This window comes from Lampris incognitus, chromosome 9, assembly GCF_029633865.1.
Source record: "Lampris incognitus isolate fLamInc1 chromosome 9, fLamInc1.hap2, whole genome shotgun sequence".
Classification (NCBI taxonomy): domain Eukaryota; kingdom Metazoa; phylum Chordata; class Actinopteri; order Lampriformes; family Lampridae; genus Lampris; species Lampris incognitus.
Window position 1 is genome coordinate 33,249,553 of NC_079219.1, and position 72,089 is coordinate 33,321,641.

At 44.5% G+C, this 72,089-nt stretch overlaps 1 protein-coding gene across 1 annotated transcript; it reads right to left on the reverse strand.

Moving 5' to 3' along the window:
• Positions 1 to 270: 270 nt before the first annotated feature.
• Positions 271 to 35,177, reverse strand: c4b (complement 4B (Chido blood group)). Its single transcript, XM_056285679.1, has 41 exons — positions 35,078 to 35,177; positions 19,609 to 19,801; positions 19,335 to 19,512; positions 19,163 to 19,233; positions 18,933 to 19,021; positions 18,700 to 18,779; positions 18,542 to 18,629; positions 18,224 to 18,347; positions 17,943 to 18,084; positions 17,696 to 17,808; positions 17,439 to 17,600; positions 17,130 to 17,303; positions 16,843 to 17,034; positions 16,466 to 16,612; positions 15,028 to 15,160; positions 12,074 to 12,145; positions 11,777 to 11,989; positions 11,531 to 11,645; positions 11,110 to 11,180; positions 10,866 to 11,008; positions 10,527 to 10,742; positions 8,546 to 8,597; positions 8,367 to 8,456; positions 8,076 to 8,282; positions 6,048 to 6,129; positions 5,739 to 5,931; positions 5,507 to 5,611; positions 4,754 to 4,916; positions 4,430 to 4,629; positions 4,128 to 4,286; positions 3,977 to 4,036; positions 3,802 to 3,892; positions 3,058 to 3,232; positions 2,823 to 2,913; positions 2,579 to 2,653; positions 2,396 to 2,498; positions 2,208 to 2,297; positions 2,000 to 2,104; positions 1,052 to 1,135; positions 797 to 929; positions 271 to 686 (listed from the first exon to the last, which is right to left on the reverse strand). Exons 1-41 carry the CDS (start codon positions 35,143 to 35,145, stop codon positions 551 to 553), a joined length of 5,178 nt encoding a protein of 1,725 aa, XP_056141654.1. The 5' UTR covers positions 35,146 to 35,177; the 3' UTR covers positions 271 to 550.
• Positions 35,178 to 72,089: the final 36,912 nt, after the last annotated feature.

Genomic DNA, 72,089 nt, shown 5'->3' on the forward strand with positions numbered 1-72,089 from the left:
ACATTTGGGAGGGAAGCTAAATCACACCAGCAAACCCAACTGAATCTTGCTCTTTGGCTGGACATGAAAGGTATTTTGGAGTGGATTTGTGGTTTGTGGATGTACTTTTTCTCCCCTCCGTTGTGTATGTTAACTGGTCTGTTCTGGTACTGTACAGCCAGAAAGGAGAAATTTGTACATAAAAAGCTACAGTGTTCCATTTCAAATATTATCTAACCATACCTAACTCCCCTGTCAAAGCAAGAAGCAATCATACAAAGAGGTATTTGAAAGAGAAAAATAAAACTGTTTTTATTGAACAAAAAGTTGCTGATTAAAATTGGCCTCACATTTTGAACAGTCAGCCATTGCCTGCCTAATCTATACAGTTGTTACTTGGTATGGATTTTCTCCACTTTCATCTCACAATGATAACATTTAAGGCTGCATTGAAGCAGGATTAAACAACGTCTGATCTTTTGGCAACAGCTGTCAAAGGTCATGACGGCGGCATTATATTGAACTAAGTGCGCTGAGAAATTAAAACGATACCAAAGATAATTGCGAGTGTTCACTGAGTACAGCCTTGTGTCTGAAAGGTAGATACAAAGGCATGAAACATTTTGCAGGCCATTCTGTAGGCAGTCCCACATTTTACCCCAGGATTTTGTTCAACCCATGTGTTTGATTCCAGGAGATACTGCATCCTACACAGAGAGAGGGGTCGGGAAAATGAACAGAGGGAGAAATCATCAGTTTAGAGATCAATGTCAGTTTAGAGATCAATGTCTTTCAAACACATTAGTGATGCACTTACTCTCCATTTGAGTCAGTTGTGGAGCCGTCTTTCCCCATGATGAGATATTGTTTGTCTGTCAACAACTCCCCATTGCACTGAAGCCTCTTGGCAAACACTCGAACAGAATTGTCTGTCACATTTACATCTCTGTCTGAGAGACACAGAACGTTCACAATGTTTCACTGCTGGCCATCCAAACAGTTTTTATTTGACATGAATGGTGTTGTAAATTAAATGATGCAACACTTAATCCCACAACATTTGATTACTTACATGCTTTGAGAACCTTAGTTACGTTTGTGGTATAAAGCTTGAAGTTACTCTTCACAGACACATTGAGAACTTCAACAATGAATGCTGAAATGAAACAACCATCAAAATACAGGTCACACCATGTCTTGTTGTGTAACTGTAGAATGGAAGCCCCTATCAAAGCAATAAAAGTTCACCCCTTGCTTTGGTTAGTTTTATTCATAGGGATGATGATCTTTCATTCTCAAAGAAATTTCAACAGGGGGCGTCCAGGTAGTGTAGCGGCCTAGTCCGTTGCCTACTAACACGGGGATCGCTGGTTCGAATCCCCGTCTTACCTCCGGCTTGATCAGGCGTCCCTACAGACACAATTGGCTGTGTCTGCGGATGGAAAGCCAGATGTAGGTATGTGTCCTGGTCGCTGCACTAGTGCCTCCTCTGCTCAGTTGGGGCGCCTGTTCGAGGCGGAGAGAGGGAACTGAGGGGAATAGCGTGATCCTCCCATGCGCTACGTCCCTCGGGCGAAACTCCTCACTGTCAGGTGAAAAGAAGCAGCTGGCGACTCCACATATATCGGAGGAGACATGTGGTAGCCTGCAGCCCTCCCCAGATCGGCAGAAGGGGTGGAGCAGCGACCGGGACGACTCAGAAGAGTGGGGTAATTGGCCGGATACAATTGGGGAGAAAAAAAATAGAAAAAAAAAGAACTTTTAATAGTATGAGAGCTAAATGCATTTTTCATTTGTATTATGTGTTTGAAAAAGTTTGATTGTGAAAACTCACAATTTATTTTTTGTGTTACAAAACATTACCCCATTATTCATATATAAGTTCCTGAAAACATTTTCAATGTCGAAAATAATCTCTTGAGAAATCTATATAAATGTGAATTAAAACTTGTATATGCCCACTGAAAAGAATAGGCTTTAAAATGATGTGAGGCATTGCATTGCCCTGTGCAGTGCTTACCGTAATCTACAGTGGGGAGGAAGCAGGCATGCTGGGAACGTTTATCCATGATGCGCTTTTGATCTTTGGCTTTAGCAAATACACTTTGTTCTTTATGGCAGGGTCCTAGAGAGACAATAGGCACAGTACGGTTTTAAGCATATCTCATACAAACTTGCAGTATATTGGGAATTCTGAGAGTAGGATAGGGCTTGTAATAAGTGCCTACTCTCTGCACATTGGCACACATCCCCTGAGCACAATTTGGAGACCATCTTGCTTCTTTCAGGGGCAGAGTAGAACACAGTACACTTTCGGTCTGTATGGAAAACATGGTAAATTCCCTGTTAAATTCAACAAAGATGTCCATTGAAGTTTATGTCCCAGACAAAAAGGTTTAATTAAGTCTGTGCTTACTTGGTTCATAGTAATCATAGAACAAAGCCGGAGCAGGCTGCAGGAGGCCAATTTTCACTGTCTGTATAGCCCCAAAAGTAATACATAGTTCTTGTTCTACGATCTAGAGTGAGAGAAATGCAAAACACTTAGTTGTAGGTGTTTAAAATTAAAATTATATGTAGGTAATTTTAGCTGCCTTACCTTATCGAAGTAGATCAGTACTCTTCCTTTAGAGATCTCGTAGTGGGAAATGTATTGTTCTGTTGGTTGTTTTAGCTAAAGAGAGACAAGACGTCACTGACAGGACAATACAAGACAGGCCACCATTACTGCATGTTTTTCTTTCTCACTGTTTATTTTTCAAAATCAAAAATTGTCTTTGGTTCAGTGGAACCATGATGTTGATGATGAAAATAATGAGGAAAAGAAGGGTGGGGCTATTGACCTGCTCCAGGTCCTCAATTTGAGCCTCAAAACCACTTAAGAGTGTAATGTCAGCGATGGCCATTCCTGAGAGATTTTGCCTCAGGCTGTGACTATGCAGAAGTAAACATACATGGATAAAAGCCATGATTAGTCTTTAGGTGATTTATCTCTACACGACTAAGAATACTTGAGACCTTGACTGAGTAGGACTCTATAAATTCTCAAGAGCAGCCTGAACTCTCAAATGGACTAACCTGACACAGACATTGTAGTTGACATCATTTTCTGTATTCGTTCCATGGTCTGCATGTCTCCTGCTTCGACTACGAGCATCAAACCATTCAATCGCTGAGCGTGGTACACGCTCCTCTTTTGCTTCATCATTGCTGTAGTCTTCATCATAGTAATCGTAATTTTGTATAACCTTGGCTGATGAGAGAGCAGTTTTATTACATTTGTGACATATTACAACGGTTATGATGCTTTTCCTCTATATTGCATATACTGGGTTTTTTTTTGTTTTTTGACCCCCCCCCCCCCAATTGTACCTGGCCAATCACCCCACTCTCCAAGCCGTCCCGGTTGCTGCTCCACTCCCTCTGCTGATCTGGGGAGGGCTGCAGACTACCACATGCCTCCTCTGATACATGTGGAGTCGCCAGCCACTTCTTTTCACCTAACAGTGAGGAGTTTCGCCAGGGGGACATAGCATGTGGGAGGATCACGCTATTCCCTCCAGTTCCCCCTCCTCCCCGAACAGGTGCCCTGACCGACCAGAGGAGGTGCTAGTGCAGCAACCAAGACACATACTCACATCCGGCTTCCCACCTGCAGACACAGCCAATTGTGTCTGTAGGGACGCCGAACCAAGCCGGAGGTAACACTGGGGTTTGAACAGGCAATCCCCGTGTTGGTAGGCAATGGAATAGACCGCTACGCCACCCAGACGCCCTATATTGCATATAGTTTTGATATGTGAATCAGTAACCAAGGCTCACCAGTGTACTGCACCTTCCCCTCCACGGTGACTCTGATAGACAATTTTTCACAACTGTCCTTGGGTTCCAATAGATGGTAGGCCTTAACAACCTACCGAACAGAGAGGTGATTTACTTATCTCATTCTGGGGTCCCTTTGAAGATTTGTTGGGAGATTACATCAATCCCCACTTACTTTTAACTTGATATTCCCTTCTCCTCTTAGCTGCACGGTAATGCTGTTCCCTATTAACCTCTAAACCAACAAAGATGAGAGAAAACAGTTTACGCAAGTGTAAGAACAGATATTAATGCATGCATTTCAATCTACTGTATCTCTTCTCTACCTTAAGCTCTGTTTCCACCTTCTCTCTCTCATTTTCTAAAGACATCTGAATCAGCTTACTCCTTCCTGGAACAGTGAATGTCGCTTCCACTTTTGTAAAGGGTTCCGAGGGTCTCTTTAGATCATACTCAGCGAGAGCCTCCAAAGTCACAATAGTGTCCTGTAAAGGGTTATTAAAGCAGTATTAACACATTTCCCTTTTGTATCGGGTCAGCCCTATATAAAAGGATTATGGAGGCTATGTAGTTGGAATGGTGTTTTACTTTAAACTTCATGCTTCTTCAAACTTAAACTTCTTTTCACCTGTGTTGACTTGAAGCCTCCTCCATAATTTTCCTGTGTGGTTAACCAGCAAGCTGCCTTCTCTGCCAATTCGAAGTCCTCATGTTGTACAGCAGTGAGGAGAGCGTAAGCCGTAGTCTCCACTGTGATGGCATCTGCTGGAAGCTTCCCTGCATTCTGTGCCTCACGATTGGCTCTCCACACACGACACCCACTTTCAACTAATTAGTCAAAGAAATTCAAAAAAAGGTTATATTCAAAAGCATTTAAAATGATAGTAAGTTTCTTTTTTTCACTGACATTTATTTTAATCACAGTAGACACGTTCAGTTTAATAAGACATGCCTTCAGTGGACAACGTCTTGAGTTTCTCCCAGGCAGGTGAAGCCTGTGCTTTTTCTGCCAGACAGACTGAGAGACAGTAGGCTGCGATGGCAACAGTGTATGGCCCCTTCAGCTCTTCCATGTGTGAGAGGAGATATGTCGTTGCTCTTGAAATGCTTGCTTTCTAAAAAAAAAAAAAAAACGTGATAAATGATGTTAATGGCCAATAACCCCAGTCTCTGAGCCATCCCGGTCGCTGCTCCACCAGCCTCTGCAAATCCGGGGAGGGCTGCAGACTACCATATGTCTCCTTCAATACATGTGGAGTTGCCAGCCGCTTCTTTTCACCTGACGGTGAGGAGTTTCACGAGGGGGACGTAGCACATGGGAGGATCACACTATTCCCCCCAGTTCCCCCTCCCCCCTGAACAGGCACCCTGACCGACCAGAGGAGGCGCTAGTGCAGCAACCAGGACACATACTCACATCCGGCTTCCCACCCGCAGACCTGGCCAATTGTGTCTGTAGAGATACCCGACCAAGCTGGAGGTAACACAGGGATTTGAATCGGCGATCCCCCGTGTTGGTTAGGCAACGGAATAGACCACCACGCTACCCGCATGCCCTAATGATGTCATTCTTTTTAGCTTTTCTTTATAAACAATGTATTCAATACAGTAAACTAAACACATCCAAACAGCCAAGCAACAACAGCAACAAGAAAAAAAGCATCACAACCCTGGATAGCACATGTTTGGATATGTGTTAGCTTACTGTGTTAGTCTTCAATTCCTCATCAAGAAATTGGAGGGAGTGCTGAAGTGCTAAAGTTATGAAAGCAGTCATAGACACGTCAACCTCTTTGCCTCCGACACCTCCCTACAGTAAAACAGAAAATTAGTTCATAGAGAAGTTTTACTGTTGCTTAGAGAAATGTTAGGGTTGAATAAAATATCATGTCATGTTGTACTGTCCTCTAAAACGACAAGCTTTTGGAAGCGTTTACCTGCATTTGTCTGTCTATGACGGGATGTGGGTCATTAAATGCCCCACTGCCAAGCTGTACTGAAAGCAAATAGTGCACTGAAAGACTGATGGCTTCATTAGAAACACCCACTGCCCTCCTCCCCTGCTGCTCTCTGTTGGCTGACTGGCCTTCTGCAACCAAGGACAGCACTTTCACTACAAGGCCAGTCAGCCTGATGACAAGGGAAAGAGAAAAAGAAAGCTAAAAAGGCTGTAGAAAAAAGTAATAATTTGCACTTTGGAAATGCATGTTGGAAAATTAATAAAATTAGTGTCAAAATATACTCACCAGTGACTTGGTTTCTTATGTTGCCATGGCCATATGCCATAAGATCCATCTGGGTATTGGAAATTCACCATTCTAGCATAACCTGACAAAGAGATGGTTTGGAGATTTTGGGGGTTTTTTTGGAGTATGTTTGAGCAATCATTAAAAAATTATGATGATAATAATGATAATAATAATAATAATTACATTTATATAGCACCTAGAGCTGAGCAATATTAATAAAATCAAATATAAGATGTTTGACTAAATAACTCAATATGTGACAATATTTTGGGGATGAATATTGATGTTTTCTGGGGATATTTACTTGCACATTTGTTTTAAGAAATGAGCATCTGTAATGTGGATATGATGACCAAGCAGGTCGAGGCATTCATTGTTCATGTCACTCAGCTAGAGTAGATAAAGCTCAGAGAAATACATCATTTGAATATCGCAACTTTCAAGACTATGAAAAAATTACATTTAAAGCTGCTGTTAGCAACTGTGGAGATATGAGCAAGAATTTGAAAGGATAAACAATAAAAAAAAAATCTACCTTCTTGTGTTCTCTTTCACTCCCTCTCTCAAGGAAGCGATTATGAATGGTTGTTCAGATTTAGGCCCATGACACTTTGGTCGACAGCAAATTACCCATGCCAGGTTAAAGCTATATCATGATCTGATATCAAAAATCTCCGCAAATATCTAGTCTCATATCATGATATCAATATCAGATCAATGTATCACCCACCTCTACTTGAAAGTATTTCTGTCCCCAAAAGGATCAGAAACAGAATCATGTTTACTGGCCATGTAGGTTAGCACTACATGGATTTTGACTCTGGTTTCGTAGCTCTCTTGTGTACTTAACATAGAATAACAACACTACAACACATAAATATTCAGATATATACACAAGGATTGACTTAATTAACTCAGGTTTTTGACGACCTAGGTCTTATTTTTGCAGTTTTTGCCATTGCGTATATCAGCTGTGATATCATTTCACTCATCAGCTTCATTTTGAAGATTTTGGACATGGGATCACCAGTGGACACAGCGTAATAATGACGTCATATGGTGCCATGGAATAGGATTGCCAGACTTGTTTCAACAAGCCTAATTCAACCCATTTATCTAAACCACATATTTTGAGGTGAAAATTATAGTGCAAATGAAACATTATTACCTGAAATGTTCAAACATCAATGGTCTATAACCAAGGCTCAGCATTTTTGGTTTTTACCGATTTTCACCGAAAAATACCCAGATATTTTAAAAGGAGCAGATCGGTTTAAACTGATTTTCACCAGGATTTTATGTTTCCACAGATCCAAAAGTTGTTCCTGTTCGTGTGAGGTTATGTAACAATGTCCTCTTGTGGCGAAATTCGGCATGCTGGATGGCTTTGAAAAATAAAAACCGAAAACTCTGTGCCTTATCTGTAACATTGCTAAGTTACTTCCTGGTTCAACATACAGGAATGACCATCTTACTTACCATAGGTATTAACCATCGATAAACTACCCGGCCAGCACGATAAAGAAGTCATAGATAATGAGAAGTCATGTACGCAGTCTGACTAAAGTACTATGAGGGTGGTGATTGTTGTTGTGGTTATTATTGTGGTTGTTGTGGTGGCTGTTGTGGTTGTTGCTGTGGTGTTTGTTGTGGTTCTTGTTGTGGTGGTTGTGGTTGGTTTAAAGGACAGGTTTAAGGCTTGTCTCTGTAAAACACCTTTGTTAAGCTTTGTCTACCATTGGTCCCATGTCCAAAATCTCCAAAATGACAACAGTGAGTAAAATGATATTATAACTGATATGCATGATAGCAAAAACTACAAAAATAAGACCCAGATTGTAAAATAAACTAAAAAAACGTAAGTTATCCTTTGAGTATGAATTCCCATAAAACTCTTTGTCTTTTATTGTCACATCCAATAAAGAAAAAGTAGCATTTTTAAATTTGATAAATTACCATATTTATCTGTATGACAAGTATAATAAGAGAGATTATGAAATGTTGAGCTGCTTTATAGACACTCACCTTTCTCAGTATTCTGGAGAGCCTTATCTCTGGTGCCAGGGGGCAGCTCAAACCAGCGTCGAGTCTTATCAAGGTAACGGAGCGCAAGGGCGGTGGGGGCCATAAGTTTCATCGTCTGTTCGGCACATCCACTAGGCAACTTGATCAAGTCATCAACCCCTTCTGAAGAGAGAAGGGTGTAGGCACTCGACTTGCCAAAGCCACTGCCTGGGAATCAGAAGTGGAGGCTGAATGGGAACTGAAACCGTCATTTACAGAATGAGGAAAAATACTCAGGCTGACTGTTTGTACCTTCCATTTTAGCAAAGATATTGGAGATGGAGTTGGGGACGATGCTATCTGGCAGCTTTCCGTCAATGGTGAAAAACACCTCATTCCTCCCTATCAAGGGAATGAGAAAGACATTGATTAACTGAGACTTGTTTTTAAATGTGCTAAAACTATCATTGAGTCTCATCAAAATATTTCACCTTTCATTCTAACGTCCAGAGTTTCCTCTGTCCTATGCTGTATTCCCTCTGTCTAGAACATGAAACAAAGGTGTAATTATTATCTGTCCCTTGTCATACACATCAAGTTACCAGAAAGTATATGAACTGAAATGGCTAATTAAGCTTCCAGTGGCTAGTGTGTCATCTAGAATTGTACAGCCAGAGCATCTGGGTGGCGTGGCGGTCTATTCTGTTGCCTAACCAAAACGGGGATCGCCAGTTCAAATCCCCGTGTTACCTCCGGCTTGGTCAGGCGTCCCTACAGACACAATTGGCCATGTCTGCGGGTGGGAAGCCGGATGTGGGTATGTGTCCTGGTCGCTGCACGAGCGCCTCCTCTGGTTGGTCGGGGCACCTGTTCGGGGGGAGGGGGAACTGGGGGGAATAGCGTGATCCTCCCACGTACTATGTCCCCTTGGCGAAACTCCTCACTGTCAAATGAAAAGAAGTGACTGGCGACTCCACATGTATCAGAGGAGGCACGTGGTAGTCTGCGGCCCTCCCTGGATCGGCAGAGGGGGTGGAGCAGCGACCGGGGCGGGTCAGAAGAGTCGGGTATTTGGCCAGATACAATTGGGGAGGGGAAAAAAAAAAGGAATTGTACAGACAAAAAAAATCCCCTGCTCATGTCAGTATGCAGAAACCCACACCCTAGCTGAGTCCTCTCACTGGGCTTCAATACAGTCCAATGGGCAGCTCTCAAAAACCATGATATATCTCCTTTTGGAAAACAGTGAATTCACGGTACAGTCACACATGTACTTTGTTTATTTCATCACTATTCAGAGTGCATTTTGAATAGAAGCAAAGTCTGGTTTTATTTAGAACCATTACTGCAGTTGAGGCAGAACATTCTAACATCTATGAATTTCTATACTTGAGAGCAGGAAGCCCTGTAGCAGTGCTGTAGCGTTAGTTACTATCATGTACTCCCAGAGACTGGCGCTAATTTAGCAAAAGAAAATGTATTTGTGTGAGGGTAAATAAGTCATTTTAACTTTACAGAAAGCATTGGTTTGTAGCAATATCATGGTTTTTGAAGGCTTACATAGTTGCCCCGTTGGACTGCATTGAGAAGTTTCAGCAAGGCGGCAAGATTCTCACTACTGAAGCGATCAATGAAGTTGATACCTGACAATGTTTTATACTCAGCAAGGGAGAAATATTGTCAGTACTGGACGTAATAAAATTTTTATTGTGAGTTTAAAGACATGACCACTAGATTGACCAAATGGCTCAAAATTTTAAGTGCCAGCCCCTTGTGCCATACATTAATATGTGGAACTAAGCTGTAAAAATGGGAGAAAAAACCAAACTAACGTAAAAGCAATTTCATTTCTCCGTCACAGATACCTAACGATGTAATGTGCATGCATGATGTCTTTAGACAGTGCAAGTAATCCATGTGTTTATCTTTATATCTATTGATATTTATAGATGTCTGGAATAAAAAAAACATGTATTCTTGGTTAATAACATTTGAAAAGTATGAAAAATGGGGAGGGGGGGACAACAGTTAAAGCTAGCAAAACTATATATTTTTCTTGAGATAAATAATTGATAAATAATAAAAATAAATGATAATAAAAATATGAAACATCTAAATTATAAGTATATAATGTTATAAATATATAATAAACAATAAATAACTCCTGCGACCCGAATTTAGATAAGCGGCTTGGATAATGGATGGATGTATGGATAAATAATTGCGCAGGTATTAAAGAGCCAAAAGTACATTTGTTGATGTCAATATTATTAACATCGGGACAGTTTGCAAAGCAAAAAAAATAATTGAAATTTAAAGTACTTTTAATTAATTGCTGATGTACACGGCTGCAAACAGCCTCTTCCTTACTTAATGACCCATCTTGCAATGTGTGTATATTCAGGCAGGCCTTTCAACATTTCTTTCAACATTTCTTTCCCAGAAAGGAAAATTGCATTTAGTGCTACTCACCCAAACATTCAAGATCTTCTCGATAGCATCTATTCCTCGTTCATTTTCTATACCATAGAGACGTATTTTAATGAGGACTGGACCTGATACCATGGGGACAGCAGAGAAAGTGACATGCTGGGAGGACTGGGCTGCCACAGTAATGTTGACAAAAGTTGTAGAAGTGGCTGAGCCAGGCGAACAAAGCCCTGCAGTTTGCTCCATATGAACAGCCAACTGCAAAAAAGAGTGAAAATGTGTTTAGAGGAAATGATAAAAGCCCACTTTTAATATTGTATGTGCCAAATATGTATGTTTGTAGTTATCCAAGCTATATGACTAAAATTTGCAGTGCTGTACCTGTACATGCTCGTTTTCTCCATAGTTGTAGATGACAGGCGCAATTGATATTTGCTCATATTTCTTAACTGTGTAAGGCAGTTTCAGAGAAACAAATACCTCTTTGAATGCTTTGATCTCATGAGGTTCAGCTACGCAAAATCCTGGGTGAGACAGGGTATGAGACATATGCAGCGATTCATTCCTGTGAGCTGCCTCAGTCAATGATATGATTTGAAATTGAGAAACAAGAGGCTTATATTACCATGTGTTGCAGATACAGCCACAGCTTGAATCTCCCAGGTGGTGATGGAATCAGGCAGGTATAATGTATGACTAGGAATTATTTTATTTTTTTAGAAATTTAAATTAGAAAAAAACTTTTTTTAATTTAAATTTTAACAATTTTTAAAAATTAAAGAATTGAAAAATAAAACTAAAAAAGTTTTGAGTCATAATTCAATAAATAAGCATTAATTAATAAATAAGCAGTTGTAACATAGTGGGCAGTGACTTTACAATTCATATTGAAGACATTTAGGTGATGCTCTGATCCAAATGGATCTTGGGTGAAATAGTAGAAAATCTGAAATCCCTAAATCCTTAAATTACAATAGTAACAGGTATAAGGATTTACATTAATCAAAGCGGACTGTATGTCTTGTCATATTTTACAATCTCCTCACCTGTGTATATTGTTTACATCAATTATTTTAAATTCAAAGCTTGGAGGGAAATATCGTCGAATATATTGTGTGGTGGAGTCAAAGAAGAACTCTTCAATTTCCGATGCGCTGGCAGCTAAAAACAAAAACAGATTTAAAGCTTCACATTGAACCTTGCAGCAGTCATTAAAACAAAGCAACCTCGTCAAAAGCTATGCTCTTTCATGATTTAAATGTTTAGTAACCACTCTAGTGAGTCATCCTCACTTCTCCCAAATGCGTCCTGGGACTGCTCTTTTCTCTTTCTCTCTCGCAGCTTTTCTCCTTCGTGGCAACATTGGAGGAAGGCCGCAATACAGGCAGGGTCTGCGTTCACCTGAGAAACCCTCTTAGCTCTTTCCTGACACGTCTTCCTCATAGGGATAAGAGAGTAGCCACGGACACAGCAGTCTTGTATCTCACCCTTTGAAAAGTTAGATTCTGAAATTGACAAGAGATTTAGTTACCAAGAGTGGGGTTTAGTCTGTCTGACACCAGTCACAATGGCAAAAATTATGACCTTACTTAACATTATCAGAGCTTGTTGAATGTCCAAGGATCGTCTTCGCCTTGCAGCGTGTGATTCACAGCCATACCCTAGAAAGACATTTGACTTGATTTAACAACTTTCAAATCCTAAACTGGCTTTGGTTTATACAAATGCCTGAAACTAGATGCACCACTTTTGAAACTGTGAGTATAGAAAGACTGTTGCTGCAGGTCAGTTGTTTAGTTTTATTGGAGATACACTCAGAAGAACATCATGTCTTCTTGGCACTCCGATAAAGTGGACAGTGCTGCTCTATCCTTGTGGCAATAGATATTCCGCCTAGACTCAACAGCATTTTAAATTCACAGTGACATGAGCAAAAACCAAACACAACACAGTACAGAATACTGTACATATTTACAAACCCCAATTCCAATGAAGTTGGGACATTGTGTAAAACGTAAATAAAAATAGAATACAATGATTTGCAAATCATTTTCGACCTATATTCAATTGAATACACTACAAAGACAAGATATTTAATGTTCAAACTAATAAACTTTATTGTTTTTTGCAAATATTCACTCATTTTGAATTTGATGCCTGCAACACGTTCCAAAAAAGCTAGGACAGGGGCATGTTCACCACTGTGTTACATCACCTTTCCTTTTAACAACACTCAGTAAGCGTTTGGGAACTGAGGACACTAATTGTTGAAGCTTTGCAGGTGGAATTCTTTCCCATTCTAGCTTGATGTACGACTTCAGTTGCTCAACAGTCCGGGGTCTCCGTTGTCGTATTTTGCGCTTCATAATGCGCCACACATTTTCAACGTGAGACAGGTCTGGACTGCAGGCAGGCCAGTCTAGTACCCGCACTCTTTTACTGCGAAGCCCCACTGTTGTAACACGTGCAGAATGTGGCTTGGCATTGTCTTGCTGAAATAAGAAGGGACGTCCCTGAAAAAGTCGTCGCTTGGATGGCAACATATGTTGCTCCAAAACCTGTATGTACCTTTCAGCATTAATGGTGCCTTCACAGATGTACAAGTTACCCATGCCATGGGCACTAACACACCCCCATACCATCACAGATGCTGGCTTTTGAACTTTGCGCTGATAACAATCTGGATGGTCCTTTTCCTCTTTATCCCGGAGGACACGACGTTCATGATTTCCAAAAACAATTTGAAACGTGGACTCGTCAGACCACAGCACACTTTTCCACTTTGCGTCAGTCCGTCTCAGATGAGCTCGGGCCCAGAGAAGCCGGCGGTGTTTCTGGGTGTTGTTGATATATGGATTTCGCTTTGCATGGTAGAGTTTTAACTTGCACTCGTAGACATAGCAACGAACTGTGTTAACTGACAATGATTTTCCCAAGTGTTCCTGAGCCCACGTGGTAATATCCTTTACCGAATGATGTTGGTTTTTAATGCAGTGCTGCCTGAGGGGTTGAAGGTCACGGGCATTTAATGTTGGTTTTCGGCCTTGCCACTTACGTGCAGAGATTTCTCCGGATTCTCTGAATCTTTTGATGATATTATGGACTGTAGATGATGAAATCCCTAAATTACTTGCAACTGTATGTTGAGAAACGTTGTTCTTAAACTGTTGGACTATTTGCTCATGCAGTTGTTCACAAAGTGGTGAACCTCACCCCATCCTTGCTTGTGAATGACTGAGCCTTTCGGGGATGCTCCTTTTATACCCAATCATGACACTCACCTGTTTCCAATTAACCTGTTCACCTGTGGAATGTTCCAAACAGGTGGTTTTTGAGCATTCTTCAACTTTCCCAGTCTTTTGTTGCCCCTGTCCCAGGTTCTTTGGAACGTGTTGCAGGCATCAAATTCAAAATGAGTGAATATTTGCAAAAAAACAATAAAGTTTATCAGTTTGAACATTAAATATCTTGTCTTTGTAGTGTATTCAATTGAATATAGGTCGAAAAGGATTTGCAAATCATTGTATTCTGTTTTTATTCACGTTTTACACAACGTCCTAACTTCATTGGAATTGGGGTTTGTAATATGAATATGTCTGTGGTGAATATGTCTCCGTGGACTATGATGTTTGTGGATGACTGTGATCTGTAGCAAGAATAGGATGTGGGTTGAGAAGAGCCTGGAGAGGTGGAGGTATGCACTGGAGAGAAGAGGAATGAAAGTCAGTAGGAACAAGACAGAATACATATGTGTGAATGAGAGGGAGGACAGTGGAATGGTGAGGATGCAATGAGTAGAAGTGACGAAGGCGTATAAGTTTAAATACTTGGGGTCAACTGTACAAAGTAACGGGGAGTGCAGGAGAGGTGAAGAAGAGAGTGCAGGCAGGGTGGAGTGGGTGGAGAAGAGTGTCAGGAGTGATTTGCGACAGAAGGGTACCAGCAAGAGTTAAAGGGAAGATTTACAAGATGGTTGTGAGACCAGCTATGTTATATGGTTTGGAGACAGTGGCACTGATGAAAAGACAGGAGGCAGAGCTGGAGGTGGCAGAGTTGAAGATGATAAGATTTTCACTGGGAGTGATGAAGAAGGACAGGATTAGGAATGAGTATATTAGAGGGACCGCTCAGGTTGGACAGTTTCGAGACAAAGCAAGAGAGGCAAGATTGAGATGGCTTGGATATGTGTGGAGGAGAGATTCTGGGTATATTGGGAGAAGGATGCTGAATATGGAGCTGCCAGGGAAGAGGACAAGAGGAAGGCCAAAGAGGAGGTTTATGGATGTGGTGAGAAAGGACATCCAGGTGGCTGGTGTGACAGAAGAAGATGCAGAGGACAGGAAGAAATGGAAACAGATGATCCACTGTGGTGACCCCTAACGGGAGCAGCCAAAAGTAGTAGTAGTAGTAGTAGATGTCTGTGGTGAAATCTGGAATCTTTGGTTGCTTTCCTGAATTAATGTTAATATCTCAGTTATGTCCCTTGTCAGTAGTAAAGCCTGAGAACAGAACCACTGGACTTGTGAATGAGTAGTTGTTTTACCTTTTCTCTCTACTGATGTTGTGGACTGGGAGTGAGAGAGAAAAGCCAGGCCCGCACCACTTAGTGTGGACACTGTATCAGATCCTCCAACATATGAGCAACCAAGGTCATATGACTGCATGGAGGAAAACACCTGAAAAAGACAATCGATCAATCAAATTTATTTATGTAGCATATTTCGTACATTTAAAATGCAATGCAATGTGCTTTACATTGAGTGAAAGTGCACATTATAATGTAGGGAAAGATTAATGAAAACAGCTACCTCAAAGGGAAATGTCACCAATTGTTATATGTACAATCAGTACTGATGAGTAATGTAGTCGATAGATGCAATAAAGTCCTCACTGTGTACTATATTGATGGAGAAATCGGTGTTCTCCTGCTCCTACACCACATCTACATCTACAAGGATGCATTGCTTGGAAGCCTCTGTATCCTCATCCATAAAATCCTCTGCACTCGTGTGGTGGGACGTCATATCCACCACCAGAAACATAAGCTTATTTGAGAGAATGAAGATGTGTTTTTGAACAGTGTGTTTGGAGTAGATAAGAGTATTAGAAACTCTGCTTAAGTTTTTCCAGCTGCCAACTGATGTCACGATACGTCACTTGGGGGGACAGAAAAAAAAACGTTTCATTGCCGCACCAGAGATGCAGAGACGATTGGGAACTGCAAGTGTTTTCGTGTGCTATCCCTGTCACAGATAGATGCAGATAAGGTTGAAAATATGTGTACTTTCCCTTTATATAACATATACAAATAAAATGTTATAAAAATAAAATGTGTGTGTGTGTGTGTCTGTCCCAGCTGCACCCCTGCGCACCCTCCCAGGACTCACCCTCTTCATCCCAATTTCCCTAATTGTCTCTCATCTTGGCCACTCCCCCTGCCCTAGTTTCTCTCTTGTTTGTGTGTGTGTTTGTGTGTGTGTGTGCTTCAGGATTGGAGGCAGGTGTGCGGTAGGCAGAGCAGAGGTCCACCACCTGCATCTAGCTCAACTACTGCAATCAACCCTACTCCTTATATACCAGGCCTTACCACATCCATCTTGCCAGATTGTAGTGCGTGCTTTGTCAGTCCTACGCATTCAGCCTTTACACCATTCATTGTTTCCTAGTCTATCTTCCCTGTCTAACCCTGCTTTCTGTGTTCCTGCAGTTCTGTCTGCTCTGTCCAGCCCCTGCCTCCAGTCGTTGGTCTGTCTCCGTGGAGTGCTGCTCGTCTTCCTGCTACAGTCAAGGTCCCCCTCCCCTGTGCACTCTTGACCTGGACCCAGTCTTCCCTGTCTGCTCCTCACTCTACCGGCTCCTCGTCTTGTCTGGCACTAAAGGACTTGTTTTACTGAAACCCTGCCTTGAGTCTGTATTGGCATACTGGTTTCGGCCTTGGAGCCCTGGTTAACTGTGTGTTTGTGGGGGTGGCATGCCAATACCTGCTCAGCTGTTAGTTTGTTTTGGGTATGCAGTGCGTACATGGCCTTGTCCACCACCAGCAAGGCCACTTTGGCTTTCTGACCATCTACGTCCAATTTGATCTCAGCATGTTTTCCGGGGTCATATTGATTTTTCATTGTGGATACCTAGAATTGGAATCAAACTCATGACTTCGTGAATTCAACAAAACAATATTTAAATATCCTTTAATGAAAACCATGTGTTGTGTATGTGCGCACACACACTGAGAGATAAATGAAAAGACAACCCCACAACAACTACAATCAACAGAAGTAAATATCTGATGAATTCCTCATGTTACTGTACGTCTGCAAGTTTATACTGGATGACTATCTCCTGAAACCTGCTTACGTACCCTAATCTTCTTTTCACACTCATCCTTGACATCCACCCACACAGAATCAGCAATAATGTCACCATCCTGGCTGTAATAGTAGGCGATTAGACGGAAGGAGGGCACCATATCTGAAGTTATCTCCACTCTGTGTCTGGTTGTGATACCAAATTCAAGAGAACCATGTTTTACCAGGACTCCACGGCTTAAGACCTATAAGATGGATAAAGAACATTTTTAAGTCCCCTTGGTCTTGGGAAGAGCGAAGATGTCACTTCTTATTCTGGTAGTTTCATAGTATGTCTCACCATATAGTAAAGATAGCATCCCTTCTTTGGCTCACTGTTGACAGTGTGGTATTGAATGGTCAGGGACTCACCCACAGTATAAACCTTGCTGGCAAAATTGATATACAAATATTTGCCACTTGGTGATGAGGCACGTTGAATAACTTTTTTCTGTTCCTGGCCTTTGACATTAACCTAACGGGAACAGGGATGAACAAAATCCATATTAGGCTAAAGCATGACTGGAGAAAAATAGACAACTACCCACATGGACTTCCCAATAGGTTGTTTTGAAAATAGTTATTTGTTTTATGTAATTTGCAAACTAACTTTAACTTCAATGGAATTTCCAGTAGAATGAAAATTAAAGAGAGCAAACACTGTCCCCTGCTGGTTTGTCTGGACTTCAGCAACTTTCTCCTCGGATAATGGGACACGGATTTCCACTGGAATTTCAGATGCTGGGGAACCATTTGGAAGACGCACAGCCACCTATCATAATAACAAACAAACTAAGTCATTGGGCTTTACAAGTGCTTATATTATTTTTCAGTCAAATTGTTTTTTTTTTTTTTTTTCAAACTTACCACCACATCAAGTGGAACTCCAGGAATGAAAAAGGATCGTGTTCTAGAGAAATCTATGGTGTAAGCCTGAGCGGCGATGGGGATAGACACTTCAGCTTCCTGAAGTTCACCACCTGTACAAATGATGTCAACAGTTATGTCAATCTGCCTTACAAATATACATCTTTACAAATGACAAACAGAACTCTAAACACCCCTCTAAAATTCCTTATTGCCGTCTACCATCCCTTTGATTCCTAGACCTTACTTTGTATTTCAGCAACAGAGACGGTAATATAAAGCTCTGCTCCAAACTTCTCCAAATCAGATAGGGTTTTCCCCAGTTGATTTCGCAGGTGATCATTTAACCTAGCTGTGATGAGAGTGACTTCTGCTTTTCCATCTGTGATCTGCAAGAAATGGCCAGATGTTAATCAAATATTTCAAAAATTATATTACGCTGCTTTCCTGTGTTGGCACATCAAGCTATCATATTAAGATTTTTGATGTAAAATATTGAGGATAATTTGTGAATATATCTCTTCTCACCGAGTCGACCAATTCCAATCCCCTGATAAAGACAGGCTTCCCTCTATGGGTGGCATCCGAATCCCGAAATACCACTCCAAATCGGCAGTGGTAGGCTCCTCTAATGTTCTTACCAAATGAGTACCTGAAGCGAGGCATTACAAGGTTATGAATATCAATGTTCACAGAAATAAGAGTCTCTATTTGTGAAAAGACGCAATAATTATTCTGTCTGAAAATGCAATAAATTAAATATCCAGGAACACTAAGCATTTGTACTCACAAAAGTGTGTGAATGGTGCAGAGAGGGATGATGTCAACAACTTAATGAAAGCTTACTTGGCAACGATGTTGAAGCTGAGCTGTTTGCTGTTCAACAGAAGATAGCTTTCCTCCATTCTGATGACCACCTCAAAGCTTGGTAAAACTATCAGGGGAAGGAAAATGAATTACTCTGTCTTGATGCAACAAACATGACATTAAGCCTGGTCACTTACCAAATTTCTGGACTTTAAACTCCCGAGTGGCATTTCTGTCATCATTTTCATAGTTTGCTACAATCTTCCATGTACCCAACCTTTGTAAAGAAAAAAAAAAAAAAAAACAAACAGTATGAAATTAATGTCTATGATCAATTTGTTATTCTTTTTATTTATTGGCAAATGCACTTAAAAAAAGTTGTGCTTTGAGGAATGTGCTTGCAGTATATGGCTCATTTCTGTCAACATACTCAGCGACATCAGGTATATTGAGTATGCCACTATATATTCCTCCCATTGCCAAGTTCATTTGCTTCATTATCCGGTTTCCAGCAGCATTCTGTCAAATAAATTAAATTCAATGTTAACGTACAGAAAATATAGGTGCAGGTGTCATTTGAATTCTCCTGAAATTTTAAAAGGTATCGTATTAAATGTGCTACAACTACGAAACAGTGCACAAAAAACAGCATCTACTTACAAATATTGATAGTTCGAAATGTTCTTCATGAGGTCTCAGTGTATGGTCAAGAGTGAAAATCCTGTACTCCACTAGTAGGAAGAAAATCCGCATACAACACAGTTAAGGACTGGAAAACATGTTTACGAATGCCATGGTTTACACAGTAGTTTTAGCTTGTCAACCCTCTTACCTGTCTGTGTTGGGTTGTAGGCTGGCTGATGAGTCTGAATGAAGATATAGCCCCGATGCTTTGAGACCAGGACTCTTATTACCCTCCTGTCAGGGAAAGATTTGCTTTCTACCACCAGCAGAAGGTAGGGATGTTGAGACTTGAATGGGGGCAATCTTAACATCTTTTCCACATCTATCTGTGTAGATAAAATTTGAACATGTGTACAATAGTATCTTAGACCTATCTTACACTATTTTTGGTCTTCCATTATGTGTTGGGTACTTTTTCTTACCATAAGTTCAGCTGTTTTGGTCAGACCACCCTGAGGAGAATCCACAGGGGATTTCTTCTCTGACATCAGCGTGCCACTGTCCTCATGCTCCAGGTAGAGTTCAACATCTGTCGAGGAGAGAGACCCTCCCATCTGGACATACACTTTCTCTTTAACCCCCAAATGGAACACACTGGGAGCTGAGATGAAGAATCTGGGAGGGACGATGTATAAAAATTTCACTCTCACTCTTTTTCGGGTGGTGTGTCTCCCTCAAAATTTGGGTCCTCTACCAGAGGCCTGGGAGTTTGAGGGTCCTGTGTAATATCTTAGCTGTTCCTAGGACTCCACTGTTTTGGACAGAGATGTCAGATGTTGTTCCTGGAATCTGCTGGAGCCACTTGCCCAGTTTGGGTGTCAGAGCCCCTAGTGCTCCTATAACCACTGGGACTATTGCGGATTTCACCTTCCACATCCGATGTAATTCTTCTTTCAGTCGCCCTTGGTATTTCTCTACTATTTCTCTATCTATCTATCTATCTATCTATCTATCTATCTATCTATCTATCTATCTATCTATCTATCTATCTATCTATCTATCTATCTATCTATCTATCGATATATATATATATATATATATATATATATATATATATCAATACAGATGCAGGAAAAACGTTTTAATACATAGCAGTACAGGGCTGTTTTGTGTATCGCGCCCCCATCAGCTGCTAATGTGATTCAACAGAGACATACAGTTTACATTGCCCAGCGTCACACTCCTAATTTCGGTTGGACAGCAGCCAATCAGATGAGGAAACATTGAAACTATAACAACCTATGGGGTAGGTAGTTGCGATGCACAGCAACCAATGGTGGGGTAGAAAACATTACAACCAATTGGGTAAGGGACTGGGGCTTGTTTTGAAAAGCATTTAAGGACCAGGGCACTTTTGATATAGCCTACATTTAAAATATACCAAGATAATTTATGTAAATCATATAGTGGGTGGTGTTGGGGCACAGTAGGAACGACAGGCAGTTAAAATATTTAAAAAAAAACCTCTTAATAAATATCACATGTGTATCATCTAATCGGGAGGGGGGGAATAATAAAGACGTTTTACTTATAGTTACAAAGGAGATATTTTTTGGGTATCTACAGCAAATGGCCAATACGTTTCAACTATTCAAGGTGGACATATCAGGTCTGCAAATGATAAAATACTTTTCTACCAAGCACAGGTTATATATTTTACCTCTAATTGATTATGCATTGCTCTTTACAAGGATTTTCCATGAGACAGAGTAACTGATATTCTTGTTTACCAATGACCAAATGTGGCGGCTTAAGGCCGTTGCATTTTTTGCATGTTCATTTCTGTAACTACTCATATGGGCGTTAAACCTAATTTTAAAAGGGCCCTCTGTTAATCCTACGTAAGTGTCCACATTGCAGTTGTCTTCTGTTGTCACCAATGCCTGGTAGATGACTCCCTCTATCTGGCATTTTCCTTCAAGAGGACACGATGCCTTAACACGGCATTTGCAGTTGGAGGTGTTTGGTTGCGGTGAGGGGGTCTGTGCCTTGGTCATGATGCTTGTGTTGTGGGATGAAATAACCTGCTGAACATTTGGCATGCAGCTGTAGCTCATTTTGGCTGTGTTCCTGTTGAATATTTTTCTCAATTGGTGGTCTGGGGTAAAGCACTCATCCAAAAGCTTGAAAAATTGTTTCCCAATATTAGAGGCCATGGTGTCACTGTAGGGAGGATTATACCAGGTGATGTTCCGCCATCTGCTGTGCTTTTTTTTTTTTTTGCTGGCTGTCGCTAATTGGTGGTGGATTGTACTTAAGTCTGTTTGTAAGGCTTCTTGGTATGGGGGGGGCTGCTTCATTAAAGATAGCTTCGCTGGATGATAAACATGAGAGTATCTTGTTTATGCTCACTGGGATATTTTTCTAGAGGATGGATGATGGCTTTCTCTGTGGATGTATTGCAGTATATTGTTGGCCTTCATGCATGGTCTGTGTGTATCATTTCTAAGGTCTAATGAGGTGTCGAGGAAGTCAGTCTGGTTTTTGTTAGCCTCAATTAAAATTTTTAGTCCATTGTTTGCAAATATACTGCATATTTTCTTTTTTTTACTCTCTTGACTTCTCTTGCTGGTTTGTTGCAGACTGCCAGCCCGTCGTCTCTATATAGTCCGACGTTGATGTCTAGGACCTGTAGTTGAGACAACAAATACAAACCCACTAGCTCACAAGTCTCTGCCCAGTCGAAGCTGCCCTTGGTCACGTCAAATGTGCTGTTACCTTGCTTTTGCCATGGGATTCCCTTGTGGTATAAGATTGACTCTTTAGCATGGGCTATTATATCTCTGTCTTCGTCTGATATTTTGGTGTATGCTGAGGCAAAGTCAATATCTTTGTTTAGTAGCTCTTTAGTTATGGAGGGGTAAAACTCACAAATATGGAAGCATATGAACGTATGCCTGCTCTTGTCATCTATGCCCCGAAACCATTTAAATACTTGGTCAGTGTTCGTCCACTGATTTAAGGAAACCCTCTTCAGAATCGTCCGATTTATATTTTCAATATTTTATTTGCTTAGCTTACCTATTTCGGGTTTGGTGGGGTTGATAAGCCTACATTTGGTTTGTTTTTAAAATTTGGTTTGTGGTCTTTCAGGGTAATAAAGGCTTGCTTCTGGGCGGTGACCTCAATGCAGTCATCCGATGCAATTTTTTTGTCCTTTACGGTGATGTCTCTTTCAACAGACTTCACAGCCATTTTGTATGATTTGGTGATGTTGCTGTGTAGAAGACTGTCATATTGATCGGGCTCTAGTTTATAAAATTAGAGGTTTTGCCAGCTGTAATGAAGAGTTTGTCATCTTTTATCATTCTTGTGTCTTTATGGAGTTTTTCTCTGGAAAGCTTTGTTTGGGCGTTTAAATTTAATGTTCTGAATTATTCTGAGCATACCCTCCTCCAAGGGTTTCAGTTCCGGGATGGTAGGCAGTGATTAAGACGATGTGTTTTACCCCTCCATAACTGAAAAGCTACTAGACAAAGCTATTGAATTTGCCTCAACTTACACCAAAATATCCGACCAAGACAGAGACATAATAATCCATGCTAAAGAGTCAATCTTATATCACAAGGGAATCCCATGGCAAAAACAAGGTAACAGCAAATTTGACATAACCATGAGCAGCTTCGACTGGGCAGAGACTTGTGAGCTAGTACTTGTTGTCCTAACTACAGGTCCTAGACATCAACGTCGGGCTATATAGAGATAACGGGCTGGCAGTCTGCAACAAACCGGCAAGAGAAGTCGAGAGAGTAAAAAAAATAAAATGTGCAGTATATTTGCAAACAATGGACTAAAAATTTCAATTGAGGCTAACAAAAACCAGATTGACTTCCTAGACACCTCATTAGACCTTAAAAATAGTACATACAGGTCGTACATGAAGCCCAATAATATATTACAATACGTCCACAGAGAAAACAATCATCCGCCCTCTATCTTGAAAAATATCCCAGTGAGCATAAATAAGAGACTCATGTTTATCATCCAGCGAAGCCATCTTTAATGAAGCAGTACCCCCCCATACCAGGAAGCCTTGCAAACACGTAGATATAATTTCAGACTTAAGTACAATCCACCAAAAATTAGTGACAGTCAGCAAAAAAAAAAACCCACAGCAGAAGGCGGAACATCACCTGGTATAATCCTCCCTACAGCGACACCGTGGCCTGATGTTGGAAAACAAATTTTCAAGCTTTTGAATGAGTGCTTTACCCCAGACCATCAATTGAGTGCCATGTCCTCTTGTGAGCTTTTCCCACTGTCTGTTCCTGTCGTCTGTACCTGCTGTGTAAGTTTTTGTGTATTAAAGAGTTGTTTTGGTCCAGTTTGTCACCACTGTCTGCACTTGGGTCCTCTCCCTGCTCTTGCCATGACGGAATGATCTGACCAAGTATGGACCCAGCGGATGGTTCAAGGTACCAGAGACAATGTAGGCCGAGGCCGGTGTCTTGTGTGAATGGCCTCTGGCTAGGGGTTTTCTGGCTTGCTAGCCAACAGCCTGTCTCCCAGTCTGCTGGCTCTGGCCCCGCTAGCCACCAGCCTGTCTACTGGCCACCAGTCGATGGGTGGTGCCGAGCCGGCTCCAGCCTTAACCCCATTCTGGGGAACCCGTCCCCGTAGTCTCCACCAGCCCCATGTTCCCCGGCAGCCGGCCGACGTCCTGTCTATCTACCAGCCGCCAGCCACAACGGCCGATGCCTTCTACCTGTTCCTGCACGCACCTGCTCCCAATCTCTCTCCCCTTTCTCCGATTGGCTGTATGGGCCCTGTCTTGTCCTGTGCACCTGTGCCCAATCTCCCTGATTGGCCCCCCTAGGTATATATGCCCCATGGTTGCTCGGGCTCCTTGTTGGATCGTCTCTCACAATCTCACAGAGACACTAAGAGACTCTTGGTCGTCGTATACACCACGTCCTGTTGTGAGCTTTCCCTGCTGTCTGTTCCTGTCGTCTGTACCTGCTGTGTAAGTTTTTGTGTATTAAATAATTGTTTTGGTCCAGTTTGTCTCCGCTGTCTGCACTTGGGTCCTCTCCCTGCTCTCCCCATGACAGAGCGATACTAGAAGGATATATAGGAAAAGCAGGTTTCACACAACACCAATGCCCAGTGGCTGGTGGGCCTAAGAGCAGACCACAGCAATATCCCAGAACAAGAACCAGTTATCATCACAATGGCCAACATCCAATAACGAATCTCAAACATGAAGAGCTGAACTGCACCAGGCCCTGACATGATTCACGCCTACTGGTTGAAGAAGCTAATGGCACTCCATGAACACCTGGCGACACAGATGAACCAGCTGTGAACATCAGGGTCTCACCCTGACTGGCTAACACAGGGGAGAACAATACTGATCAATTTGTAATTTGTAATATTGGGCTATACAAAATAAATAAATAAATTGATTTGATTTGATTTGAAGGATCCCCACAACGGTACACCTTCAAACTACTGGCTTATAACCTGCCTCCCCACAACATGGAAGATCCTGTCAGGCATCATAGCAGCTAAGCTGAATGGGCACATGAGTCAATAGATGAGCAAAACTCAAAGGAATTGGAAACAACACTAGAGGGTCAGACTGACAAGCAGGTGCTGGCTAACCAACCAGACATTGTAGTGGTAGACAAGAAACAGAAGACAGCAGTAGTGATTGATGTAGCAATCCTGAGTGATGGCAACATCAGGAAGAAAGGGCATGAGATGCTAGAGAAATACCAAGGGCCGAGGAAAGAACTAGATCGGATGTGGAAGGTCAAATCCACAGTAATACCAGTAGTAATAGGATCACCAAGGACTGTGTCCCACAAACTGGGAGAGTTGCTCCAACAGATTCCAGGAACAAAATTTGAGGTCTCTCTCCAGAAGAGTGCAGTCCTAGGAATGGCTAAGATACTGTGCAGAACCCTCAAACTCCCAGGCCTCTGGTAGAGGACCCAAGTTTGAAGAAGAAACACACAACCCGAAAAAGGGGTGAGAGGGAGTGTACTTATATATATATAAAAAAAGAAAAATATATATATATATATGCATACATACATACATACATACATACATACATACATACATACATACATATACATATACATACATATACATACATACACACACACACACACACACACACACACACACACACATATATATATATATATAGTTTTTTTCGAAACCGTCAATGGTGTGAGTGCTCAACTAATGAGGAGCGGAATATCAACACAGGTGCAGGAAAAAAAGATTTTAATACATTGCAGTACAGGCCTGTTTCGTGTGTCTATGCACCCATTAGCAGCTGAGTATGAGAAGCACGAAACAGGTTTGTACTGCAATGTATTAAATTCTTTTTTCCTGTATCCGTGTTTTATATATATATATATAAACTACCGTTCAAAAGTTTGGGATCACCCAAACAATTTCGTGTTTTCCATGAAAAGTCACACTTATTTACCACCATATGTTGTGAAATGAATAGAAAATAGAGTCAAGACATTGACAAGGTTAGAAATAATGATTTGTATTTGAAATAAGATTTTTTTTACATCAAACTTTGCTTTCGTCAAAGAATCCTCCATTTGCAGCAATTACAGCATTGCAGACCTTTGGCATTCTAGCTGTTAATTTGTTGAGGTAATCTGGAGAAATTGCACCCCACGCTTCCAGAAGCAGCTCCCACAAGTTGGATTGGTTGGATGGGCACTTCTTTGAGCAGATTGAGTTTCTGGAGCATCACATTTGTGGGGTCAATTAAACGCTCAAAATGGCCAGAAAAAGAGAACTTTCATCTGAAACTCGACAGTCTATTCTTGTTCTTAGAAATGAAGGCTATTCCATGCGAGAAATTGCTAAGAAATTGAAGATTTCCTACACCGGTGTGTACTACTCCCTTCAAAGGACAGCACAAACAGGCTCTAACAGGTACTATTTAATGAAGATGCCAGTTGGGGACCTGTGAGGCGTCTGTTTCTCAAACTAGAGACTCTAATGTACTTATCTTCTTGCTCAGTTGTGCAACGCGGCCTCCCACTTCTTTTTCTACTCTGGTTAGAGCCTGTTTGTGCTGTCCTCTGAAGGGAGTAGTACACACCGGTGTAGGAAATCTTCAATTTCTTAGCAATTTCTCGCATGGAATAGCCTTCATTTCTAAGAACAAGAATAGACCGTCGAGTTTCAGATGAAAGTTCTCTTTTTCTGGCCATTTTGAGCGTTTAATTGATCCCACAAATGTGATGCTCCAGAAACTCAATCTGCTCAAAGAAGTGCCCATCCAACCAATCCAACTTGTGGGAGCTGCTTCTGGAAGCGTGGGGTGCAATTTCTCCAGATTACCTCAACAAATTAACAGCTAGAATGCCAAAGGTCTGCAATGCTGTAATTGCTGCAAATGGAGGATTCTTTGACGAAAGCAAAGTTTGATGTAAATGTTACGGCCACGGGTGTGTCCGTATAGTTTTGTGTTGCCTCCTGTATCACTCTGACTCTACATTCAGGTATCCGCCAGGTGCTCCTCATCACCTAATCAACCGGTCAACGAATCATCCAATTTTCATCAGCTGTGCAGTCTCCCATTTAAACCCCCACATGTCTTCAGTTCACCGGCCAGCTAGTTTAGTTTGTGTGATGTAGTTACTTTGTGTTTGTAACGTCTGGCCCGTTTTTGGTTTAGTTTGCATTGTGACTATTTTGAGTTATGTTTAGTTGTTTAGCTCTTTTGGGCGAGGGGATCAAGGTAAGATGCCCATGGGCAAACACCCCATCACGTAGCTTACCTCTGTTAGACACACTAGGTTAGCAGCGGTTGCCACCTTTTTGTCTTTAGGTTTGGTGCTTTTCAGCACTGTCAAGGGTGGGTTACTTTTGTTAATAGTTTGTTTTGGCAACCGTTCGGTTCCATTGTCCTGTCATTGTTAATAAATATATTTATTATATCTATACGTTTATGTCTCACTGTGTTGCACCCTCACCTCACTGTTACTCGGTACACTAATAGTTGCACCCTCTCCAGACCGAGGGTCGTAACAAAATGGGGGCTCGTCCGGGATATTGGCGGCTTTGGTCTGGCTAGTTGCTGTTTCCTGTAGTGTGCTGTGTTAGCGTTCGGTGTTGGGTGGTGTTGAGCACAGTGTTCATTATTGTTTAGTGTTGTTGGTGTGTTCTTGGTTTGGTGGTGGGTACGGCCGTGGCTGCTGGTCCACTTCCTTTCATCCTCTGCCATGGTGTTGGTTCTGGTGGCAGAGCTTCGTGCCGACGAGGTCCGATGCTAGGGCGGAGCTGCCGGCCAGGCTGTTGTGGTTCGATCCCTGGTCCCCTGTGTTGCACTCGGCGTGGGTGCTGACGCCCGCCTGAGAGGCAGGCTGAGTCAGGTCTCCAGTGGGAGATTTGGGGGGCGGGATTTGTGGCAGAGAGGCTGGAGGGGAGTTGCGGACGGTAGACCTTTAAGGCTATGAGTGCGGGGCGCGCTGCGCTCTTTGCTTCCACCACCAGCTGGTCCACGCTGGCACACCTTGTGTTGTGACTGGTCACGCGTTGTAGCTGCTTCACCTGCGGGTCGAACGCAGCTACGTCACTTGGCGTGGGTCGCCACGGTGACCGAGGTGTGGTCACGAGTTGTAGCTGGCTCACCTGCGGGTCGAACGCAGCTACGTCACTTGGCGTCGGTCGCCACGGTGACCGAGGTGTGGTCACGAGTTGTAGCTGGTTCACCTGCGGGTCGAACGCAGCTACGTCATTTGGCGTGGGTCGCCACCGTGACGGTGTGTGTGCTACTTTGTGTTGTCTGTCAGTAACTTGTTGTGGTTGAGGGCCACTTGGTAGGTGACCATGTGTTGGTGGGAAGGTGCTGGCCATATTTGGGTCACATTTTGGATGTAGCGGCGCTACTTGTTGTGGCTGAGGTGCTCCACCGTTTTGTTTGGTCACATGTTGCTGTTAAGTAGCACATTGTCTTGTTTTGGTTCTTGTGGGGTTTTTGTTTTGTTAACAAGCCTGTAGGGGCTTGTTTTTATGGGTGGGGGTGTTACGGCCACGGGTGTGTCCGTATAGTTTTGTGTTGCCTCCTGTATCACTCTGACTCTACATTCAGGTATCCGCCAGGTGCTCCTCATCACCTAATCAACCGGTCAACGAATCATCCAATTTTCATCAGCTGTGCAGTCTCCCATTTAAACCCCCACATGTCTTCAGTTCACCGGCCAGCTAGTTTAGTTTGTGTGATGTAGTTACTTTGTGTTTGTAACGTCTGGCCCGTTTTTGGTTTAGTTTGCATTGTGACTATTTTGAGTTATGTTTAGTTGTTTAGCTCTTTTGGGCGAGGGGATCAAGGTAAGATGCCCATGGGCAAACACCCCATCACGTAGCTTACCTCTGTTAGACACACTAGGTTAGCAGCGGTTGCCACCTTTTTGTCTTTAGGTTTGGTGCTTTTCAGCACTGTCAAGGGTGGGTTACTTTTGTTAATAGTTTGTTTTGGCAACCGTTCGGTTCCCTTGTCCTGTCATTGTTAATAAATATATTTATTATATCTATACGTTTATGTCTCACTGTGTTGCACCCTCACCTCACTGTTACTCAGTACACTAATAGTTGCACCCTCTCCAGACCGAGGGTCGTAACAGTAAAAAAAAATCTTATTTCAAATACAAATCATTATTTCTAACCTTGTCAATGTCTTGACTCTATTTTCTATTCATTTCACAACATATGGTGGTGAATAAGTGTGACTTTTCATGGAAAACACAATTGTTTGGGTGATCCCAAACTTTTGAACGGTAGTGTGTATATATATACACTACCGTTCAAAAGTTTGGGATCACATTGAAATGTCCATATTTTTGAAGGAAAAGCACTGTACTTTTCAATGAAGATAACTTTAAACTAGTCTTAACTTTAAAGAAATACACTCTATACATTGCTAATGTGGTAAATGACTATTCTAGCTGCAAATGTCAGATTTTTGGTGCAATATCTACATAGGTGTATAGAGGCCCATTTCAAGCAACTATCACTCCAGTGTTCTAATGGTACAATGTGTTTGCTCATTGGCTCAGAAGGCTAATTGATGATTAGAAAACGTTTGTGCAATCATGTTCACACATCTGAAAACAGTTTAGCTCGTTACAGAAGCTACAAAACTGACCTTCCTTTGAGCAGATTGAGTTTCTGGAGCATCACATTTGTGGGGTCAATTAAACGCTCAAAATGGCCAGAAAAAGAGAACTTTCATCTGAAACTCGACAGTCTATTCTTGTTCTTAGAAATGAAGGCTATTCCATGCGAGAAATTGCTAAGAAATTGAAGATTTCCTACACCGGTGTGTACTACTCCCTTCAGAGGACAGCACAAACAGGCTCTAACCAGAGTAGAAAAAGAAGTGGGAGGCCGCGTTGCACAACTGAGCAAGAAGATAAGTACATTAGAGTCTCTAGTTTGAGAAACAGACTTCTCACAGGTCCCCAACTGGCATCTTCATTAAATAGTACCCGCAAAACACCAGTGTCAACATCTACAGTGAAGAGGCGGCTGTGGGATTCTGGGCTTCAGGGCAGAGTGGCAAAGGAAAAAGCCATATCTGAGACTGACCAATAAAAGAAAAAGATTAAGATGGGCAAAAGAACACAGACATTGGACAGAGGAAGACTGGAAAAAAGTGTTGTGGACGGATGAATCCAAGTTTGAGGTGTTTGGATCACAAAGAAGAACGTTTGTGAGACGCAGAACAAATGAAAAGATGCTGGAAGAATGCCTGACGCCATCTGTTAAGCATGGTGGAGGTAATGTGATGGTCTGGGGTTGCTTTGGTGCTGGTAAGGTGGGAGATTTGTACAGGGTAAAAGGGATTCTGAATAAGGAAGGCTATCACTCCATTTTGCAACGCCATGCCATACCCAGTGGACAGCGCTTGATTGGAGCCAATTTCATCCTACAACAGGACAATGACCCTAAACACACCTCCAAATTGTGCAAGAACTATTTAGAGCAGAAGCAGGCAGCTGGTATTCTATCGGTAATGGAGTGGCCAGCGCAGTCACCAGATCTGAACCCCATTGAGCTGTTGTGGGAGCAGCTTGACCGTATGGTACGCAAGAAGTGCCCATCCAACCAATCCAACTTGTGGGAGCTGCTTCTGGAAGCGTGGGGTGCAATTTCTCCTGATTACCTCAACAAATTAACAGCTAGAATGCCAAAGGTCTGCAATGCTGTAATTGCTGCAAATGGAGGATTCTTTGACGAAAGCAAAGTTTGATGTAAAAAAAATCTTATTTCAAATACAAATCATTATTTCTAACCTTGTCAATGTCTTGACTCTATTTTCTATTCATTTCACAACATATGGTGGTGAATAAGTGTGACTTTTCATGGAAAACACAAAATTGTTTGGGTGATCCCAAACTTTTGAACGGTAGTGTATATATATATATATATATATATATATATATATATATATATATATATATACTAGAAGAACCCCGCTGCAATGTAGTGGTTTGGTTATCCACCCGTCTAAATCTCCCTCCTCTTCATCCTGCCAGCTAACCGCCTTCCCCCTGCCCCTAAACCCCCCCACTCCAACTCCCTCCCCCCAAAAGCTCAGAATCATCTGAAATGCCGAGAAAAGTGGTTTACCCCATCCCCCCACTCCAACTCCCTCCCCCCAAATGCTCAGAATCATCTGAAATGCCGAGAAAAGTGGTTTATAGCCATTTTTAGAAAATGCATATTTTGCATAATTATGCATAATTATCATAATTATATTTTAATTTTCTGCTATTTTTCTGGTCCTCTCTGGAACAATACCTACCACCTCCAAAAAAAATTAGGATCATAAGTGCATTTTTGCAAAAATGCATATATTTTGCATAATGCCAAAACATTTCTAAGTCCCAGAAATTTTTTTTTATATAGGTGAAAAAAATCAAAGATGCTCAGAGTCATCTGAAATGCCGAGAAAAGTGTTTTTTAGCCATTTTTAGAAAAATGCATATTTTGCATATTTATGCATAATTATGCATAATTTTAATTTTCTGGGATTTTTCCCTTACTCTCTGAGACAATACCTACCACCTCCAAAAAGAATTAGGATCATAAGTGCTTTAGTTTTCGGTCCCGCTATCTACACTAACACCACACACACACACATTACGAAAATATATGAGTAGATACCCTCACCGGTCACTTTATTAGGCACACCTGTCCAACTGCTCGTTAAAGCAAATTTCTAATCAGCCAATCACATGGCAGCAACTCAATGCATTTAGGCATGTAGACATGGTCAAGACGATCTGCTGCAGTTCAAACCGAGCATCAGAATGGGGAAGAAAGGTGATTTAAGTGACTTCGAACGTGGCATGGTTGTTGGTGCCAGACGGGCTGGTCTGAGTCTTTCAGAAACTGCTGATCTAATGGGATTTTCACGCACAACCATCTCTAGGGTTTACAGAGAATGGTCCGAAAAAGAGAAAATATCCAGTGAGCGGCAGTTCTGTGGGCGAAAATGCCTTGTTGATACCAGAGGTCAGAGGAGAATGGCCAGACTGATTCGAGCTGATAGAAAGGCAACAATAACTCAAATAACCACTCATTACAACCGAGGTATGCAGAAGAGCATCTCTGAACGCACAACACGTCGAACCTTGAGGCAGATGGGCTACAGCAGCAGAAGACCACACCGGGTGCCACTCCTGTCAGCTAAGAACAGGAAACTGAGGCTACAATTCGCACAGGCTCACCAAAATTGCACAATAGAAGATTGGAAAAACGTTGCCTGGTCTGATGAGTCTCGATTTCTGCTGCGCCATTCGGATGGTAGGGTCAGAATTTGGCGTCAACAACATGAAAGCATGGATCCATCCTGCCTTGTATCAACGGTTCAGGCTGGTGGTGGTGGTGTAATGGTGTGGGGGATATTTTCTTGGCACACTTTGGGCCCCTTAGTACCAATTGAGCATCGTGTCAACGCCACAGCCTACCTGAGTATTGTTGCTGACCATGTCCATCCCTTATGACCACAGTGTTCCCATCTTCTGATGGCTACTTCCAGCAGGATAACGCGCCATGTCATAAAGCTCGAATCATCTCAGACTGGTTTCTTGAACATGACAATGAGTTCACTGTACTCAAATGGCTTCCACAGTCACCAGATCTCAATCCAATAGAGCACCTTTGGGATGTGGTGGACCGGGAGATTCGCATCATGGATGTGCAGCCGACAAATCTGCAGCAACTGCGTGATGCTATCATGTCAGTATGGACCAAACTCTCTGAGGAATGTTTCCAGTACCTTGTTGAATCTATGCCACGAAGGATTAAGGCAGTTCTGAAGGCAAAAGGGGGTCCAACCCGGTACTAGCAAGGTGTACCTAATAAAGTGGCCAGTGAGTGTATATGCATATGTGTATGTTTATATTTTTTATTGTTTTCCATTATATAAAGACACACCAAAAAACAAAAAACAAAAAAACAAAAGATCTGGATTGCACCATTTCCACAAAGCCTGTATATTTCTGTGTCATATTCAGTGTGTCATTTATTTATCTAGTCGTTGACATGTAAACATCGTCCATTTCTCCCATTTCTCTCGACATTGTTCCTCTTGAGTTCTTATCCTGTGACTTAACAATTCCATATAATATAAAGCATTCACTATTTTCAGCCATTCATCCTGTGTTGGTGGTTCTGCCTTGTACCATCTTTCATAATGGCCTTTTTACAAGCTTCCAACTACACTTTCAGCAAATATCTGTCTTCTCTTAACACAATATCTCCTGTCATATCACCAAAGTACAGTACCATACATGACATAGGTATATCATAGCCCAGGATTTCATTAATAACCACATGAACATTTTCCCAGAATTGTACAATTTTAGCACAAAGCCAAAATACATGGGAATGGTCTACATTTATTGCCCCATATAGTCTCAAACATGGTTGTGCTATAGACAAGTATTTACACACACACACACACACACACACACACACACACACACACACACACACACACACACACACACACACACACACACACACATATTTTTTTTTCAGGAACCGTCAATCAATGGTGTTGATAAAAATGCTCAACAAATGAAGCGCAGAATATTGAAATAGATGTAGGAAAAAAAACTTTTATACATAGCAGTACAAGCTTGATTCATGTGTCGTGCACTCATCAGCTGCCAATGTGATTCTATACATATCTATATATCTATATTTATATTTTTCCTGTATCCGTGTTGATATACTGCTCCTCATTAGTTGAGCACTCACAACACCACTGATGGTTTCGAAATGCAACGGCCTTGAGCCGACACATTTGGTCATTGGTAGACAAGAATATTGGTTACTCTATATCATGGAAAATCCTTGCAAAGAGCAATGCATATTCAATTAGGGGTAAAAGATGTAACCTGTGCTTGGCAGAAAAGTATTGTATTATTTCCAAACCTGATATGTCTACCTTGAATAGCAGAAATGAATTGGCCACCAGCTGTAGACACTGAAAAAAATATCTCCTTTGTAACTACAAGTAAAATGTCTTTATTATTCCCCCATCCCATTAGATGATACACGTGACATTTATTAGATGTTGCACTTTTTTGTATTTTATATTTTAACTGCCTGCCTTCCTACTGTGCCCCAACACCACCCCACTATATGATATACGTAAATTACCCCCATTTGGCATTACCTTGTTATATTCTAAATGTATGCCATTTCAACAGTGCCCTAGTCATTTACCTGCTTTTTTCAAAACAAACCCCAGCCCCTTACCCCATTGGTTGTAATGTTTTCTACCCCACCATTGGGGCAATGTATACTGTGTTTTCTTTGTTGAATCACATTAGCAGCTGATGAGAGCGTGACACATGAAACAAGCTTGTACTGCTATGTATTAAACTTTTTTTTTCCTACATCTATATTGATATTCCACTCCTCATTTGTTGAGCACATTTATCAACCCCATTGACAGTTTCCGGGGGAAAAAAACCCCGCTATATATATACTTGGCACAAAAGTAAGGAAATTTGTGTTTGGTAGATTATTTCTTTGTTGTAACAATGCTTCTTGGCAATAAATCTTATACCGTTGGAAAGCCTGTTTATTTCCCTTTTAAATGGTGCCACATTTGTAAGGAACATGCATTTGTGGGATGAGCAGCAGAGCTGAGTATGTGGGTTGCGCCCATGAAATATTTGCCAAATCTTCTCTGCCAATGCCAAACAGCTTATTTTGCTGTTGCTATTGACTCTTGTTTTGAGCTTCTGGTACCCCAGGTGCTGACAATCAGGTGCCTGATATAAGATTTATTGCCAACAACAAAGAAATAATCTACCAAACACAAATTCCCTTACTTTTTGTGCCAAGTTTATATATAGTGGACACTTAATGGACTTATGGAAATAATTCACCAGTCTGTCGTTCATTGTGTTGTTCAACATGTAGTTATTATGTGACATTTTGTGTTGACTCGCTCACTTTAAGAGATCATTACACAGCCACAGTATTATGGTATGGTGGTGTAATTAGTGCCATTGTGTTTTTTGGGTTGATAGTACAGCAATAAATTACACATGCATTGGTGTTGTCAAAGAGAGAAGTTTTTTGTTTTCTCGCAATTTCCACACTGGTGACCCTGCTTTCTACTTGATGTTCCCAGAGAAATTCTCTTCACGAACATTTCGACGAATGCCATTTTGCTCAAACTACTGGAGTCCTGGGAAACGCAAGCCATGGCCTGGTTTGCTCAGACAGAAGCACAGTTCACACTCAGACAACAGATTACATAACTATTTTGTGAACAACAAACTTTACAGGCTAAAGCAAATATTCTAAAGCTATCTATATGTTAAAAAAATAATAGCTTATACTGATGCAGTTTCATGCCACATTAGCAATATTTACCTGTCATTTGCACGCACACAGTCCAGACTCAAGATGAGAAACAGCTTAAAAAAGATGGAACACTTCATTGTCCAGCCTCTGTTTACTTGCCTGCATTGACAGAGGCTTTTCATTAACTGAAATTTTTTTTAGGTCATCCAAATCTTTATATCTCTATCCTTCCAACATTTCACAAGACCCTCCCTGTTTGTTGGTTCAACAGAGTGTGGCTGTTGCAACAGGCTTGAATGTATTTTTTTTAAATGTACCAGACATATGAGGTTAGAAATAGAGCAGGTCATACTGTGAATGAGAATTATCGCATGTATTTTACACTACAGCACACATTTTGATACTTTAATAACAACCACAAATATATCACTTTTTGGCTTGCAGCCTGAAGAATGTGTTTGAGTTGTGTTTTTTATTTCACAATATGTCCTTAAACCTTTCATTGGTCACTGCTTATCTGCCTGACTTCCCCAAAATCATGTGATTTACAAGAAACTAGGTTTTGGCTCTGTTGGACAGGGAATAGTGTTCCTCCTAATGCAAAATGCCTCAGTAATGAAACACAAATTATCCACCAAGATATTTTTTATCGTTTTAATAAAGGCTTTTGCATCAAATTTCACTAAGTGTTTTCTTACAGGTTACATTTATTTTGAATAAGATTTTCCCTGCTTATATGATATAACATGATGCAACTGCATTGTTGCAACATAGTAAATGTGCTAGATTCATTTTAACACATCAGTTATCTTGTTGCCTGTAGTCAAGTCAAGTCAAGTAACACAGGGATTTGAACCGGCAAGCCCCATGTTGGTAGGCAACAGAAAAGACCACTATGCTACCCAGATGCCCCAGTCTTGGTGATGTTGACTGACAGACCCAGCCTGCTGTAGGCATTCACAACTGCAATGATGATTTGCAGGTCTTCAGGTGTGTGAGCTACAAGAGCACAGTCACCAGCATACTGCAGCTCAAGGACCTGCGCTGCTGACAACTTGGTGGTTTCCTTGAACCTTTGGATGTTGAAGAGGTTTCCAACAAGTCTAAAGTCTATTGTAATATGCTGGCAGCCATACCAACATGTACCTTGGCCCTGCCAAATGACAGAAGCTAAGCAGGTATGGGCTTTGCTTGTACTTGGATGGGAGACCTCACAGGCAAACTGAGTTGCTGCTGGAAGTGGTCTTGATGGGCCAGTAGGGGGCAGTCTTCCCTTTGGTCCTATTAAAAATCAACAAATATCAAATCCCAATGCCCCAGTACAATGACGGGGACACCGTGCTGTAGTAGATGCTGTCCTTTGGATGAGACGTTAAACCGAGGTCCCTACTCACAGTGGTCATTAACAAGCCCATGGCTCTTATCGCAAAGAGTAAGGGGTTATCCGGTGTCTTGGCAAAATGCCCAACCTGGCTCTCTCTATCTGGCCACCTAATCATCCCCCCATGTATTTGGCTCAATGATTCTTCCCTCTCCAACTCAAGCTGATGTGTGATGAGCATTCTGATGCAAAATTGCTGCCGTGCATCCCCCAGGTGGGTGCTACACATTGGTGGTGGTTGAAGTGAGTTACCCCCTTCAATGTGAAGCATTATTATTATTATTATTATTATTATTATTGTTTTCCCACGACGGTCTTCCAGAGCTTTATGAAAAAGCTTTTTGACACATAGGAGGTAAATGTTGAAGAGTACCGCTGCCAGGAAACACCCCTGCCTCACTCCAGTCCATACATTAAAGGGCACCGATTCCTGTCCTCTTATGGCCACCTGTGCCACCATCCCATCATGGAACTTTGATAGAATGTTCACAAATTTGCTTGGACAGCCAAACTTTCTCAGGATTTTCGAAAGTAGCTCTCGAGTCACAGTGTCCAAAGCTTTGGAGAGGCTGACAAAGCCATGAAAAGGTCCTGATGTTGTTCATGACACTTTTCTTGTAGCTGTTTTACTGTGAAAATCATATCCACAGTACTCCTGTTCTTCCTGAAACCACACTGTTACTCTGGCAGCAGATGTTCTGTCAAGTGCTTTACCATGCTGCATAGCATGACATTTGCTAGGTCCTTGCCTGCAACAGCTAGTAGAGATATGCCATGACTGTTGCCGCAGATCGGTTTGTCACCCCTGTTTTTGTACAGGGTGACAATTTCAGCATCCCTCCATTGTTGAGGGACACTCCCCTGGTCCCAGACCTGAAGGATGTACTGATAGATCATTCTGGTGCACAAGTATCCTCCTTGTTTTAGGAGTACTGCTGATATAACATCACTGCCAGCGGACCACTCTGACAGTCTCTCTACTGGTTTACTGGCTCTGCTGGACCTGGTCTGTATCAGTCTATCAGTGTCTTTGGGTTTACTCCCACTCAGGATTCTTTGGCCTTACCGGGGTGTCAAGCAGCTCATCTGGGGTAAGTATGGGTGTGGTGTCTGGCACCGGTGATCCTGCAGTGTGCACCGCCTGGAGGTGGTGCCTGTTATGGCGGAGTGTAGCTCCCTGCTCCGTTTCAATGAGATAGGACCTCGGTGTGACACTCTCATTGGTCACTACTGCGGGTGTAAGAAAGAACTTTTGGTAGTCCAGCTTGGTGAGGACATGGTCACCTGGCTGCAAGGAAGGTAGGCATCTCACCCTGTAACGTTGGTTGTAGTAGTGTGCATGTTTCTCTTTTTCCACAGCATCCTTGGCCTTGATGCGCTGCCTACTCAGCCACTTGGGTAGCAGGTTGCTGTTGAGGGTAGGCAGGGTTGGGCAGGATTGTTCAGATCTTCTGGCCCATTAAGAGTTCTGCAGGGCTAGCACCTGTGCTGTTGCATTGAGTGGCTCTATAGCATATGAGTGCTAGAAGAAGGTCTTTTTGTTTTAAGATCCTCTTCGCTGTTTGCACAGCCATTTCAGCATGCCCATTTCCTTGGGGATGGTGTGGGCTGGAGGTTATGCTTTGGAAGTCAAGCCTGCACACTAAGTCTTTGAATTCCACACTAGCGAACTGTGGCCCGTAGTCACTAACTACCTCCTCTGCTATTCCATACCAGGAAAACATAGCTTTTAACTTTGTTGTCACAAAAGCACTTGTGGTTGTGGGCATGTAGAGTATTTCTATATACCGTGAATAGTAATCTGAGATGACCAGGTAGCTCTGTTTATTATGTTCATACAAGTCTATTCCTATATTTTCCAAGGTCTGTCTGGAAGGGGTGTGGAGATTAGTGGTTCTCTGGACTGATCCAAAGGAGTTGAATCAAGTGCAACTGGACTTGGTATATATCCGTGAAGACGTTTCGCCTCTCATCCAAGAGGCTTCCTCAGTTCGTGCCTTTCTGACTAGACCAAGCTAGTCTGACTGGCTGGTGATGAGACTCAGATATTTAGCCTCTAGGAGTCGTTGTCAGAGCTATTGATATGCGTGGCTCTTTGTGTCCCGATGTTTAACAACACCTGTCGCTAACAGAGCCATAGATATGAGTGGCTCTTTTGTGTATCGATGTCATGGCCGCGCCCGTCGTTATCGGAGCTATTGATATGCGTGGCTCTCCTGTGCTTCGATGTCCGGCCGGGCCCATCACCATCAGAGCTATTGATTTGCATTTGTTTAGCAGCGACGGTCGTTGGGGGTGTTAGTTTCGACTTCATTGTTCAGGGGTCATGAGAGTCGTTGGAGCCGTTAGTGACCGACTGTTGTTCTTGGAGGCTAGGCTTGTGAGTCTCCTGAGTAGAGATGAAAGGACGGCATTGTAAGTGGGAGATAGGTGGTGACACAGACCTCCTCCTCTGTTGAGGGATGGTTTTTCCAGTTTGGCATAGATGGCTTCCTTCACCCCTCTTTCAAACCATCTATCTTCTCTGTCCAAAATGTGTACGTTGCTGTCCTCGAAGGAGTGTGTCTTCTCCTTTAGGTGTAGATAGACTGCTGAGTCTTGTCCTGAGGAGTTTGGCCTTCTGTGTTGGGCCATCCGTTTGTGTAGTCGTTGTTTGGTTTCTCCTATGTATAGGTCAGTGCAATCCTCATTGCATTGTACAGCATACACCAGATTGCTTTTCTGGGTGTGTGGTACACGGTCTTTGGGATGAACCAGTCTTTGTCGGAGTGTGTTGCTGGGTTTGAAGTATACCCCGATGCGGTGTTTGTTGAAAATTCTCCTGAGTTTCTCAGAGACCCCAGAAACATACAGGATGACTGTGCTCTTCCTTCTGTTCCTTTTCTCTTCGTCGCTCACCTGGTTGGTCTTTTTGGAATGTGTTGCAGTTTTCACAAAGGTCCAACTGGGGTAGCCGCAGGTTTTTAAAGCTCCCCTCAGGTGTTTGTGTTCTTCTTGTTGGGCCTGAGTGCTGCTGGGCACATTGTCAGCTCTGTGTTGCAAAGTTCTGATGACGCTCAGTTTGTGTTCCAGCGGGTGGTGTGAGTCAAAAAGTAGATATTGGTCTGTGTGTTTAGGTGTCCTGTAAACCCCAATGTGGAGGCTCCTGTCTTCCCCAATTTGGACGTCACAGTCCAAGATGGGCAAACTGTTGTTCTTTACGTCTTCCCTTGTGAACTTAATGTTCTTGTCCACTGAGTTGATGTGTTTGGTAAACGCTTGCACCTCTTGTGTTTGGATTTTGACCCATGTGTCGTCCACATATCTAATCCAGTGGCTCGAAGGTGTTCCTCTGAAGGAGTTCAGGGCCCTGTGTTCTACCTCTTCCATATATAAGTTGGCCACAATGGGCGATACTGGTGAGCCCATTGCACAGCCATATTTCTGTCTGTTTCTTTATTTTTATGTGCAACAGGTTGCTCCCGTCTTGACCGGTAATGTTTGAACGATGCTAGCAGCTTAGCAGCTAACGTACGCGATGGCACTGTATAGTACAGATATAGGACTGCAGTTTGACGAAACAGCAGAAACCTTCGACAGTTATGAAGAAAGGCTTATGCAATTCTTGTCTGCTATAAGCTGTTGCCACAATATATGCCTTGAGCTCTTATTTTGAAGGCTGAAGAGAGAGCGGAAGTGCTGTACGCAGTGTTGTTGCTGTGTAGTTCTGTTGGGGGAAGAATCCAAATAAAGTGGTCCTCGTGCGAAAGTGGAACCTCCGCATTTGTTATTTTATAGTTTCATACAGTATAGGCGACATCTACAAACCCTCGGTTACACAATCAAACATTAAGCAAATCAACTAACTGTAAAAAAAAAAATACATTTGACTCATCAGTATTGTCTATTTGAACCCAAATTCTATTCTCCTTTTTCTGGATGAAACGGTCGATCACACGGTCATAGAGCACTCCTTTGGCTTTAAATCCATCAGAATGTCCTTTAGCAATGGAGGCCAATGCTGTGAGTCGTGTATGTCCCGTTGTATGCGTTTTTATTCTTTTAAGTGCTGAAAATGTCCTTTCAACAGATGCTGTGGAAACTGGGACTGTCACAGCTAAACAAGTGAAATGCACATACGTCTTGAAAATGGTGTGACTAATAAATCTGCCACCACATCATTCACGAGTTCTCCTTGAGACATTCTCATTCACGGCTAACTAATCAAAAACACAAATGCTAGCTAACATTAGCCACCAACTACCGCGATGCGCTGCAGAATGCAACCACAATGGTTTCAACCACAGACCTAGGCGCTGCTGCTGATTGGCTGAACAATCGGTCACATAGGCTGTATGCAGCGAAGGCCCTATGACGCTGGGCAAGTTTAAAGAATAAGCCCATCCTCTACACATCAAAATCTGATTGGTTGAGTAATCTATCAATCCAGTATTAACGCCTAACTTATATAGATAGCAGGAGACTTTCACTCGAGATGCTGAAGATGCTGGCAGGAGGAGTCTTCTCACACGGTTACAACAGAGGGAAAAGCTGATTGGATGATTTTTTTTTTTTTTGGCCGAGAGACTGCAAGCAGAGCCTCCCGAATTCGTATGTGTGGTCGAAATCGAAATGTAATGTGATATTAACAAATTGATTGAAGATTGTATTATATTTATGAAAGTGTTTTCCTTTTTCTGTGGAGTCTTAGGCCTTCACCGAAGGCCCAGAAGGCCCTGACGGATCGCCATAGCCTTGAGACTAATGAGGAGTTGACCGCTTGTACTTCTCTGAGGCCAACTAGGCCTTGACATATCCTCACTATCTGCACTGGATTTATCCACATTCTCAGACGGCACTCCCCCTTCTGACTGATCCTCTGTGATCACCTGGTTTTCACCCAGCCCTGACTGCTCACGTTGTCCCCACTCCCTGTCTGTCAGGAATGTCACTGTGTGGTGTACTGTGGGTGGGTGTGTGGTGATTCTGAGTGGTTCTGGGAGTGCGAGAATGACTACGGGGCAAACACACTACGTCATAGGTGTCCGATGTGGACGGATATTGGGCCCTTTTGCAAGTATGGGGAACTGTTCTTGAGATAGGCACTTCAAGGACACAAGGTTTCATCTGATCCCTGTGCACGACTCAAGTAGGGCCACTAGTCTCAGGCCTAACTGTGAACACTGGCATATCAGAATGGCTTTGAGCCACAATGCGATAAGGATCTGACTCCCACCGATTCTGAATCTTGTTCCTGCCCCTTGGTCGATGGTTTCGCAAAAGGACTCTGTCTCCTGGTCTGATGAGAGCCCCATGTGCCTTACAGTCATATATCCTCTTGCGCTTCCGAGAAGCCTCCTGTACTGCTGTCCGCGCCACATTGGCCGCTGCCTGTAGTCGTTGATGATGGCTGAGGACCCAGTCATCTATGTTGTCTCCATCACTAACTTCCAGGTCCTTGCCTCCTAGGATGTCTCTGGGAAGACGCACGTCCCTTCTGAAAAGTAAATAAAATAGGGTGTAGTGGAGGAATGGACATGGCTATTATATGCAATGACCAACTCTGGCAGGAGCTCCTTCTGGTTCCTTTTCTTTTCCGCTGGGTGAGACCTTAACATTTCATGCATTGTGCGATTAAAGCGCTCCCACTGGACGTTGCCCTGTTGGTGGTAGGGACTCGTTCTACTCTTGGCAATCCCACAAACATGGCAGAGCTCTTTAATCACACTTGCCTCAAAATTCCAGCCTTGGTCGGCTTGCAATCAGGCAGGGCAACCATAGTACACAAACCAATGTTTGATTAGCGCAGTCATTGTCATTCATACAGTTTGATCCTTCATTGGCACTGCAATGGTGAACCTAGTAAACATATCAGTAAGCACCAGGACATTTTCATACCCCCCAGTTGATGGTTCCAAAAGGGTGTAATCCATGGCAAGCACTTCCAGGGGAGCTGTGACATTTGTGCAGGTCATTGGGTCTTGTGCCTTTGGGAACACATCTCTTACAAGGATACAATGCTTGCATTGCTGTACCCAACATCGTATATCTTTAACCATAGTGGGCCAATAGTAGCTTCGCCCCAAAGCCTCCATGGTGCCCCTCTCACTGAAGTGCCCACCATGGTCATGTTATGTCTCATACATGATCCGTTGTAAGGATTCAGGCACAACCAGCTATTGCACTTCCTCACAATCTCTGGAGTCTTGTAAGCAGTGAAACAGGACGCCGTGCTGCAACGTCAATCGCTGCCACTGTCCAGTCAATTTCCATTGTGGCCAGCTCATGGCATGCAGTTCCTGTTTCTTGGGCGTTTCATGCACCTTAACAGCAGTGAACGCTGGACCGATGTCAGGATCTTGCATCTGAAGTTCCTGAAGCTCATTCCAGCTGTGTCCGCAGACTTTACTTTTCAGCCTGGACTGAGCTGCCTAGTGTGTCACCGATTCCTTGGACCTAACTCTGTAGGCAGGCCACAAACAGGCACGCGCTTCATCTTCCTTTATCACCAAGAAATATTTCTCTGTGTCCTCAACCTCTGGCTCTGAAGCCACTGGGATATGAGACAGCATTTCTACATTTATGGTAGAGCAATTCCCAAATGCACGCACTGGTTCCACTCTTTGCTCCACCTCAAGTGGGTCAAGAGGTGGTGTAGAGGGCTTAACAGAAGCCATGCTAATGGTCGCCTGTGCCTGTTCCTGTCCTGATGCCGTGGGACTAGCTCTACATGGCCTTCCCTTACCGTGCTGGCATACTCAGCTTATGTGCCCAGGTTGCGGCACATAACCTCTCACGGGTGGCACATAACCTCTCACGGGTGGCCTTCTTGTCTCTCCCAGTGGGGTGCCACGTAGCTCTGCCCTTTGTAATGCCCTAAAATACTCGTCTTGTATAGCGGCAAGTTTCTGTATCGACTCATGCAGTGCCTGTAGTGACAATGCAGGAGAAACATCTTCAGCAGCCGCTACATTGATTGCGCCTCGGTTGGGACCCTTAGCTAGAACAGCTGGGGTCTTCCTCCTCCTCAGACCAGTCAATCGTGGCCTGCATTAGTGTGCTGAATTTTGGTGCAGGCTGCCCTTTTGCTTGTCTTTTTCATCTCTCTGTGCAGGGAGTCATCCTGCAAACCCAGCACAAATTGCTCTCTTAACATTGCATCTAGATCAGGGAAGCGGTCTGTGTCCCATTAGTCTGCCAAGTTTTTCTCAGAGGTCATAAGCAAATGCTCTAATTTTTTCACCTGTCACCTGCTTGCGGTTGTAAAACTCTCTCAATCTTGCGCTTTCAGGGGCTTTGTTGCCATATACTTCCTCAAGTATCTTAAAGACTGTTTTGATGTCTGTGGTGCTATCTTTGAGTATGAGCCTTACAATTAGCTTTTCCTCCCTCTTCAAGTGTTATTTAACAAGTTCAACTTGATCTTCTTCTGGAAGCTTACAAACTATAAAGGACGACTTCATTGATGCTACCCAGTCTCCTATGCATTGCTCTTCTGATTTGTACCATTTGCTAATTTGTTATTGTTATGACCAGATTTTGTTCTTTTGTTCATATGATAAAGGTGTTAAAAAAAAGACTGCCATTTCTGCATTACCTTATATTAACTTGAATAGGTAAACCAACCATTTCAAAGAGATATACGTTTGATAAATCACAATGTCATTTTATATACGTACATTGTTGAAAATATATACACATGTTAAATACTTAATAAATGAGACCAATTATATGCATTTAGGCAGCGTTAACAGCTATCTCGTTGTTTTTATTTCCTCTCATCAGTAAAATAATACACACATTTTAAATACTTTATAAACAAGACAAAATAAGTGCATTGAGGTGAAGTTAACAGGCTCTCGTTTTTTTTCTCTCCTCTCATCGGTAAAACAAGCAGAATGTTCACTAGCCTTTCATATTAGATTCAATGATATAAGTAAAATTATTTATTATTTATTATTATCAAAGGAGTACTGCAGATATAAATCTTAAATAAAAGACTATGGGAGAAATTCTGCAAATTTTATTTCCTGAACCATCGCAGTATATTTTATTTTCACCCAAAATAAAATCTCCTGTGACCCACCTGCGCTCCCAGGTTTAGTGAGGATGAAGAGTTTGACACAGAGTTATGTCGGTGACCAGGTATTGACTCCCAGATAGAGCTCCAGGCCAAATCCTGCCACTCCTGCCAGCAGTTCTGAAAAGAGCCAGGTCATGCACCTCTAAACCCCTGGATGTGGCCTTCCAGTCCTTGGGAAAGGATTCATGTGGACTTTACGGAACCATTTGAGGGACACACGTTCCTAGTGTCTGTGGATGCAGATTCCAAGTGGACTGAGGTGCATATTATGGACAACACAACAGCAATGAAGACCATCCAAGTACTGAGGGGCCTCTTCAGTCATCATGGTATTCCTCACATTCTCATGAGCAACAATGGCCCTCAGTTCTGTTTTGAAGAGTTCACTACATTCCTGAAGTCCAATGGTGTTAAGCACATCCACTTGGCACTGTACTATGCTGCTACCAATGGGTTGGCCAAACACTTTGTGCAGACTTTCAAACGTGTTAAAATCTTCCAGAGACACCGCACTTGTGCAACAGCGGCTTGTTATTTTCCTGTTAACTTACCATAACACCCCCCTCACCAGAACCAAGGAACCACCATCTATGTTTTTCCTGAAGTGCAAAGTGCACTCTTGGCAGGACCTCCTTAAGGCCAGTGTAGCTGGAGCAGTGCACCAATCCCAGGATTTCCAACAACAACACTGCCAAAAACACCCCGAGGTCAGACATTTTGATGTTGGACAGCTTGTCCTTGTTCGTGGCTACCGGTTGAGGGGGAAGCGGACACAAGGTGTTGTAATGGCACAAACTGGACTATTGCCGTATGAAGTGAATTTAGGAGCATGCGGAGTATGAAAACGTTATGTGGACCAGATGTTGGCCTGTTCATAGCAAGCATGCCACAAGATTGTAGGCTCTGCAATGTATCCTCCCACCGGCCTCCCAGAGTTACCTTAACCGAGTACCAGTAGCACTATATCTCACCCTGAAAAGGATGGAAATCTAGTTCCCTTGACCACGAAGCCATCTTTGACACCCCTACACTGAATCACCCCATGCAGGGGATACTAAAGTATCAGAGACTGGTAGACACTATCCCTCGAGGATGATTATATCACCTGAAGATTACCAAGCTAAGCGAAAGGACTGATAGAGATGAGCAGTGACATATTTAGCACTAGGAGATAAAGGTTCTAACATACAAATAATATACTGGGAAGAAATGAAACTCTCATTCCTTGTTTTGTGGGAAAATAAATTTTGGTTCAATTCTAACAACATATTCAATTTTGGAGGAGATGTTATGTATGTAGTGACTAATGGCCAAGTGTTATTTGGCATGCTGAACACTAGACGGTGCTCTAAACCAAAACATGACATTCTGTACCATCGCTAGTCTTTATGCATGCTCAATAATCCAGATAAGAAAATCAAAGAAAGGTGAATCTGTTCATCTGGATACAACATTTATTGACAAATACGTTTCGTCACTCATCCTAGTGACCTCTGAAGTCTAAACTGACTGCAGGTATCCCAACTCTTACAAACAATACAGTGGCATAACGACCGAAAACAACAACCAGTTTCATATTCAAATATGGGCGTGACCATTAACTAGAGTTTCAATGGCCATGTGTACTATTCACAGAGAATTTGGGAATATTTGCAACCACAGCATTGTGAAATGGCGACAGATGTACTCTTAGCCCCCCACCCCACTCCACCCCCCACCACTGAACGGGGGTTTTTTTCAGAGTAAATCGGGGTTGAGATGAAGCCAGTGTGTCTGCAAGTCATTCGGTGTGTGTGTGTGTGTGTGTGTGTGTGTGTGTGCGTGTGCGTGTGCGTGTGCGTGTGCGTGTGCGAACATTGTTTGCACATATAATGGAGCAACGTAACAGTTTACTCAACTACTCTATTGGCCCAATACTAACTGCTGTTAATTGACAACAAAGCAAATTATGATAGATTCTTCCACAGTTGTCTGCCAGTAAGTTCATGAATGGATTTAACTGCAATGTTGTAAGCAGATGAACATCAAAACTAAAAAAAAAAAAAAAAGTAAACACACTGGCAGCATCATAGAAAGACATTTTATGTTTACTCTGTTATGGTGGTGACGGTAATGGATGTGAACACTGACATTCTGTGTGAAATCAGAGGGAACGTATATGGAATAAAATAACACAGCAAAAAGGTTTGATAGAATCAGGGATTTGCTCTAGAAATCAAAAGTTTTGAGAGGAAATGGCTAGTGTCACCGCAGCCCACTCAAACTTTAAACAAACCATTTTAGATTAGCAATGCTTAAGCGAACAATCTAGGGTGAATTCATCTCCAAAGACTAATTTCCCAATCTGCTCCCATCTTTCAAGAAAATTATGCATTCCCAGTACAATGGAAATGTGAATGGATCATTAAATCAGGGGTTGACAATGAGGGGTTGACATGGTAACATTCGCTACCCAACTAAATGAAGTAAACATTCTTGCCCTGAACAACCCCAAACTGCTTCAAAAGCTCTGCTCAACCAAAGTTGATGCAGTGGTGTGGAGGGCTGAGGCCTGATGGTGGATGGGGCTGTTGCTGTATCGTTTGGCAGAATGGATTATGATGGAGAAGCAGATTCTGCCACTGAGCTTGTAAAATCAATCGGCCTTTGAAATGAGCTTTAAACGAGCTGTAAGGGTGTTTTAACACTCGGTTCATGCAGTGTAAAAACACAAAGGGGCAGTGGTCCACTTTGCATTTTTTGACTTTACAATTTTACACCCCCCCCCCCAGTTGTACTTGGCCAATTACCCCACTCTTCCGAGCCGCCACGGTCGCTGCTCCACCCCTCTCTGCCGATCAGGGGAGGGCTGCAGACTACCACATGTCTCCTCCGAAACATGTGGAGTCGCCAGCCGCTTCTTTTCAATGGACAGCGAGCAGTTTCACCAGGGGGACGTAGCGCATGGGAGGATCACATTATTCCCCCAGTGACTCCCTCCCCCCTGAACAGGTGCCCCAACCGACCAGAGGAGGCGCTAGTGCAGCGACCAGGACACATACCCACATCCGGCTTCCCACCCACAGATACGGCCAATTGTGTCTGTAGGGACGCCCGACCAAGCCGTAGGTAACACGAGGATTCGAACCGGCAATCCCCGTGTTGGTAGGCAACGGAATAGACCGCCACGCCACCCAGATGCCCCTACAATATTACACTTTGAGGCTTGCCATACATTGATTGTGCAATGGGCATACGTTGCATGCGGTCCAAAATATAACATAAGGATGGCTGCAAAAGATATAGAAATTATATTGAAGCTGAATGTTTTGTAAAAGTGAAAAGGAAATAGTGGAATATTTTTTTTCACTCTATTCATGCCATCTCTTTTTGTACTGAACATTATTTTGTTAACATTACTGGTATAAAAATGAAACTAAGTTGGAAAGATATATTACTTTACTTTAATGATGATAAATGCAATCAAAATATAAAATGTTACATTGATCTCCTTATAATTTCAGTCCAATATTACATTCATAAACGTACATGGGTGAAAGAAAGGTTAAAGTTCGAATTGGAATATTACTTAAATACTTTAAAGGACAACAAAATGTCCGGTTTAAATATACTGCGGCCCCAACTGGGATTTAAAAATGGCACAGTCTAGGGAAAAGGTTAGATGGGACAAATTTGTTTGACCTTTGGGAATAGCTCATTCTACTCTGGACAACACTCGAGTCGACGGCAACCACAGAGGAAGCAAGAGCACTAATCCTATAAACTATCTATAAAAATATATATAACTATATATTGAAAATCAATAAAAAACTGCAAAAAAAACACTATCAAATTAGAAATACTGAAAAATACAAAAATATGGTTTGTCTCCCTAGACTATCATATCCGCTCTCTCTCTCTCTCTCTCTCTCTCTCTCTCTCTCTCTCTCTCTCTCTCTCTCTCTCTCTCTCTCTCTCTCTCTCTCTCTCTCTCAAATTTCAAATTCGCTTTATTGGCATGACAAGCATTCTCATATTGCCAAAGCATTAATAACATATGATACAAAATACTTAATGTCATAACAAACAATACAAACAACATAAGACAGTCGAAAACAAACAAACAGACAAACAAACAAACAGACATATGTTAATGAACTGATTTTTAGTTACTCATTGTCCCTCACTTTGTGGCAGGCTGCTACATACTTTGCTGCCAGCCATGAACATTGATTGGGCTTTCTGACCTAATAAGTAGGGGATTGCCTGGGCAGAGTCAAAATGTATTTGTTATTTTTGTGAATTTGGGGTGGTATTCTTTTCTTATATGTGTGTATTTGTCACATGTGGTCAAGAAGTGGAGCTCTGTCTCCACCACTCCTTGACCGCAGTGAGAGCACAGCCTGTCCTCTCTGGGTAGCCAGGTTTGTCTGTGTCGGCCTTTCTCCATGGCCAGGCTGTGGTCACTGAGTCTGTACATTGTCAAGGTTTTTCTCAGTTTGTTATCAGTCACTGTGGTCAAATGTTCTGCCATGGTGTACTGTCTATTTAGAGCCAAATAGCACTGAAGTTCACTTTGGGTTTTTGTTGTTTCAGTCCAATTGGTTTCATAGTTTCGTTTTTGTAGACTGACCATTTGGTTGGGTGGAATTTGTTGAGGAATGATGTCACTGTCCTGAGGCTGGTTATTATTAGTGGTGTTGGAAGGGTCTAATGTTAGTCTGTTGAGCATCAGAACCAGCTGGCTGAGGGGACTCTTCTCTATGTTAATCTCTCGGCTTTTGAGGGATTTATAATGATAGGATTTGGGGTCACTCATTTTTAGGTGTTTCCAGAATTGAATGGCTCCTTTTTTCAATGTGAACAATTAGAGGGTATTAGCCTAATTCTGCTCTGCAGGCATTGTTGGGAGATTTCCTCTGGACCTGGAGGATTCTCTTACAAAATTCTGCATGCAGGCTTTTGATTGGATGTTTTTCACATTTTCCGAATTTGTGTTTTGTGAGAGGACCCCAAACCTCGCTGCCATGTAGTGCAATTGGCTCAATCACTGATTGGAATATTCTGAGCCGGGTCCTAACTGGGATGTCAGCATGTGTTGACTTTTTGATGGCACAGAAAGCCCTTCTTGCCTTCTCTTTCAGTTCATTAACGGCCAAGTTAACATTTCCAGTAGAACTGATCCTCAACCTTAGGTATGTTTAGTTAGTTGATTGTTGGATTTTCGTTATTCCTAGGGTGACGTTGTACTTTGTTCCCTGACATCTGGACCTTTTTTGAGCATAACTATTTTAGTTTTTTGGGGGTTAATGGCCAGGGCCCAGGTCTGACAGAACTTTTCAAGCAGAGCCAGGTCTTGCTGTAGACCCTCTTCTGTTGGTGACAGCAGAATCAGGTCATCTGCGCAAAGGAGGAACTTGATTTCGGAGTCATGTAAAGTGAGACCAGGAGCAGTAGATTGTTCTAATAACTTTGCCAATTCATTAATATAAATGTTAAAGAGGGTTGAAGAGATTGACATGCCCTGGGTCATTCCACGCCCTCGAGAGAAGTTTGCAGTTTGTTTGTTTCCAATTTTGATAGCACATTTATTGTTTGTATACATTGATTTAATTATGTTGTATGTTTTCCCCCCTACACCACTTTCCAATAGTTTATAAAATAGGCCGTCGGGCCAAATTGAATCAAAAGCTTTTTTAAAATCAACAAAGCAGGCAAATATTTTCTTTTTGTTTTGGTTTACATGTTTATCAATTAAGGTGTGGAGGGTAAAAATATGATCTGATGTCCTGCAGTTTGGTAAGAATCCAATTTGGGCTCTACTCAAGGCATTGTGCTCCATAAGTAAGTCTATGAGCCTTGTGTTCAAAATACTCCAAAATACTTCCCCCAGATTACCGTTCACACAAATGCCTCGGTAGTTATTAGGGTCGAATTTGTCTCCACTCCTGAATATGGGTGTGATGAGTCCTTTGTTCCAGATGTCAGGGAAGTGTCCCACACTCAGAATCAAGTTGAACAGTTTTATTATGGCCAATCTTAATTTGGTGTCTGTTTTTTAACATTTCATTTAGTATTCTGTCTGTTCCGCATGCCTTTTTTTGGCTGCAGAGCCTGTAACTTTTCATTCAGTTCCTTTTCAGTAATTTGGTAGTCTAATGGGTTTTGATATTTTTTTAATAGCTGATTCTAGGGTAAGCACTTTTTCATACATTTCACTTTGCTCTGGGTTCATTTTTATTTTACTATATAATTTCTTGAAATGGTCTTTCCATACATCTCTATCTTGCATTGGTATCGCCGCATGGTGTTTTTTATGTAGTGCATTCCAATTGTCCCAGAAGTGATTTGTTTTAATTGATTCTTCAATTGTTTTTAATTGTTTTTATGTAAACTGTTCTCCTTTCATTCTGAGTGTGTATTTTTACTCTTTCAATGCTTCACAATAACCAAGGCATAAGTCCTGGTTCTCTGGCTGTCTATGTTTCTCATTTGATAATTCTCTGAGGTTTTTCCTCATGTTTTTGCATTCAAAATCAAACCATTTTTCTATGTGTATATTTTTAGATTTGGATTTGGAGGTCTTCAAATTGGATATAGATGCCAGGTGGTCAAATATTTAATTTATATTTTGTACAGCCAGACTTACTCCTTCTTTATTGTGAAGGTAGGTTTGAACAAGATAACTGTCTATAAGTGATTGAATTTTAGGTTCTCGAATTGCTTTCTGGTAGTCTTCTGTGCTGTTTTGGGTCCATCTGTATTGTTTGTTGATATTGTACAGCTTACTGGGTTTAGTTTTTGTGTTAGATCTTTCTGCCTTTTTAAAGATACACAGTGATTTGGCTGTGATCTGACAGAGGTGTTAGTGGCTTGACTGTAAATGCCCTGAAAGAGAATGGATCCAAGTCTGTGATTACGTAATCAATAGTGCTGCAGCCCAGAGTTGAACTGTATGTGTACTGTCCAAGAGAGTCCCCTCTCATTCTACCGTTAACAATGTACAGACCCAGACTCTGACAGAGATCTATTAGGCATTTCCCGTTTCTGTTGACCTGCGTGTCAAAGCTTTTTCTTGGCTAGTGAACTATATTTTTGAGATAATTGTGACCAAATATGTGACTATTACCCTTGTCTATAGTAAAGTCAGGCATATGGCGTGTTCTTGCATTTAGGTCTCCACAAATCAACACCTTCCCCTGGGCCTGGAAGTGGTTGATTTCATTGTGGAGACAGGGAAAGATCTCCTCACTGAAGTAGGGAGACTCGGGGGGGGGGGGTATGTATAGGGCACATAGATAGGTTTCTTGGCTGGAGTCAATGATCTCCTTCTTAATTTTTAGCCAGATATGGGTAGTTCCTTTTTTTACTGGTAAGATCTAGTTTTCCAAATCAGATTTATACCAAATGGTGATACCCCCTGAGTCTCTTCCCTTGTTAATTGTGGGATTTTCTTATTGAAGAAATTATAATTTTGCGGTAGCCTGAGGGGCAATGGGTGACTGCATCTGATCTACACCAGGTTTCTTCAAGAATAATTATGTCTATGCTTTTAATGTTTTGTTGGAATTCCAGGGTTTTACTTTTTAAACCAAACAAAGATGAACTCAGGCCCTGGATATTCCACATTGAGACTGCTCGTGACATCATATTTAAGAATTTCAACTAATGCAACTGAATTAATAGTAGAGATCTTTCTGTTTCCAATGATATAAACAAATTACTTACATTGTGGCGGACACAAGGGGCTATGCCTCTCACCCAGCAGGACTGTGAGCTGGGGGCGTGGTTTATGTTCCCGGGCTCGCCGGTGCAGGGCTGTTCCTGCTGCAGTTGGTTTTTGGAGTTGAGGAATAAACATCAAACTCGCCTTGGTCTCCTGTGTTTTTCCTCATTCCTGCCAAAACATAACATTTATATTTTCAGTATATCAAATTACAATTCATAATTTTAAACAATTAAAATAAAGTACTGTTGATGTATATATATGGATTATTATATATACATACACATGCATACATATTTGTACACATATACACATACATACACACATACATACATATACACATACATATATACACATACATATATATATATATATATATACATACATACATACATACATACATACATACATACATACATACATACATACATACATACATACATACACACACATATTACATGTTATATATCCTTTATCATATAATATATAATAATACTATGTATTATTTTTTCTCTCTTATTGTGCCACTTAGCTGGTGAGTTTAGCTGCTATGAGGCTGAGAAGCTGCCTTATCTCCCCGAGGTCAGGATTGATGCTGGCAGGGCCTTTTAAGTGCTGCAGCATAGCCCTGCTGCTGCTGTGGGTTGGGGCTGTGCATGTGTGGTGCTGGGCTGTAGGCCTGTGGGGTGGTGTCCGGTCTACGTTGGCAGGGTCCCAGGTCAGGGTGTTGCGGTGCAGATCTAGGCTGGTAGTGGGGATGCTCTGCTGTGGGTTGTCTTGGCAGTGTAGTGAAGTAGGGTCTGCTGGCATGCTGAGCTGTGGGTCGTGCCGGTGGTGGAGAAGGGTAGGGTCCAATAGCATGGTGAGCTGGGGGTCGTCTCGGTGGTGGAGAAGGGTAGGATCTGCTTGCATGGGGTCAATAAGGTCCTCTGCTGTTCCTGGGAGGACTGCTGCTGAGGCTGCAACCGAGGGCCACGTCTTTCAGGGTTTTTGCAAAGACGCCAACCATTTCCTTGCGAAGGTGGACATGGTCATAAAGGTCATAGATTCCTAGGGTGGGGTGATGAGCCAGGTGGACATTTGGCATGTGGGAGCATCGGTGAGAAATTTCCCCATTGATCCGCTGAATGGTCATGGGGTGGAAGTCTGTCCTCGGCAGGAGGATTGACAATGTTATTCAGCTGTTAGGGAAGGTGTTCGAGTCTTTGTGGGCCACCCTCCTAACTGACACGGCCACTCTCTCTTGCTGTGCCTTCAGGTTATTGGTGCCAGTATGTATGATTACGTTACTGGGATTACCTAGACTGGATTCGGTCAGCAGCTGCAGGGCATCGTCTGTCTTAACACACCAGACCTTAGCGACTTGGCGACCAGGAAATAGTTTCTGCTCATTAATAAATTTGTCACTAGAGTTGATGAGGATGACTATGTCAGCATCTGTGCATCTGTTTGTCTTGGCTTTTTCTTTTTTCTGGGGCCTGGGCATGTCAGACTCTGTGGGCAGTGGTGATGATGGACCAGTGGTGTGTTTGAGTGCTGGAGGGGCCTGGCATGGAGTGAGGAGTGGGTGGGATTACCTGTGCTCTAGTGGAGGTGGTAGCAGTAGACATGCTTGGCTGTGGGGTCGGGAGTTGGGCGTGGTTGCTGCTGGAGGCTTGGAGGCTGTGTACATCCTCTCTCAGGCTGTGGGTAGTCCTTTCACTGAGGAGCAGTTCCTCTCTGACAGTTGCCAGCTCCCTCCTCAGGGTCTCTCTTTCCTCCTGTAGTCGCTGCATCTCTCCTCTCAGCTCCTTCAGGGAGGCACTGAACTCCTCTTTGAGTTGGTCAAGTTACTCTTTCAGCTGTTACGTGTGGGACAATTCCTTAAGCTCCACAAGCTCTACCTCCTGTGAACACACGCTCTGCTTCAATAGGGACACTGCACTCTCCAGCTCATTGATGGGGTCTGTGTTCTCTTCTGTGTCTCTCTGCTCTGTGTGCCCCTTCCCTGTCTCTCTGCCTTTGGCCATTACAGAGTCATGCTGTAGGGCTTTCTCAGTCTGTGCCAGGGCTTTGATAGCGTTAAAGTCCACCTGGACAGATGTCAGAACAGCCTCACTGCCTTGAAACATTATAATCCCGGTGTGGTAGACATGGACAGCGAGGATTGTGTTTTTACTGTCTCCATTCTCGTGTATGGCGATCTGCCTACCACTACAGATACCTCTATTTTTATAAAATTTGTAATGCTTGTAGATTGCTGTGTGCCAGCTATCAGTGCACTCCGTGAACAGCAGCAGGTTTGTTATGACTTGCCTGTATTGAATCTGAGCATAGTCTGCTGTTAGAGACTCAGGATTAATCATTGGAAGTTTATGTTTGTGTGCCTTTTTGGCTGCTGCACTCTTCAGCTCTTTGGGATAGGAGAGAAGGAGGGGGGGCTGCACTCTCCCCACTGCTGCTGTTGCTGCCTCAGAAAATGGATACATTCTCCCAACTGTCACTTTCCCACTGTCACTCTGCTAGTCAGTTAGCTTAGCAATGGATCTTAGCTCTTGCAGATAGAAAAAACAAAAACAAAAACAGGATTACGTTTTGTAAAGTAAAATTCAACTTTTTCCTGAGTGGAGTAGGAGCCAACCTTTGTAAATGTTTTTTGTTCTTTTTGTTCTTTTTTTTTTTGGTTGTTGTTTTGTTATATTTCTTTCTGTCTTAGATTTCCTGCTCCCCTGTTATCTTGATCCTGAGAGCCTTAGATAGATCCTTAGATAGTTGCAATATCTGGCCAGCAGTGACTCCCTGTTGCTAGCCAGCTGATCTGCTCCATCTTTGGAAAAGAAGAATGCTGTTTTAGCAAAGGAAATAAAGTGTAAAAAAATATTAAAAACTTCAGGTTTCTCTCTGAGTTTGTTGTGATGTTTTCAGAAGATTTGAAGTAAAAATGGACGAGCAAATAGATCGTCGTCAACGCTACGCCAGTAATGAGAGACGACATCAATGAATCACACCGCAGATGGTAACATGCGGCAGCGGCCATTTAGTTAACAGGAAGAACAACCGAGACTGCAACGCCGGCAGACCAGAAGGGAGGCTTGGTAACCATAGCAACCACAACAACTACTGACGTCACCCCTTTTTTTTCCAAAAGAAAGACCCCCCCCTACACACAGTACAATAATAACACCACAGAACACCAGGCAACATCACAGCTCAGGCTATATAACTAGACCTGTAAGGTAAGACAAAACATTATCACCAGTACACACAAACAACTGGCCTAAAGTTCAAAGTCCTCTAAATGCTGCGGCAAGTGCCGGCGACGCTCCGAGCACCGAAGTGCAGCATCAGGTGCAAGAGCAGGCACACACTCGCCAGGGGAGCTGCCCCCAGGCTCGACCTCGACGGGAGGCTCAGCCTCATCCCCCAGCCTCATATCGTTATCACAAGGCAGGCAAGATGCAGGTGGGGGCTCAGCAATGGCAGGTGGTATGTCAGGGCAGTGCGGGGCAGGGTTGTCCAAGTCCTCATCAGACACGAAATCGTCCGCGAGGGGTTCGGAGGCCGTAGAGGGACCTTCCACTTTGTAGCAGTCACCCAGCCTGACCCTGTAGGAGGTGCGACGGAGTTGAGACCCCGTGAACTTCTGGATATTGCACCATGAACCATCCACGCTCGTGACGAGGTACCTGTCACGGGCCTTTGACTTATTCCGGTCACCATACCGGTACACCAGTTCACCAGGTCGGATGGCGGGAGGCACGGCCACACAACCAGAGGGCACCTTTGACTTCATGCTGTACGGATGGTTGGTGCCACGCTCCGAGTGTTGTTTCACGATGAGGTCCTGGTCGACCACAGGCAACTGCCTATGGGAGAAGTGGTCACGCTTAAGCAGCATTTCATGGGCAGACAATCCACGCGACCTAACACGACTGTTCAGGTTGGCTGTAGCGACAGAGAGTAACAGGGGAGTAACAGCCCTACAGTTAGGCTCGAGACGAAGAATCTCCCCCTGAATCTCTTGAACAGCCTTCTCCGCCACTGGGTTCTTATTGACATTCTTGGCGTTGCCCACCTCAACAACTAGTCTATGCATAGCGAGGGCCCCATCCCCTGCCAATGTAGCAAAACCAGGGGCAGGGTCAGTCCTGATCACAGCAAAGGGGCCGTCGAGAGGGCACAGACCCACACATAAGCGGGTTACAGCATCCCTGAGAGTGTCTCTATGCTTGTCGTCGATGAGACTCCGTCTGAGGTCAGAGCACTCTGCCTGTATGGCAGGCCAGGCCGACCTGTTGGTGAAGGGCAGAGGTAGGACAGGTCCCATGTTCATCTTGGCCTGGAACGGACCCACAGCACCGTTATATCCTTCAAAGTGGGGATCAAACACTACATCAAACTCTCTATGCAGGGCGCGGAACTCATCTCTGATGTCAGCAGGCATGATGTTATCTGGGTCCAGAGCGACAAGGTCAGAGGACAAGGCTGACATGGTCGTCGGGGCCGGTTTGGGGGGGATCAGCTGGCACGGCGGCGTCACTGAGTGACGGGACATATGTGGCGGGGACACGGCATAGGTGGTGGCTTTTCTGGACCAGCCACGGCTCGCCAGTGAGATTTGGGGCACGGATCTTCCCGGACACACCCCGTAGCAAAGTTGGGGCAGGCCACTGCTGTGTGTCAGACTGATCACATGAGACATTGATGTGTGGCTTAACAGTCAGCTCACTGTCCACATTGCACAGCTCAGGAGGCAGCTCGAGCTCGATGTATTCCCCTGGCCACACAGTAGATTTATCCGGAGCGCAGAGCACGTGTGCGCGCCATACGGCATGCCTGTCCATCGGTGTTTGGAGGGTGCCATAGCAGTATACACTCACCGGCCACTTTATTAGGCACACCTGTCCAACTGCTCGTTAACGCAAATTTCTAATCAGCCAATCACATGGCAGCAACTCAATGCATTTAGGCATGTAGACATGGTCAAGACGATCTGCTGCAGTTCAAACCGAGCATCAGAATGGGGAAGAAAGGTGATTTAAGTGACTTTGAACGTGGCATGGTTGTTGGTGCCAGACGGGCTGGTCTGAGTATTTCAGAACCTGCTGATCTACTGGGATTTTCACGCACAACCATCTCTAGGGTTTACAGAGAATGGTCCGAAAAAGAGAAAATATCCAGAGAGCGGCAGTTCTGTGGGCGAAAATGCCTTGTTGATGCCAGAGGTCAGAGGAGAATGGCCAGACTGGTTCGAGCTGATAGAAAGGCAACAGTAACTCAAATAACCACTCATTACAACCGAGGTATGCAGAAGAGCATCTGTGAATGCACAACACGTCGAACCTTGAGGCAGATGGGCTACAGCAGCAGAAGACCACACCGGGTGCCACTCCTGTCAGCTAAGAACAGGAAACTGAGGCTACAATTCGCTCAGGCTCCACAAAAGTTGGACAATAGAAGATTGGAAAAATGTTGCCTGGTCTGATGAGTCTCGATTTCTGCTGCGACATTCGGATGGTAGGGTCAGAAGTTGGCGTCAACAACATGAAAGCTCGGATCCATCCTGCCTTGTATCAACGGTTCAGGCTGGTGGTGGTGGTGTAATGGTGTGGGGGATATTTTCTTGGCACACTTTGGGCCCCTTAGTACCAATTGAGCATCGTGTCAACGCCACAGCCTACCTGAGTATTGTTGCTGACCATGTCCATCCCTTTATGACCAGTGTTCCCATCTTCTGATGGCTACTTCCAGCAGGATAACGCGCCATGTCATAAAGCTCGAATCATCTCAGACTGGTTTCTTGAACATGACAATGAGTTCACTGTACTCAAATGGCTTCCACAGTCACCAGATCTCAATCCAATAGAGCACCTTTGGGATGTGGTGGACCGGAAGATTCGCATCATGGATGTGCAGCCGACAAATCTGCAGCAACTGCGTGATGCTATCATGTCAATATGGACCAGCTCTCTGAGGAATGTTTCCAGTACCTTGTTGAATCTATGCCACGAAGGATTAAGGCAGTTCTGAAGGCAAAAGGGGGTCCAACCCGGTACTAGCAAAGTGTACCTAATAAAGTGGCCAGTGAGTGTATATCCTCACCCAAGCAGATGTGGTGTTTGGCTGGTCTGACGGAGACGTCGTTCTTTTCCATAAAGGGAATTCCAGCCAGGATGTCAGATTCGAGATTCTCAATGATGAGGCCCTCAAAATAGAGGTCATGGCCATCTCTCTGGAAGTGTGTCCGTGTCTCTCCCAATACTTTCAAAAGGTACGAGCCATCTGCTTGGAATGCAGACTGTGTACTTCCTGTGATGGTGACGCCCAGCCTGGTCGCGCATGAGGCCCTCATCATGTTGCCTGTTGCCCCACTATCAACGGTGAGACGCACAGGGCAGGGTCCATGGAAGGCATCGAGGTAAGGGGACTGTTTGACACGTTTCACACTACTAGATGGCGCTGGCTCCCCACTAACGCACTCCTCTACCTCATCATCATTCTCGACCTGCTCTCCCAAAACCTGGCGCGACTTTGCCATGTACATTTTATCTTGGGGGGGCAGAAAGGAACATTTGCTGAGGAAGTGATTATCAGGCCTGCCGGCACATTTACAAAGGGGACATGACCTCCTTGTCCGGACAGGGATGGATTGCTTTGACTTGGGGAGTTCAGACACAGCCCCGGTGCACTGAAAGCCGTAATGTAGACGAATAACTTGCCATATGCTGTCACTAGATGTGGAGTTCCTAACTATGCTGTGACGAGAGATTACAGGACGATAATTGGCTATCTGTCCCAACATTAGCTCTAACATGGCTACCTTCTGTTCTTTATTGCGACGTCGGAGTGCGGGAATATCTTCACCGTCATCTGTGAATCCCTGGACAGGGAACATTTAGACTTCTTCTCCCACTCCACGCCATCAAGTAGGAAGGGGGCAAACCTGGCGTCGAGCAACAGTATATAAAGCAGGTTCTGACGCCAGTTCTCAAAAGAGCTCACCGTCTCGGTCTTTGTTAAACACCACTGCTTCGGTGCGCCATGTGTCGCCATGCTGCCCACTTAGCTAGCACAACTGTGTCTGAGCTAGCCCAGCTGCGTCTGGTGGTAGACATAACTACCCTGTGATTCCCCTAGAAGGGCTACCGCGATTAGTTCGGTAAATATCAGTCTTCGGGACGTAAGTCTGGTAAGCGCTGCAACAACGCCAGTGATGAGAGACGACATCAATGAATCACACAACGTAGATGGTAACGTGCGGCAGCGGCCATTTAGTTAACAGGAAGAACAACCGAGACTGCAACGCAGGCAGACCGGAAGGGAGGCTTAGTAACCATAGCAACCACAACCTCATTACTGGCGCTAAGCAACGGCGACTCAAAAGTTGGCGAATATATTTACGGCCGTGTTGTGTTGTCGACATCTGTGTCTGTCAGCGGACAGTCCGCCTCTCTCTCTCTCTCTCTCTCTCTCTCTCTCTCTCTCTCTCTCTCAATACATCTTTCGCTCAAACACTCTTCTTGTCAATAGTAGAATATGAATGTATTTTATTTATAGTAGAAGGTGGAATGGCGTAGCCGGGGGTTGTGACTCGTATTGCGTCACATATCCAAGCCTATGACAATGTATGGTTGTAATAACACAGTTATAACCACAGAAGCAGCACTTAGCTGGAATTCACTACTTTGCGTATAGATCGCATTGATTGTGCTAAAATGTCACGATAAGCAGCAGGGTCGATGTCTCTGACTTGGGTGTGTCCAAGTACACTAGTATTCAGTAAAGATAAGGTTTTTTGTTTGTTTGTTTTTTTGTGCGGTGTAGACGTTTAAACAAACAGAAAAGCTACAAAGCAATGTGAACATTTAAAAACATGTAATGTAAACATTTAATGCAATGTTAAGTTGAAATAAGCCTCGTTTCTTAAAATATACTGAGATTAATCATCATTCACTTTGTCAAACACTTTAACCATCTGAGGTGTTGCAGATTCAAGTGTAAAGCCACAAGTTTAAAACCGCCTCAATAGGGGGCGTCCGGGTGGTGTGGCGGTCTATTCCGTTGCCTACCAACACGGGGATTGCCGGTTCAAATCCCCGTGTTACCTCCGGCTTGATCTGGCACTTCTACAATCAGTTATGTGCTCTGGAGCAGTAGTTCCCAACCTGGTGTCCGCGCACCCCTTAGGGGGGCGCCTGAGAGCCTAGGGGATGCGCGAGGCTTTGTCTGCTCTGAGAGGGGCGCCAAAGATCACAGCGGGTGCGCGAGGCTTGGGGTTGTCAAAGTGCACATGTTAAATAAAAGCATAATAACTCACTTACTGGATATTTATTTTATACAAAAGTCTGTATATAAGAATAATGATACATTTTGGTCCCCCCCCCACCCCTTCTAAAATGTAGGTGGGCTACACCTAGTAACCACACCTCTGTGACACGTCAGACTGCGCTATCAAACTGTGAGCGGGCAGTGTTGTCAGATAGCTCCTCAGCTAGCAGCTAATTGTAAACTACTAATAAGACACGTTAGTCCCTAGCTAACGAGTCTGACCCTTTGGCTGAGCGGTTAGTGATGTCGCCTTGTTGTGCAGTACACACCGTATCGCATCGGGCAAGAAAATAACCAGTTACATAATGTTAGCTCAGCTTGTTTTTGTTTTTTGTTTTTTCCTGCAGTCAGCAGCAGCACTTTATGAATGAAACAACATGGCTGAGAAACGTAAAAGTATGAATGACTCAGTGTCAAGAAAGAAAATGTGGCTTTATTTCGAGTGCTGCCTTAACTTTGGCTTTAAGGAAGTGTAGAGAATTCAGAGGGCAGCCGGTAACCGCCGCAGCCGGGACGCGAACCCGCATCTCCCGCACCACGGGCGACAACGTTAAACAATTGACTAAAGGGTCCGACTCGTTAGCCAATGGCTAGCGAGTCTATACATAGTTATCCGTGGTCGTTACAGAAGGACAGGACAAGTATCGGCCAGAATGTGTCATGTGTGGTGAGAAATTAGCTAATGATAGCATGAAGCCAAGTAAAATGAAACGACACCAAGAGACAAAACATCAAGAGACTGTTGGTGAAAGTCAGGAATGTTTTGAGAGGAAAAAGCAGTTGGTGCTTGTTATGTATGCACACATCGACAGTGCTGCATTTGATTTGGTGCTGTTCTATTGTGCTGGGATCGATTGGTGATGCCTGCGGGCTCTGGGTTGTTTGATCGGGTCTGCCTTTGATGCTGTGTCAGTCTAAATAAAGAATGCCAGGGAGAGGTTGTGTCGAGCGACAGCGCTGTGTCCTGACGTGATTTAAAAATACAATATTGGCGACGAGGATGGCTGATATCTCTCTCCCACCACCTGCCCCCTTCCTGGCATTACCTGGCGAGCCTCCGGTACCATGGACTCGCTGGCTACATAGTTTTGAAAATTACATCATCGCCTCAGGGCTCGACGACGTGAGCCAGGCTAGGAAGACGGCTCTGTTGATACACTGCTTGGGAGCAGAGGGTCATCGTGTGCTCGGGTCTCTGGGGAACGTCACAAGCTTTGCCGAAGCTGTGGGACTTATGAGCACCCATTTCGCTGCTCCACAGAGTGCCCTCCTTCGGCGATTTATATTCCGTCAGCGACACCAACTGCCTGGTGAGTCTGTGCGCCAGTACGTAGCTAATTTGCGAGGGCTAGCTAGCTCATGCAAGTTTGGCGCGCTTCAGGACGAGATGGTTCGCGACCAGCTAATCGAACACACCAACAACGCAAAGGTGCGTGAGACTCTCCTGCTGGAAAAAGACGATCTGCTGCTGTCCAGAGCAATTACCATCGCACTACAGGTTGAGGGAGCAGCTGAGTGTGCTGCTATGCTAAATACACAGCAAGTGGCCACCTCCAGTCAAGCTGCCAACGACTCCTCCCTCTACTCACGGCTGCCCCTCGGGACGCAACCCAACCAGAGCGAGGCGGGCGCCGACTCCACTGGGGACGTCTTGCAACTGCAACGACGGCGTTCTCGGACCCGCCCTCAACAGTCCTGTGGTAACTGTGGGTCTCGGTCTCATGTTTCAAGGGCTCAGAACTGCCCTGCCCGTGGCCAGACATGCCGTAGCTGCGGTAAGCACAATCACTTTGCCAACGTCTGTCGATCTTCCCCGGCTGGGTCAGAGGGCCACACCCCCCAGTCTTCAACCGCCGTCATTCACAAGGTGAGCTCTGCGCCAGTGTCATTCAAATCATGCACAGTCAACATTAATGATGTGTGCATCCCCCTGCTGTAGGACACCGGTGCAAGTGTGTCTCTCCTGAATGTTGATACCTACAGTCAATTTTTCGGTTCACTGCCACTGTCCACACCCTCAGCTGTCCTCTGTGGGTATGGTGACTCCAAAATCGATCTGGTTGGCTCTCTCCAAGTGACTGTCCGCTATGGAACCAAGCTGGTGCCCAATGCAGTTTTTCATGTGGCACGCCGTGGGGCCAACCTGATGGGCCTGGACCTGTTCTCCGCTCTGGGGTTCTCCCTCTTAGACACAAGGGGGGCAGCAATCCTGACTGTCGCCACACCTTGGCAGCAGAAGTGGCCATCGCTGTTTATGGGGCTGGGCTGCCTCTCCGCCTTCACCCATCAACCTCTCCTCAAACCTGCTGTGAAATCTGTCATCCAACCACTGCGCCGCATCCTGTTGGCTCTCCGTGATGGGGTCTCCGCCGAGCTGCAACAACTGCTGGAAGCTGGCATCATTGAACCGGTGGATGCGTCACCTTGGGTCTCAAACCTCGTGGTGGCTAAGAAGAAGTCGGGGGGCCTGCGTGTCTGCGTCGATCTACGTGCAGTAAATAAGGCAGTGGTCCCTGATAAGTATCCACTGCCCACCTCAGAAGAACTCACTGCTCAGTTCTATGGCTCTGAGGTGTTCTCCAAGCTCGACCTCAGACAGGGGTACTTACAGGTGCCCCTCCACCCCAGCAGCCGAAACCTCACAGCCTTTGTGACACATGCAGGAGTGTTTCGCTACACCAGGATGCCTTTCGGTCTCAGCTCCGCCCCTAGCTGCTTCCAGAAAATCATGGTCTCCGTGCTGGCTGGCATACTGGGCGTGGCCATTTATCTGGACGATATAGTGGTACACGGGCCCACCAGTGAAATCCACGACAAGCGCCTTAACATGGTCTTCGCAGCCCTGTCCAAGCACAAGCTAACTCTCAATGCTGAGAAATGTGTCCTCTCTGTGCCAGCCATCGACTTCGTGGGGTTCCGGCTGTCAGCGAGCGGTGTAACTCCACTACAATCCAACGTGGACGCCATTCAGGCCATCCCTGAGCCCAGCTCGGCCGCCCAGGTCGCCTCCTTCCTGGGTATGACAAGTTACTACCTGAGGTTTCTTCCCCAGTACTCTGCGACCACAGCCCCCCTGCGCCAGCTGCTGCGTAAGGACGAGCCATGGGTGTGGTCAAAGGCATGCAGTGACCCTGTGCGTGATCTCAAGACTCAACTGACTTCACCACCAGTGTTGGCTCACTTCGACATCTCCAGCTCCACCTTTGTGACCTGTGACGCATCAGCCACAGTGATAGGGGCCGTGCTGTCTCAAACCCAGAACGGTGTGGAGAAGCCCATTGCCTTCGCCTCCCGTGCCCTCAACCTGACCGAGCAGCGGTACTCCGTGGGTGAGCGTGAGGCGTTAGCCTGTATCTGGGCTTGTGAAAGGTGGCACCTCTACCTCTATGGCCGCTCCTTCACCCTCAGGACAGATCACCAGGCCCTGACAGCGCTGCTGTCCACATCTGGGACAGGCTACAAACCCCTGAGGCTGCACCGCTGGTCTGACCGCCTCCGCCAGTACAACTTCAGCCTGCAGTTCACCCCAGGCAGAGACAATATTGTCGCCAACCTGCTCTCTCGCTCTGTCTCCACCCCAGCTCCACAGACGGACACTGACTGTGTGGAAAAGGACATTGTCCAAATGCTACACACACCCCTCCAGGCCACTGTCTCTCTGCAGGAGCTGAGGGCAGCCTCCGAACAGGACCCTGTCCTCTCCCAGCTCCGCACCTACATCCAGAACGGCTGGCCTCACAAGGTCCCAGAGGAGCTGGCTGCGTTCGCCCGAGTCAGACAGGAGCTCTCCTGCTGGAACGACACCTGCGTGGCACGTGGGTTTTGCACAGTGGTCCCAGCTGCTCTCCGTGCACGTGTTTTGAATACGGCGCATGAAGGCCACCTGGGCATTGTGAAACTGAAACAGCGCTGCCGAGACCTGGTGTGGTGGCCGGGGATAGACAGAGATATTGAGGCTCTGGTGAAGGACTGTTCTGCCTGCCTTGTGAGTGGCAAGACTGGCCACCAGGCTCCCCCACCCCTGCAACCTCTCGCCTGGCCCTCTCAGCCCTGGGAACACCTGCAGTTGGACATTTGTGGTGAGATCCATGGAGTTCCCCACCACCAACGCTTCATGGTGGTCGCCTACGATCTACACTCAAAATGGCCTGAACTCACCACTTCCGGCACTGTGACCTCACAGATCATCATCGACTTCCTGGACTCTCTTTTCTCTCGCTGGGGCCTCCCAAAGGCCATCACCACTGACAACGGCCCTCAGCTGGTCTCTGCTGAGTTCACTGCTTATCTCGAAAGCAAGGGCATCCGTCATATACGCACTGCGTACTACCACCCCCAGGCCAATGGCGGCGTTGAACGTTTTCACCAGTCACTGAAGAACGGCCTCAGAGCACACATGGCCCAAGGGTGCTCTTTCACGCAGGCCATCCGTCACACTCTGCTGCACTATCGGGCCACACAGCACTCGACCACAGGCGTCTCCCCAGCCCCTCTCATGCTAGGCCGGGAACTGTGCATGCCCCTTGACAGGCTCCGCCCCTCCACACCTCAGGCACCTCCCTCTGGGGTCAGAGCCTCAGTCACTCGTCAGCAGACGCGGATGAAGCAACGGTTTGACCAGTCAAAACGAACCAGGGTGCCAGACATCAATGTGTCAGACTGGGTCAGGGTCCGCAGGCCCCACAGGGACAATAAAATGGCTTCATACTGGTCCTCTCCTCTCCAAGTCACCCGTCAGCTGGGCCCAGCCACTTACCTCCTCAGCGATGGCACTCGGTGGCACTCCAGTCGTCTACGGAAGGTGTCAGCTCGGCCACACACAGCTGGTGACACAACCATAGCCATTCCCTCAGCATGGCGAGACGCCCCGGGGCTTCATGCAGCTCCTACACGGGCCCCAGACATTTCTGGGCCTCAGCTTCCCCTGCCATCTCCCTCCCCACCTCGGCCTGCCCAGCCTCAGGCCGCCCCGCGACCTGTTCGCACACGTTTACGCCCTGGCCACCTAGAGGACTTTGTGTCAACCTTTCATGTTTGAAATCCTGCCGGGGGGGGGGGGAAATGTTATGTATGCACACATCGACAGTGCTGCATTTGATTTGGTGCTGTTCTATTGTGCTGGGATCGATTGGTGATGCCTGCGGGCTCTGGGTTGTTTGATCGGGTCTGCCTTTGATGCTGTGTCAGTCTAAATAAAGAATGCCACGGAGAGGTTGTGTCGAGCGACAGCGCTGTGTCCTGACGTGATTTAAAAATACAATAGTGCTGTCAAGAAGATCCTCTAACAACATTTGAGCGAGCGGGCAGTGGCTTGCACTTGCACAGAGCCACCATTTGAATCTTGGCTATTAATTGCCAAGGCTAAATAGCCACACATTATTGGAGAGCAGCTTATCAAACCCGCCTGTCTGAACATTGCAGAGAGGCTGTGCGGTCCACACGTGGTTGATCAAGTGAAAACCGCCCCACTCTCTGACAACATCGTCAAAGACAGAATTGATAAAATGGTTGGAGATTGTCAGAACCAGCTGCACGAGAAGCTTCGGAATGTTCCCTTTGCCATTCAGTTGGATGAAACAACAACAGTGTCAGATGAGTCCATGCTCATCGTTTATGTTCAATGTGTTGTCAGTGATGACTTGAAACAAGACATTCTCATATCTACCAATCTAACCACAACAACAACAGGCCAGGATATTTTTATGGCTGTGGGCTCCTGTCTCTCATCCAACAATCTGCCCTACCTTGTTGCATGCTGCACGGGTGGGGCTGCAGCTTTGATGAGCTTGCTCTTCCAGCCGACTCAGTGTCAAAGAAATATTTCCAGGAGAATGGATACAATAAGTTTTGGATAGTCAAAGGACATGCTGTTGCACCCAGTCTGACCAAACATGCAGTTACAAGGGTTATTCTCCCACTCAGCACTACATATGTGTCTGAGACAGCCTTCATTGCCCTTGTAACAATAAAAACAAAAGCCCGCAACAGACTCGATGTACACCAGGACTTTAGGCTGGCTGTCACAAGCATCGCACCTGACATCCCATTCCTGGTCAAAGACATGCAAGCCCAAGATGGCCATTAGTTTCTGAATGAACAGGATGACACAGACTGTAAAAAAAAAAAAAAGTAAGCAAGGAAGTCATTGTTATTGTGTGTGCTAAAATAACACACACTGCCTGTCCAAATTTTTTTTTAAAAAAAAACACAAACAAAAACAGTGTTATAGGTTTATGAATGAAAAGATTGTAGACTCAGTAAAAACGTTACTGTTCAAGTCAAAATAACCCATAGGCCTACTATCTGTCAAAAAAGCAGTGTTTACAACTTTACATGATGTGCATGTGGATGTCAGATTACAACAGTACTAACACGTTTATGTTTCAATGAGCCCGAGTCAGATGTCAACAGGCCTACTCTGTTGGGTTGTTAAAAGAAAAAAATGTGTAAAAAGTAATGTTGATGTTAATTTTTTTGTCAATAAATATTTGGAATGAATCACTTATCTCTTGGTGTGTGTGTATGGGCTGGGGGGGGGGGGAGCTCAGCTTTTCTTAGAAACAAGTAGGAGGGGGCTCCAAGGGAAAAAGGTTGGGAACCACTGCTCTGAGAACATCTCAGGGAACAACATCTCAGAGAACAACATCCACAAACCCTCCCTTGCAAAGAAAACTGGGCCTGTTTAGAGATGTCTAGCATCATCTCAAGTTGTGCACAGAGAACAACCAAACACCAGTCCAAATATGGATTGCAGGCATGCTTGCCAACATGGGAGCAGACAGTGTGGTCTCATGTCTTTGGAGAGGATCCATACAGTGAGCAGAGTTTGAAGGATCTTATGACACACCATGGGATTGATGTCTTTTCCAGTAATGATGATGTTAAGCATTTCCCTCAAATCCGGCTGAGAATCCATCAACAGCAAAGCATTTGTGATACTGAAGGAATAACATTGTATCAACACAAAATTCCAAACATACTGTACTGAAATTGTTACCATGACGCACGATGCCTGGAAGACATTAATTTCATTTTGAACTTGAGTAGAGACGAGGATTTATTTAGATTCAAATTCACATTCTCAGAGTTGAGTGAACAGTCAAAAGGGAATTGAATGAGCTTCAATGTGTCAGGGCCGGTGTGGCCGGGTAAGGACTGCGGACCCAAAAGCAGACTCAGCGACAGAAAATAGGTTTAGGCGTTTTTAATCAGGAGAGCAGATAACTTAGAAGCCAAACATGGAATTAAGGAACCGATGAGGTAGTAAAAAGACAAACTCAAAAATCCTAGCAATGGTACAGGCAGGGATCCGGCAGATTTCCAAAAGGTCAAAAACTGGCAGCGTTCGGTACACAGGTGAGCATGGAAACACAGCAAAGGTACAGGCAGGGATCAGGCAGACTCACGTGGCTAAACAGGCAGAGATTGGCAACAAGAGACAAGGCAGAGCAAAGTGTCCAAGACAATAGGCGAATCTGGAGTCCAAAAGTAGTAAGCATGAGCAAGATCTCCCTCCGAGCGACGCAACAATCTAGCAAGGAGTGTAGCTCCTGGCATGGCTTAAAAAGCCATGGCTGACGGGGAGAGTCGCAGCAGGTGTGGTAGAGCAGGAGCTGATAGTTGGCTGTCTCAAATGTCATCAACCAGGAGACAGGGCAGAAGGGAAAACCTGGCCTGGAGTGCACGGAGCAGCACATGCACGCCATGTTGCAGGCTAGTTCGGCCGGACTGTGACACAACAATTGATAGAAGTGTGATGATTGTTTTGCTTTAAAGTACAAGGTCTATTATTTTCTTCTTAATGAAATAAAATCTTTTAACAGTTGGTTTACAGATTTGATTTCAATGTATGTAATTTCAGTATATCAAGTATCAGGAATTTTTCCCTTAAACATGTAAAGGATTTGCTGTAAAAGCACATTACATAGTAGAATATTACCACTGTATATAGTATATAAGTTACGCCTACTACTGTGATCAGAGCAAACTGCAAACATATACAACATCAAACAAGTCACAAGACTTTAAATTCCTCATTTAAGATCAAGTCACGTCACTTTTATTTGTATAGCCCAATGTCCCAAATAACAAATTTGCTTCAAGGGGCTTTACAGGAACACAACATCCTGTCCTTGGACCCTCACATTGGATAAAGAACAATTCCCTAAAAAACACCAACAGGGAGAAAAAAAGGGAGTAACCTCAGAAGGAACAACAGAGGAGGGATCGCTCTCCCAAGACGGACAACGTGCAATGGATGTTGTGTTTACACAATATACAGGATTGTCCTGATCTGCAGTAATAGTTTCTAATTAAAATCCAAAGGATGGAATCAGGAACCCTGAATCCAATCTCTGGCTGGTGTGACTCAAGTCTCCCACATCTGGTGCTGTGTATTGTTACTTGATCTGATTTGCTGCTCTGGTGTAACTCCTCTTAAATGCATCTGATTTGCCCATTTCCGACCACAAGTTAGTGTCCTGCGATGTTAAATTAACAGTATCCAAAACAAGTTTGTCACACTCCATCTCGTTATGTAATTTTAATAATATTGATTTATCTACTCTCACTAGTGAAATTGATAACCTCCCCAGCAAAGACAATTTATCCACCCCCAGACGAACTGGTCTCTCATTACAACGATGGCCTTTATAGTATTTCAACCCTGTGTTCTGGTCAAAAATGACCATTTTGATACGTCACTCTTCAATAAATAAAAATATTTTCTTTCATCTGAAACTATGAGGCTTCATGACATCCTTCACCCTACCTACTTTAATGGATAAAAACGATTATAGTAAAATTCCTGGAGTTTTTTTCAAGTCATTACACATTGTTACATTTGTGGGGTCTCAGGTCAAAAATGACCGGTCCTTTAAAATGAATATACTGTGGTGACCCACATCTATATAACTGGAGACATTCACCGAAGAGGACGGTGTACCTTTAAGGGAAGAGGCGAGGGGTCAGATAATGCACTTCCGCTTCCGGTACACAGTTCAGTGTCGTTGTCGAATGTATGACATCCAAAGTTGGAGCTAGTAAACTACCTCGACTACGTCTACTCTCACGTCTCCTGTCTCGTTGTTTTCTAACTCCACATTGGTGACCCCGACGTGATCGAACTACTAATACGAGTATGTCTGACAACGACGACGCCGGTGCTAACAACATGGCTATCGCTAACGCTAGCATTTACACCGCTACTGTGAAGCTACCCGACTTTTGGCAGCGTAATCCACGGCCGTGGTTTCAACATGTGGAAGCCCAGTTCCAGCTGAGAGGGATAACGCAGGATGCAACGCAGTACTTCCACGTAGTGGCGGCGTTAGACGCATCGACAACGGCACGAGCAATGACACTGTTGGAAGCTCCGCCAGCTGCTGGCAAGTACGATGCTATAAAGACATTCCTCCTGAAACTATTTGAACTGTCGGAGCTGGAGAAGGCAGACCGTTTACTGTCCCTGAATGGCCTCGGCGACGGCAAACCGTCTGAGTTAATGGAAAAAATGCTGTCTGTGCTGGGATCGGCTGATCCGGCCTTTCTTTTCACACACATTTTTCTGAGGCAGCTCCCCGTACCTGTACGCACAGCACTGGCCAGTTCTCCTCTCGCCGCCTCCAAGGACTACCGTTCTCTGGCTGCTGAAGCAGACAGGGTTTTCCTGGCCAACCGGCAACAGTTTGTGCATGCCCTGCTACCCCACAAGACCGCCCCACCAACACCTGTGTACGACTATATGGACACCGCGGCTGCGGTGACAGCCCGCCGCCAACCTGACGACGGGCTCTGTTATTACCATGCCAGGTTTGGGGCAAAAGCAAAACAGTGTCGCAAACCCTGCAGTTACAGGGTTCAGGGAAACGCCAAGGCCGGCGCTCGTTAACGGCTATGGGCGCCGGCCGTGACTGCAAGCTGTTGTTCATCAGAGACTCCTTGTCGGGCCGACGGCTGCTGGTTGACTCTGGCGCTCAACGCAGCATACTACCAGCACAAGCTGTGGACACGATGACCGACAGTCACGGCCCCCAGATGGACGCCGCCAACGGCACGTCCATTCGGACGTACGGTATCAGACATGTGGACGTGTGTTTTGGCGGCCGACGTTTCGGCTGGGACTTTGTGATGGCTGCTGTATCCACCCCGCTCCTAGGTGCGGATTTCCTCTGTGCTTTCAACCTGCTGGTGGATGTTAAAAACTGTCGCGTGATTGATGCCGTCTCTTTTGCGTCATACCCCTGCACGCTTGGGGGGGCTGGGGCGCTGTGCCTCGCTAACACACTCCTACCGGGGATCCATACCAACGCCTGCTCGCAAATTTCCCCGAGCTCACCACACCCAACTTCTCCTCGGCGGTGGCCAAGCACGGCGTGGAACATCATATCACCACAGTGGGCCCCCCAGTTTACGCCCGGGCCCGACGCCTCGACTTGGCCAAGCTCGCAATAGCCAGGGAGGAGTTTTCGACTATGGAGCGCCTCGGCATTGTCCGCCGTTCTGACAGCCCGTGGGCTTCCCCTCTTCCCATGGTTACTAAGGCCGACGGGGGTTGGCGCCCGTGTGGGGACTACCGTCGCCTAAACAATGCCACGACCCCCGACCGGTACCCCATACCGCACATACAAGATTTCTCTACCCACCTGGTGGGCGCTGCCATCTATTCCAAAATCGACTTAGTGTGGGGGTATCACCAAGTGCCGGTCCACCCACTGGATGTCCCAAAAACGGCTGTCATCACACCCTTTGGGCTCTGAGTTTTTACGTATGCCTTTCGGCCTTAAAGGGGCGGCGCAGACGTTTCAGCACCTTATGGATTCTGTGCTCCGCGACATGCCATTTTTGTTTGTGTACTTAGACGACATCCTCGTGGCCAGCGCGTTGGCGGAGGAACACATGACGCACCTCAGACAGCTGTTCGACAGGCTCAGCGAACACGGCCTCATCATCAACCCAGCTAAGTGTCAGTTCACCTTCCTCGGGCACCACATCACTCCACAGGGGGCCGTTCCCCTCCCTGCCAGGGTTGAGGCTGTCACCATGTTCCCCCGCCCCCGCACTGTACAGTCGCTGCAGGAATTCCTGGGCATGGTGAACTTTTATAACCGTTTCCTGCCCCGTGCCGTCCACATCATGCGTCCCCTGTATGAGGCCCTGCGGGGTAAGAAGTCTAAGGACGAGCTGGACTGGTCTTCGGGGATGGACGAGGCTTTTGTGGCCGCCAAGACCGCGCTGGCCAACGCTGCGCTGCTAGCTCACCCATCGCCTGCCGCCCCCATAGCCCTTACAACGGATGCCTCCGACTACGCCGTGGGGGCCGTGTGTGAGCAGTGGGTGGGGGGGTGGGGGGGCTGGCAGCCGTTGGCGTTCTTCAGTAAACAACTCCGTGAGAGCGAGCGCAAATACAGCACCTTTGATAGGGAACTACTGGGTCTCTTCCTCGCAACCAGACACTTTAGGTTCCTATTGGAGGGCTGACAGTTCACCGCTTTCGTGGACCACAAACCGCTGACGTTCTGTACGGCCAAAACCTCAGAACCGTGGTCTGGGCGTCAGCAGCGCCATCTCGAGGCGGTTTCCGAGTTTACCACGGACATACAACACATGTCGGGCAAGGATAACTTCG

What these genes read in the sequence shown, in the direction of transcription:
- c4b (XM_056285679.1), bottom strand. Translation starts at nt 35,145, where the DNA reads ATGAAGTGTTCCATCTTTTTTAAGCTGTTTCTCATCTTGAGTCTGGAC. An exon ending in GAGAAAACGAGCATGTACAG is followed by an intron (nt 10,743 to 10,865) that starts GTACAGCACTGC and finishes TCTTTTTTGCAG; the next exon opens with TTGGCTGTTCATATGGAGCA. An exon ending in TACTGATCTACTTCGATAAG is followed by an intron (nt 2,499 to 2,578) that starts GTAAGGCAGCTA and finishes CTCTCACTCTAG; the next exon opens with ATCGTAGAACAAGAACTATG.